Below are 70,725 nucleotides of genomic sequence, written 5' to 3'. Positions count from 1 at the left end.
TTTAGTTTTTATGTGTAAATTAATTATTTCTTCAAAATGGCATACCAACTTTTTTTTTTAAAAATGTTAAAAAATTTTTATATATAAAAAATTATTTTTTTTAAAAACGGCTCCTACAATTTTCGAAAATTTTTTTCTAAAAATACGTTTTTATACAAGAAATAAAATGGCATAATTTTTTTTTTTAAGATAATTTAAAACGGAGTTTAATTAATTATAAAAACAGATTTAATTTTTTTATACTACTTATGAAATTTTAAATTTCTTGAATAAAAAGCTTTAACATTATTGTTACTTTAAGCATAAGAGCAAGTACGTGCGACCCCAGTCGTGCAATTTATTTAAATAGCATGTTGTTTTGAAAACATATACTTTAAATTGATGCCGAAGTTGGGCAAATGACAAAAAAAAATTGAATTTTTGAAATTTGACATCTTATAAATTCTAAATGGTTTAACCGAGTTACATGTTTTATACATTGTTAAAAAGGTATATTTATCTTCTATCAGAAACTGTAAAAAAATCGAAAATGGGTAAAAAATTGTCGAAGCTAGAATTTTTTCAATGGGTGAAGGTCCAAAAAACCGTTTTTTGCCCGTAACTCCAGATTTTGGGGGTGTTAGGGGATTTTCAAATACCGTTTCGTATTCAATGCGACTAGCTCTACAAAACCTGATAGGTCTCCGCCCGCGTATATTTTGAGTGTTACACCGTGTTATCGTTACTGGGCTAACAATAATTTTGGGTTCTTAAAACAATACTTACTTTGAAAACTTTTTGAGTGTAAATTTTTTCCCACTTTTTACTCAAAAGCTCTTCTTTTTTTTTAATTTTTTTAATAGCTCAGGGAAATTAGTCAAAATATGGGCATGAAATCGCATTTTTCGCGGGACAAATTTTTTTTCATGAAATGTGTTCGGGTGGTTGTCCTTATCACAAAAGTCAATTTGTTGGGATAATTGGAGGTTGGGAACAGCCGCCATCTTGGAAAAGAGATTGGTATCGTTTTTATTGAATAGCTCCATTGTTATTCATTTTAACAAAAAATGACAAAGGTAAGACTTATTAACAATAAAATTATCTAAGAAATGATATACAAAACAATTCCGTGAGTTGATTAAATAAAATTTTATAGTTGCTCAAGGTGCGGGTTTGTATCGCAAGGTTGGGACAAAATGACATTTTTTCATATATCTGACGAACTTTTGATTTGTTTGGATAATTCTTTATGAATGAATTGTTGTACTTATAATTACCTATAAAATGAGCTCACAATCGTTATTGTCACCATCGTATTGTAGAAGTAATCTAACTCCGAATCTCTCCATGTACTAGTCAAAAGTAAGAAAAAAGCTGTTTTTTTGCTAGTAGGCCGAGAAAATTTTGGGAGTAGAGGTAAAACCAAAATATAAGTACGCAGTTTTGCAGCCATACGCGTGTTAATATCGATTTCAAAGGTCTGACAACTCTAATTTTGTGCTTTATACAGTTTTTGGGGGGTTAAATAACGTAAGTTTTCCAGTTAATGTGAATGGGCTAAATTTATACTATTTGAAATTATAAATATACAAGCTGATGCTCTATTATTTTTCCTAAATCTGGACACCTCAATCTCGGCTATGGGGTTAATAGAACTCACGATATAAGCTTTTTTAACTAACCATATCAGACTTTTCAATTCAAATAAACAAACAAAAATCTAAACAAAAAAAGCTTCTAAAACATAATCGTATAAACGGCTTATATATAGTTCTATTGGTCACATCCTCAAGATTGGGGTGTTCAGATTTACGAAAAATAATAGAGCATCAGCTTGTATATTTATAATTTCAAATAGTATAAATTTAGCCCATTCACATTAACTGGAAAACTTACGTTATTTAACCCCCCAAAAACTGTATAAAGCACAAAATTAGAGTTGTCAGACCTTTGAAATCGATATTAACACGCGTATGGCTGCAAAACTGCTTACTTATATTTTGGTTGTACCTCTACTCCCAAAATTTTCTCGGCCTACTAGCAAAAAAACAGCTTTTTTCTTACTTTTGACTAGTACATGGAGAGTTTCGGAGTTAGATTACTTCTACAATACGATGGTGACAATAACGATTGTGGGCTCATTTTATAGGTAATTATAAGTACAACAATTCATTCATAAAGAATTATCCAAACAAATCAAAAGTTCGTCAGATATATGAAAAAATGTCATTTTGTCCCAACCTTGCGATACAAACCCGCACTTTGACCAACTATAAAATTTTATTTAATCAACTCATGGAATTGTTTTGTATATCATTTCTTAGATAATTTTATTGTTAATAAGTCTTACCTTTGTCATTTTTTGTTAAAATGAATAACAATGGAGCTATTCAATAAAAACGATACCAATCTCTTTTTCAAGATGGCGGCTGTTCCCAACCTCCAATTATCCCAACAAATTGACTTTTATGATAAGGACAACCACCCGAACACATTTCATGAAAAAAATTTTGTCCCGCGAAAAATGCGATTTAAATTACTAATTTCCCTGGGCTATAATGAGAAAATTAAACTAAAATTAAACTATTGAAGTAAATGTAAAATTATATTTAAATACCATCATTTTTTTTTTTTTTAATGCGTTTAATTAAGTTTTTTTTGCCTATTAATGGCCAACTTTTGTGGCTATAATCGAGGTAGGTGGTTTCAATGATAATTTTTGTACTAAAACGTTTTAGAATCTCTTATGTCAAAATTACAAAAAAAAATTAAACCAAAATTGATTTTTGTATTTTTTCATTAAAAATAAAAGTTGAATTTTTTTCTGGAAAATGTTGAAACTTTGTTTTTATACATGTATATTATGTATGGCGAGTAATATATTATTTTTATTGGTTACCAAAATTTTTTGTTTTGAAAATTAAAAAAAAAAAAAAACTAAGGTCTCTTACGACTTTCAAAATAAAAAATTCAAATCTAAAAATTCTTTTTTTTGTTGGTTAGGGTCGAAATTCAGTACGTGCCAAAATTCGGATTCCAAAAATTCTGTAATCCAAAATTCTGTATTTTAAAATTCTGTAAATTCAAAATTCTGTTTTTTTTTTTTTTTTTAATTCTGTAAATTCAAAATTCTATATTTAATTTTCATATATTTATTTTAGCGCTCTTATACACTTTTATACTTAAATTGTTAATTGAATAGGAACAAATTGTTCAACAGGCTAAATAAAAATGTATAAGTTTTATATACAAAATTCCATAAAGCAGAATAATGGATTTGCAGATTTTTTAAAAGAGAATTTTGGATTTACAGAATTTTTAAATACAGAATAATAGAAAAGCAGAATAATGGAATACAGAATTATGTTCATACAGAATTTTTTATTCAGATACAGAATTTTGGTCACACAGAATTTTGGTCACACAGAATTTTGGAATACAAAATAACGACCCGTTCCGTATTTTAAACAACTTTTAACATAACAGCAAGTAGATACGTATGAACCAGACTTGTATTTTTTTTTTTAATCCAAATTTTAATGTCACGTGAATTCGTCTGTAACCAGCGGACAAGCAAGATCCTTCCAACGCACGGTACCATATTTGTCAAACTTTGATGATCAATTTTGAAGTTATGATGGACATACACTTAATAGAAATACATATATGCCAGTTAAAAGTATATAACTACTTCATTTTCAAACATTTAGCCATTGAAACATTGAAACATCGTCACTTGTCTTTTTTCTTATCGAAATTTTAAATGAAACATATGAACATATTGAAGTGAAGTGAGAAACTACTAAAACTATGTTTTTATTATGGAATCTAACATCACTACCCGAAAGTACAAATTTCCTTCAAATCTATTTGATTTAATGTTGTAATTTTAAAATTGCGACTTAAAATATTCTATTAAATACAATCATTCATTCCATCGTTGCTTTTTATTTAATTAAAGTGAAAATTTACGTACTGGAAAAAATATTCTTCATTTCGGATTACACAATAAAAATAATAATCTTCTCGCAATACCAACAATACCAACAAAAACATAAAATTTGCCTCATTAACTCACTAATTGCACTAAGCCACCTTAAAAACGATGTCCTCGTTTGTTTTTCCAAATCTGATTTGGTAATAATTTCAATTATATAAGCTCATTCCCTTTGCATTGGACTTCTTCATTCATCAATAAACCCGTTACCCAGGAATATATAAGAAGTCCTAGATTCATTCTAACGATTGGAAGAAATCCTTTTCCAAGCGCCTCGCAAAAGTCATCGTCGAATAAAAATATTACAGCTGACTGAACTTACATTTCCGCCGCGAAATTCTAACAAAAATCCAATACTTTACGATTGAATTTCTATACCTATAGTTGTGTACAAACTAGCAGCCAAGGAGCTACAGCTATAGAAGATATTTTGGCAGCATCTTTTTGCCAAATGTGCATAATCCCTTCCCGTCTTAAGACACAAAATGGAATGACCGTCACGAATTGTGTTCCAGCTTTGGTTTGCCAGCAACATTGCCTTTGCTAGTTCATTGCTGGTTGGAAAAAGAACTTGTCTCTTAGCGAATAAATTTAAGGACGATTTGTTGGCATTAGACAGTCGGTCGGGCCTGCTTGCTGGAATTAAGAATTTTCTAATTAAACGGTCTTTGGTTTGTTATGGTCTGACTATGGGTAAAGGGTAACCCCTTTTTTTCGTTCTTTGCCGAATCAAGCAGGGGTGGGTTGATGTTGCTGGTAGAAAGCTGTGTGCTGCGCTGGTATGGTGCCATAAAAATTGTCCCATCATCCCGAATAGCCGGAGTTGTTTCAACGAAAATAATTAGTCCATAAATCGAATCGAGCGCGAAGAGAATTTTTATCCTTGTTTTCTTTAATTTTTTTTGTTTTTTCGTTTTTGAAAAAGTTCGGTACTCTGCAAGTTTTTTTTTTTTGTTTGTTTGTTTTCTTCTTCTCTTTTTGGTAGCTCGAAATAAGATATGATGGCCTGTGTTATAGCTGCACGTAGTCTAATAACAATTTTAAGTCCTTCGTTGAACACAATTTTCCCATTCTTTCAGGATTTTCTGATGAAGTCCACACACACAAAAAAAAAAGAAAGAGGGTTTAAGTTTATTCTCTTTTTTTTTTTTAATTTTTATTTTCTTCCGTTTGTAAGGATATTTTTGTTCTATTTACTTAAGATGGCCATTTTAATGAGGCGTGCTCATCAAGGATATTACAGGAAGAATAAAGAACAGATTATGAAGTGGAAGAAGGTTTTCCGGTTTTTTTTTTTTTTTTGTTTTTTTTTTTGTGATTTTTATTTTTAATCTTTCGTTTGCTTAGAAGATTGGGGGAGGTGGTTGGATGTCCTTTGAAGTTTATATTTTTGTCAAAGAAAAATTTAGTGCGTATTTGAATATGAGAAGGTATATTGTTTTACAAAGACAAAGATTTTTATTTTTGAATTTTAAAAGTTGATGAACAAGTGTTTTTCCTTTTCACACAAGTTTTCAATTTTTGATCAGGAATTTATTTTTTTTAGGTTCTAATTTTGCAAAAAAAAAATAGTATAAATAAATGTAAGTATACAGACATACCTACCTATTTTAAATTAATAAAAACACAAAAAAAAACTGTGTGATAGAATTGAAATATTAAAAACAAATTTTTTTTGTAGGTATGGAAAAAGGACTAATTCCAAATGTTGTTTTAAAACTACAATGGAATTTTTAACCTTGTAGATTAGCTGAAACATAAAGTCTTCATTTTCCATAAAATATTTTTAGTACCTTATTTTTTGTCTGTAGACATTGTTCCTTTTTGCTTGTTTCATTTTCTTAATAAAGTGAGAAACGAGATCAATAATTTCTTGTGTCCGTTAAAGACAATAAGTAATGGACAAAAGAATATCTATATAATTATTTAAAAGTAGAAATCCTGAAAATTTGTACATGACAGCAGAAATTTATTTGCAAATGACGTAGAAATGAACCTATAGACGAATTAAAAAAAAAAAACAATGAAAATGCTCGTTTAACACAATCAAACTAAATTAAACCGGAAATTGGAAAATAATGTTTATCAAATATTGTTAAAAGTTATGATTGGCCCTAATTAATCTGAACTTTATCCGACTTTTGACAAGAATGTCAAAGGGATTATGACGCGATCGCCATTTCCGAGACTGACAATTGGGCAGCAGGGCTGTCGTTTCACCTTTAGAGTTGGCAGTACCTTAGTATTTAAAAATGCAGTACTCCGCGGTACTGCAAAAAAAAACACACACAACACGTGGCATGATGCATGTTTCATTTCGGAAGTTGCATGTGGCATGTGGTAAATACCATGTGGCATGAAACATGATGCAAGTGCACATTGCATGTGGCATTCAGTATGCAACATGTTGAAGTGTTTTTGGCATGTGGCAAGTTGCATGTTGCATGTGACAAACTGCGTGTGGCAAGTTGCATGTGGTCAGTTGCATGTGGCAAGTTGGAACAAAAATAATAAAAGTGAAAAATATCAAATGAAATTCAATTATATACTGAGTAAGAAGTATAATTTCAGTGGAGTGTAAATGTGTACACACATTCTTTTTTTATTCAATCTGAATTTCTCCAAAACAACCAATTCAATTCAACAAAAAAATTGTACAAAAAATTTTATACAGTTTGACATTGTAGAAGAAATCAAAAATAAAGTTTTGAAAAAAACTTAATTTTTTTTTGAAAATCAATCAAATTTTGGAAGACGGTAAATTAATTTTTTTCTTGAAATTTTGGTTTAAAGTGTTGATAAATAATAATTATAATTGTACAAAATAACATATCATTTTTATTCAAAAAAAAAAAAAAAAAATATTTCTTAAGATTGTTTAAAAAAAAATTAGTGCTTTTTTTGGAAACGGCTCTAAGGATTTAGAAAAAAAAGAGTGTGTGTACACATGTACACTCGACTGAAGTTATACTTCTCATTCAGTATACATATATAAATGAATTTCATTTGATATTTTTAATTTCTATTATTAAATTAATTAATCCACACTTTGTTTTTTACATTTTTATCAAGTGAACAATAAATTAATTCTTTCATCCTCCTTGCGTCCATGTAGTTTCAATTTAAGACTGGGTTCCCTTTTTCAGCAAAGTCAAATCTCATGTAAAAGCATTTGTGTGTATTAGTGAATGTGTTTCGCTCTCTCGCCATCGAATTCTCTGGTTTTTTACTCTCAGGATGTTGGTCAGGGGCGTACACTGCCTTGGGGCAAGCGGGGCGGTGCCCCGGGGCCCCCGACTGACCCCAGGGCCCCCACTGGAGACAATGCAGAGAAGGAAACTGTTAGCATAAATTGAGTTACTAAGTAACCAGGGAGACAAATTATGTCATTCAGTGTAATGTATAATGCATTGGTAGCCACACAATATATGTGTATTGATTTAAAAAAAAAGCTTACCCCAGGGGCCCCAAAAAAATAAACTGCTTTTTTAAAAGAAAAATTATAATTTTATCTTAACGCCCCAAAAAATATTACTTGAAAAATCTTTGCCACCACAAATAATACATTAGGGGCCCCAAAAAAGAAAAAAAATATTATTTGAGGATCCTCAAAAGTGCTTCAAAACAATCAAATGGAAAATTAAATATAAATTCAGGGGCCCCAACATAAATACATTAGGGCCCAAAATAAAAAAATTACGTTATTGGGGCATTCCGAATATTACTTCAGAACAGAGGCCCCAATACCTATTAATTCTTGGCTCCAAAAAAATTATATTATATTTTAGGGGCCCCTAAGCAATTAATTTTGAGGCCCTAAAAATAATTTTTCAGGTTCCCCAAAATAAAAAAAATTATGTCTGATGATGGAAAATAAAATATGTACCTATTTAATACTTCAGAACAGAGGCCCGAAGAACTATCAATTCTTAGCTAAAAATTTTTTATTTTAGGGGTCTCTAAATATTTAATTTTGGGGGCCCCTAGTACAAGTGTTTACTACTTTTATGAGAGACATTTTAACTAACTATAGCAAAGTGCATTACGAACATATTAAAACATTAAAATAAACCTAAAAATAAATAAGCCATACAAAAAAAAAAACGTATGGCGTATACCTACATAATTTTTTTTTAAGGGGCCCCCAAATATCAAAGGGGCCCCAAAATTTAGTCTTACCCCGGGGCCCCGCCAACTCAATGTACGCCATTGATGTTGGTTATGGTTTTCATTCATTGTCTCTTTGTGAGATCGGCATCGCACTCACGCGTGCGGGGTGACATGCAAATGGATGTAGGTATACTACATAGATCTTTATATGGATATGTTTGTGGACGAAAACTGGTTTGAAATTCAATATTTTCATGAAAGATTTCTGGAGTGTATACCTATTTATTTTTGAAATGAAAAAGAAACTTGTTTCCATGTTGCTGTTGTGGATGGCATTTGAGTTTTTTGTGTATCAGAGAAATTTTTTGCATTATAATAATAACACGGTGTTACAAAAATGAGGTTTTAAAATATACGCGGGCGGAGACCTATCAGGTTTTGTAGAGCTAGTCGCACTGAATACGAAACGGTATTTGAAAATCCCCTAACACCCCCAAAATCTGGAGTTACGGGCAAAAAACGGTTTTTTGGACCTTCACCCATTGAAAAAATTCTAGCTTCGACAATTTTTTACCCATTTTCGATTTTTTTACAGATTCTGATAGAAGATAAATATACCTTTTTAACAATGTATAAAACATGTAACTCGGTTAAACCACTTAGAATTTATAAGATGTCAAAGTTCAAAAATTCAATTTATTTTGTCATTTGCCCAACTTCGGCATCAATTTAAAGTATATGTTTTCAAAACAACATGCTATTTAAAAAATATATTCTAAAACTATATCTATTTCCCAATTGATCGATGTATTTTTTATGAAAATCACTTCAAAATTGGCTTAGAAAAAAAAAATTTTCGATTTCAACCCAGATACAGAAATTCGAACTTTTAGGTATAGAACAAAAATGTTGTTTCGGCACGTAGTAGGATAAGTTGGACGCCAGGATTTGATGAAGAGTTTTTGTAGAGGAGCTCAATACAAACATTTTTTTTCTTTAAGAGGGGGGTCTATCTCCCCCCGTTTAGGTGGGAGGGGCATTTTTCTAAAAAAAAATTATCAAAATAAAAAAAAAATATTAAAAAACAACGGCAACACTTACAGTAATAAATGATACCATTTCCAAAAGGCAAAATTGTGCATTTGATTCTAATTTTTAAATCAATATAATATTACTAATAGTTTTTGAAATAATCGATTTCAAAGTTAAAAATAGGGGAAAAAAAATTTTTGAAAACTCATTTTATACTATTTTTTCCAGACTGTGAATTTTAGTAAAAAAATTACTCACACAAAAAACTGCCTCAATTGATTCCTTATCGAACAGTGAAAACTATATGTTTCTATGTCTTCTAGTTTTTGAGAAAATTGAAAAATTATTTTATCAGATTTTTCTTTTTTCAAAATATTTTTTGTTTTTATTTGTTTTTATTTTTCAATTTTCTCAAAAACTAGAAGACATAGAAACATATAGTTTTCACTGTTCGATAAGGAATCAATTGAGACAGTTTTCTGTCTAAGTAATTTATTTACTAAAATTCACAGTCAGGACAAAAATAGTATAAAATCAGTTTTCAAAAAATTTTTTTCCCCTATTTTTAACTTTGAAATCGATTATTTCAAAAACTATTGGTTATATTATATTGATTTAAAAATTAGACTCAAATGTACAATTTTTCCTTTCGACAATGGTATCATTTATTACTGTAAGTGTTGCCGTTGTTTTTTAATAATTTTTTTTTATTTTGATAATTTTTTTTTAGAAAAATGCCCCTCCCACCTAAACGGGGGGAGATAACCCCCTCTTAAAGAAAAAAAATGTTTGTATTGAGCTCCTCTACAAAAACCCTTCATCAAATCCTGGCGTCCAACTTATCCTACTACGTGCCGAAACAACATTTTTGTTCTATACCTAAAAGTTCGAATTTCTGTATCTGGGTTGAAATCGAAAAATATTTTTTTCTAAGCCAATTTTGAAGTTATTTTCATAAAAAATACATCGATCAATTGGGAAATAGATATAGTTTTAGAATATATTTTTTAAATAGCATGTTGTTTTGAAAACATATACTTTAAATTGATGCCGAAGTTGGGCAAATGACAAAAAAAATTGAATTTTTGAACTTTGACACCTTATAAATTCTAAGTGGTTTAACCGAGTTACATGTTTTATACATTGTTAAAAAGGTATATTTATCTTCTATCAGAATCTGTAAAAAAATCGAAAATGGGTAAAAAATTGTCGAAGCTAGAATTTTTTCAATGGGTGAAGGTCCAAAAAACCGTTTTTTGCCCGTAACTCCAGATTTTGGGGGTGTTAGGGGATTTTCAAATACCGTTTCGTATTCAGTGCGACTAGCTCTACAAAACCTGATAGGTCTCCGCCCGCGTATATTTTGAGTGTTACACCGTGTAATTATAGTTGTTCAGCGGAGAAGCAGGTAGAGGATGTGTTATATGGGTGCATTGATATATGTAATATACTTGACAGTATCCTTTGTGTAGTTTGTATAAAAATATGAGTAGATGCGCAGAAGGATTGATTTTCAGGTTCTTGCTCACTTTTGAGTTGTTCTTCGTTGAGAAATTTTTTGTCTCGCACACGCGCGTGCCGGCTGACATGGAAATGTATTTACTTACAATATATAGAATGTTTAGGTTCTTATGTGTATGTTGTTTGAGGATGGACTCGATATCAATCCAATTTACTTTCAACACCTTTTTAATAAAGATTTTTTTAGAGTCACCAATGCAATGAACTCAGTTCGTAACTGAATCGATTTTGTTTTTTATTTACCTATACCTACATTATTAGGAAACAAAAATAAGGCAGCATTAATAACTTATAAGTTACTTTTTTTTAAACCTTGAAGTAAGTTTCATAAGATTATCTTATAAACTGCAAAAGTAATACAACAATTAGTCAACCATCTTCCATTAAAATGCTATGGAAACCCCCCCTTAATCTGTGAACTTTACTCATGTTGTGCGGTTCAGAACGTACTATATATGGTTAACTCATTTGAGCTGAGCTGAAAGTGAGCTGAGCTGATGGTTGAGCTGAGCTGTTGGGTGAGCTAAGGTAAAGTGAGCTGAGCTGAGCTGTGATGGGTGAGAGGATACATTGATTTTTATTTGGAAAGTATAATGAAATATGAAGATATTTTAAACTTTTATAAAACACCATAGCTTAAGATGTTTGGTTCTAGTTATTAATGGAATTATTTTAACACATAGATATTTTTATAAATAAGACAGATAATTTTTCGTGATCTTTTCTCTTGGTGTTTTTGATAGTAAATATATTTCTATTTTTTTAGTAAAATATTTCTTTTTTTATCATAAAAAAAAATTCCGGTAGAATCCGGTTTTTCGACTTTTTTCTTGAAAGTTGGGGTAAATTTTTTCTTCGAAAAATTCCCGAATCTTTAAACGCTCCTGGAAGCTAAACCGCTTGAGAGCAATTTTTGGGAGTGATGCCAAATGATAGCTTGTGTCATGGGCCTACGCTTTGCACATTCTCAGATTTTTAAAAAATCATCTTTCATGTTAAACCGCCACATCATACCTATTTTTTCAGAATCGGGCTTAACTTTTTTTTTACCTTTAAGTTCACCCGGTTTGAGAACGCGTGGACCTACAGGAATGGGAGTTGTACCCAAATGTAGGTTAGAGTCCCCGCTATCTTTTGGCATCAAAAATTTTATTTTAATTTTCTTCAAAATTCCGCGATATAGGCGTTGGAACGCTTTGATCTAGAGACAGGGGAGTGGTGCCATATGAAAGCTTATATTCTCAGCTAGCCGATAGTGGTATAATCCGGTTTTTCGATTTTTTTCAAAATTCCGAGAAAATCGCGTTTGAAAGTTGGGGTAAAATTTTTTTTCGAAAAATCCCCGAATCTTTGAACGCTCCTGGAAGCTAAACCGCTTGAGAGCAATTTTTGGGAGTGATGCCTAATGATAGCTTGTGTCATGGGCCTACGCTTTGCACATTCTCAGATTTTTAAAAAATCATCTTTCATGTTAAACCGCCACATCATACCTATTTTTTCAGAATCGGGCTTAACTTTTTTTTTACCTTCAAGTTCACCCGGTTTGAGAACGCGTGCACCTACAGGGATGGGAGTTGTACCCAAATGTAGGTTAGAGTCCTCGCTACCTTTTGGCATCAAAAAATTTTTTTTCATTTTTTTCAAAATTCCGAGATATAGGCGTTGGAAGTTGGGGCGCTCACTTTCAGCTCAGCTCAAATGAGCTTAGCTATGGTACCTAGCTCAAATTTGAGCTGAGCTGTGAGCTGAGCTGAAATGTGAGCTTTTTGCAACCCTGGAACTTGCCACATGGAAATTACCACATGAAACATGTAACTTGCAACGTGTTGTGTGTTTTATGTTTGCCGTACTACGGCGTACTGCATTTTTAAATACTAAAGTACTGCCTACTCTAAAGGTGAAACGACAGCCCTGCTACCCAGGGTGATCGCGTCATAATCCCTTTGACATTCTTGTCAAAAAGTAAATTTTCATACCCACCCTCCCATAAGAAGTATAACTTCAAAAAGTTAAAAAAAAAACAAATCAACTTGAACTCTAAGTTTAAGTTCATTCGACCCAGTCGTAATTTTATTTCTATGTAGGTAAATGGTAAGGCACAGATGTATCAAATAAACTCCGACTAAATGTCTTCGATTTTGAAATTACAATTTTATTTTGCAGTAATAACTTGAAACAAGTTGATACTTAGAATCAAAAGCTCACATTGGTGTAATATTTTAAACAAAAATTTCAAAAAAAAAAAAAAAAAATATAATACAATTGGGTACCTACCTACATAAAATCTAATAATTTTATTTTAAAGAATTTGATAGATATTTTTATTAAATTATCACGCAACAACAAATGTTTGTATTTTAAAGGAACTAACTTTGAGCTTCAAAAGAAGATTAAAGAAAGATTTTTTTAACTTATAACGAAACAAATTTTAAAAATAACACCGCGATTTTATGCACCATTTGAAAGCTAAATAAACAATCCAAATAAAACTTTTCAAAAATCCTAAATGTTCTTCCATTGTCCTTCAACCATAATGATATTGCTACTTAACCCTTTATTTTTTTTTTTTTCTTTACATTTAATTATTCCATTCCTTTGTTCCATGACCGAGAATAAATGATTCTTCGTCTCTGGCACCCGTTTCCTGTCAGCGAAAATCTTCACCCAACGTTTAAGTCTTAATTCTGATCATCAAAATAAAATAGAAAAAAAAAAAAAAATAAGAGAATACTCTTTTTATTCCTGCAAAAGAAAGAAAAACAAACGAATGAAGTGGGATTAGTGCGTTCGCGTTGTTTCCCCAAAAAGGATTTAATTGAAATTAAAATTAAATTAAACGAAAAATACAAAAAACAAAAACATAAATAAAATACCTTGGTTTGTTGTTTCTTAAAAATTCACAAAAAAAAAAAACACAAAAACCATAAAGAAATGAAGAAAAACCCCACTTACACCAACAGAAAGGAATTATTATTATATTTTTTGTTTTGTATAATTTTTACCCCAAAAGGCGGGCTGTGCTAGAAAATTTAAGGATGAAGGTGTACTTCATCTCGATTCGCAATCCTTCTACTCAGTTTGGTATAGTGAGCTTGGTCTCATTAAATAAATGCTTGCAGGGCGTCGCTGTTTGAATTAAAATAAAAAAAAAATAATAGGAAAATCCTATTTACAATTTGAGAAAATCCTGCCCCGCCTCCATTTTGGTAGAATATAATATCACGAATCTTTCCACAAACAATTAAAAATGGAGAAAAAGGATTTGACAAAAAAAAGCAGATTTTATTTTCACGGAAAAGTTTTTATATGGAAATTTATATCCTTTCAGCGGAAATTAGCCCCCAACCAAATCTTTTCTTTTTTTTTTGTATTTGTTTATTTAAAGACAAGAACACATGTCATTCGGAAGGCTTAAGGAAATGATAAGTGCAAAATGCCTTTCGACACATCTTCATCCTAAGACTTTTGGAATATGGCGAAAGGGTAATGTCTTGGTTGGAATTGTTATTATATGTCTGTAATGTTTACTTATGCATTTGGTAATGGTGTCAATAATCTTCTTGTGGAATTTATTTAAGGGTTCCTTATCCTTTTTGAAAGCAACCAAGCATCTTGAGAAATTGGTTAGAAGCAAACATATTACTTTACCTATACTTGTAAACGTACTAAGCGTTTTCTCGCATTTTCTTGTGAAATCTTATGCTTCATTTGTGGTTGAATAATCGTGTGAAATTTTGGTAAATTTATTCTTCACTCGGCAGATGGTTGAAGGTGAAAGAAGAGGGTGTGAAATTTAAGACGTTTACTTAACGAGGACATATGAAAGAGAATTTTTTTTTACTAAACTAAGCGATTATTTAGCATTTTTAATAAAAAAAGTGTAAATCAAAGCGTACAAAGGCTTAACTGACTGAGTTTTATTTAAAGACTCATCATAAGCCAAAATGTATTTATTGATTTTTTTCTTTTATGTTTTTTTTTTTTGTAAGTTTTCTCTCAAAACGTAACTACATAATTTAGAAACCAAAGTAATAAATCAAAAATAATTTCATAAATTAACTTTTCCCAAAAATTTTTTGGGATAACACAAATTAATTTAAATTTTTTTTCAGCTTTTAGGGTTTAAAACCCTAAAAATATTATAGGCATTTTGATTTTATTTGAAAAAAAAACTCAGTAAAACAAGCAATATTATGCAGATTTGCATTGCGTTGCATACTTTTAGTCAAAGTACACGCTTGTTTAAAAATCAAAATTTGAGTTAAAAGAAAATTCAATATAGAACCCACTGAAAATAAATAACAAAAATATTGAAAACTTCAATTCAGAGGGTCACTGTGGCGTATGTGAAATTTTTTTTTTTTTAAGAAAAACCTTGCTGCAAATTTTTTTAGCAGTTGACATTTGCTGTCCATTCTGTGATTCATCTTTCAAATGATTTAATTTGAGATACACCACTAAATGCAGTGTTTTTTGTGATATATTATTTTATTGTATCTGCCATAGAGTTTTAATTTCAGGTTCAATTTTGTATTAAAAAAATTCGTTGCTTGGTACCTGCTATAATTTGACTAATATGGGAAACCTACAAATATTTTTTTTTCTAATTTTTTTATAGGGTCCTTATACCTACATATCTTCTACGTTCTACTTAATACAGTGATGGACAAAACAATAAGACCACTTCGTCTTACTTTAAAAACAAATCATTAAACATATATTTTTATTTATTTTTAAAAGAAAAAAAATTATTAATATAAAATTTACAGTATCAGGAGCTTAAATTAATTCATTATCTAACAAGATTTTTTGTTTAAATAAAAAAAAAAATAAATACGAAAATAAATTGATTTCTAAAGCGGTCAAAACAATAGGACCACTACTCAAAAAATGGAAATTATTTCATATTTCAATTCTTTTTGTGGTCAAAACCAATATATTGTCTAAAAGCCCTTATTTGCCATCACCGCAGATACTTTTGGAGGCATTAATTCGACTAATTTTCGAGAAGTGTGTCTCGCTATTGCATACCAAGCCTCTTGAAGTTTTTGCCGCAACTCATCCTTATTTCTCGACTTTTTTGCACCCAATGACTTCTCAACGATAGCCCACAAATTTTCAATTGGACTTGGGTCCGACGATCGGACAAACCAAGACATAACATTAATTCTATGCTCCTAAAGCCATATTTGAACTGGACCCAATGTATATTTACGGTCATTATAATGCATAAACTGCCATTTTAGGGACATTTTCCATTCCGTATAGGGAAGAAAAAGTTCTTCTAAGAAATTGGGATACAAATGCTGGTCCATGTTTTCTTTAATCCAAAAAATTATACCTACTACGTGCCAAGAAAAATACCTCCACACCATGATGTTTTTACCACCGTGTTTAAGCGTTTGTCTTGTGTATTGCGGTTTGAATTCTGCGTTCTCTGGGAGCCTTACCCATCTTTTGCCATGTGATCCCACTAATTTGACTTTACTTTCGTCCGGCTACAGAACATTACGCCATTTTTCTTCATTATCTGGACCAATCCAATTAAAATGGTTTTTTGCAAAATTGATTCGGTTTTTGCGATGTCTCTTGCTGAGAAGTGAAACTTCCCTGGGGATTCTTTTGAAGAGGTACTTTTCTTATGGTATTCTGCTGAGCGTTTTCTCACTTATTAGCAATTTTAGCTCTAATTTAATATCCGAAGATGATTTGAAAGTGTCTTTTTATGAAAATCGCATTTTTTCTAAGACGTGTTTTTGTGAAGTTTTTCCATTTGTTCCTATTTTAAAATTTTCTGTTGGGGGCTCTAGTGCGTTTAATACAAGCTTTTTTTAATTAACCAATAGTTTCGGCAATTTCCCGTTCTGATTTGCCTTCTCTTGTCAGTTAATGCATCAATTCTTTCACGGCTGAAGAACAATGGACTCCACGACCCATTTTAATGTTTTCCCAATTTTTTGTTTGCTTCACTAATATTAAATGATCTCACAAGAGTATTTTGTTTAAAATATTGTTTAAAATTTGAATCCTAGGTAATACAAAAATAAATGACTTCACTTGGTCCTATTGTTTTGTCCACACGATTTGAGAGTTTTTTTTAGTTTATACATTTATTTTTTGCATCAAATTATCTGTGCATGTTCTTTTTCTTTTATTTTATAATAGTTCTGTTATTTTAAGCAGAATATAGTAAAAAGAGCCGTTTTATTTCATTTTAAAAAGAGATAGAGAGAATATTTTAAGAGTGATAGAGGTGGTCTTATTGTTTTGTCCGTCACTGTATATTCTGCTAATATTAAAAACATTTCAATCATTTTTGATTTCTACTACCTATTTCATTCTTCAATTAATTTTGAAATGACATATTTATTTATTATCAAAGTTGTAGACGTTTTTTTATATTTATAAGGGCTGCTGTTTTCGTGGTTTCACTTCCGTACAATTATTCAATGGTTTTATAGAAGCATTTGTTACCATTTGTGATGGAGAAGAATTTTTCGTCATTTGAATTTAAAAAGTAAGAAAAATAAACCTTAAAATGTTTTTTTTGTTTACTTTTAGAGATATTTTTTTTTTATAATGAACAAAATTGAAAAAAAAATATTATTTATTTTATAAAATTTTAATTTTTCAAATTTATGAGTTTGAAGACGAATTTTCAAAAACAGCTAATTGCATGTAGCTGAATTTTGATCTTGTACAGAGAGGTTTTTGAAATTAATTTTTTTGGACCAAAAATACCTAACGGTACCGGTCATATAGCAATTTTGTAAAAATTAAATTTTCTCAAAAACAGCTCTTACGATTTTGATCAAAAAATTCAAGTATCTTTTAGTTTTGAGACAAGGTGAAAAAAGGTTTTTTTTTTCTTTAATCGTTATTAACGGTACCTTCCATAGAACCGTTTTTTAAATTTATGTTTATCTCCAAAATTATTCGTTCAATTTAAACGATTTTTTTTTATAAAATACAATTATGTTTCCCAAAAATAAATAATTTTTTGATTTTTAATAATTTTTGAAAATTTTTTTTTTAAGCAATCGAATTTCCGAAAACGGGACATTAAATTTATTTGAAATTTTGGTTTTCGCTGTTGAATATTAATTGCCACAAAATGGCATACCTACTAATTTAATTTTTAAACTTTTTTTAAAAAATGAATTTAAAAAAATAATAAAAAAAAAAAAAATTTTTAAAACCGCTGTAACGATTTTGAATTTTTTTTTCTAAAAATGCATCTTTATAATAGAACTTAAACTGCATACTTTTTTTTAAGCTCAATTTAATTTTCTTTTTCATTTTCATATATTTACCAAAATTTTTTTTTATACACATTGAGTAATTTGTATTCAAGAGCAAGTACGTGCGACTCAGTCGTGCATTTTATTTTTTTTAATGATAAGTCGAGTTTTGAATTAAGTTTCAATGAAGGAAATCAAATTTAAAACAAATGCATTATACCCATAAATAATGAGTATAATGAAGACTTGTTTCCATAAGCATCATTTTGGATGGTTGTGTTCTTTCAAAGCAAAGCACTGAATTTTTGTCTTAACCCTACTTACATATCCATTTTATCATAAAAGTTTATTTTGGTAGCTTTGTGTCAATTTAAAAAAATATCCACCTGAATAAAATAAACTTACTTATATATTAAAATAAACTAATTGAACCATTTACATAATAAAAAGTCCCAGACCAATCAACATTATTATCAATAGCATACCTATCTTTTGAAAATCTTCCTCTAAAAAATTCTAACCTATTCATGGTCGATTAAAGTATACCAAATTGTAATTACATTTTTTAACAAAAAAAAAAAAAAATCATCAAACGTGAGACAACCGAAATTCCTTTTTCCTGATAGCCTTATTTTCATTTAAGCTTTCCCACACTTATACGTTGATCCTTCTTCTTCTTCCTTGAAGATAGATTCCTTCTTGTTTTTTTTTTGTCTTCTATTCCAATAACAACAAAAATGAAGCAATAAGTAGTTGACTTTTCATATTCAACTCACGTGCTGACATTAAACTCTCTTGATAAATTAACAAAGTAAATGGAGCATCATCGCGGCCAGTTTCAGGATTTTTCTTCGTCCAACCTCCAATCCAATTCATTTCATTCCAAAGTGGTTTGATAAAGTGTATAAGATGAGTATACAAGAGTGTGAGATGATTTGAGGTTTTTGCCCATAATTGCTTCAGCATCATTTTGGGGTGATTGGATCTAATTTAGATTTAGGTGCAATTTATTTCTTCTTTTCGTCCATTTCCCATATAAGCTTCTGATGTCCCTGGGAGGTCGCCTTGTTCAAAATCAACCCAGCCAATAATAAAATCGAGGTGCACAGTATGTATCTAAAGCTTTTTTTCTTTATAGATTTTCTATAAGGTGGCTTCTTGGGATAGAAACCTCACCCTAATAATAGGGTGGTATGTGCTCTAGAAGATTTATGACAGCGCAATATAGTAAATTTATGACACACCACCACCACCACCACACTCTCCCACCCACATTTTCAACGCGAGTTATATTTTATTTGAAAGGACACGAAAATTAACTCCTGGTCCGCAAAAGACATCACAGCCCCCAAACTTATATTCAACATTACATATTGTAAGATGCAAAACTCCATAGATACCGTTATTAAATGGCAAAAAGAAAATCATAAGCTTTCCACCACCATCATCAGAAGCAGCATCCAGCATATAGAAGAGACACCACCGACCGGAGGACGACGAAATATATAACGCAAAGCGAATCCCTTTTGCGAAATTAGTTTAAGAAAAGGCTTTTAAGCGGCAAAACTTTGCAGGGTTCTTAAGAGCATTTTGTGCACCAAACGAACTTCATCGTTAGTTTTTAACAAGCAAAATCGCAATCAACTTTTGGGTTTGGTATTGGGGATAGGTACCTCTTCTATATGCAAGAACTATTAGAAGGTTTTTGGTTTGAGCTAATATTGCAAATTGATCGAAAGACTTGTGGGCTATATAAGTTTGGTCGTAACTAGCTATATATGACTTGCACCTGATAGAAGGAAATAGATGCGTTGGGTGGGTTTTAAGGGTAATTTTTTGTTTTTTCGTTTTCATTCCGTCCAATCTGCTTATGTTTTCTGTTTTTTTTTTTCATTATAATTATTTTAATTATATTTTATCATTTCAAAAAGTTTTGAAAAGTTTTTTTTTTTGATATTTTGTTTGTATTTTTTTTTTAATGAGAAAATGCATTCATTAATTAAAGGGAAATACTAATTGAAAGAAAAAGGTTGCAATATGCGAGTTGAAAAATAAATAGTTTTTTGATAAGTTTAGTTTTTAATTGAATAAAAAAAGTTTAACTCTCAAGAAGTTTTATGGAACTTAAATTAAAAAAAAATCATTAGCAGAAAGAAATCTGAAAAAGAATTAAATTGTTCTTATTTGTTACAGTTACAGGAACACAAAATTGGAGTTAAAACTTGCCAAGATGTGAATTCTTTTCTGAAATAACAGAAAATCGTGTTACTTATTGGTTTTAATACCAATTTTCAGCCAGATTGATATTTTAAATTATCCAAATATGTATAATGAATGGGAGCGGGTCATAATTCTGCTTGTCAAAATTCTGTACGACAAGATTCTGTGGGGTCAAAATACTGATAAACCATAATTCTGTACGTCATTATACTGTAAATACAAAATTCTGTACGTCAAAATACTGTATGAACAAAATACTGACTTGCAAAATTCTGTTTTGTAAAATTCTGTACGGCAAAATACTGTATTTTCAATAGGTAGATACAGTATTTTTCAAGAAATTTCCTTTGATAAAAAAGACACATAATATTAGCTTTAAATATAATTACACTGGTCAACAAAATTTAACTTTTTTTTTGCCACAAGAACCAAAATATACTTTTCTAGTAGTTTTTGGGGTGCTGAATCCGAATCTGAAATCAGAAAAATTTGATTGGCCTCCGTTTTTGAAATATTACCGTTATAAAATGCTAAAAAACGTCATTTTGGCTGTTTTCGAGGTTCTGTTTTAATGTGGGGTAATTCATTACAAACAAATTTGTAAAGGTGATTATAAGAACAGATATTCTTCTTTCAAAAACTGTTTAAATCTTTCCGATATCTCTTTTATTGCTCGAGATATCTTAAGTTTCAGTTAAAAAGCTAAAGAGAAACTAAATTTAATCTAAAGTTTAAGTCACTGGTCACAGAATTTTTGCCACAAGAACCAAAATATACTTTTCTAGTAGTTTTCGGGGTGCTTAACTCGAATCCGCAATCAGAAAAATTCTATTAGCCTTCGTTCTTGAAATATAACCGTTATAAAAAAACTTTTTTTTGTATTTTATAACGGTAATATTTCAAAAACGAAGGCTAACAGAATTTTTCTGATTGCGGATTCGAGTTTAGCACCCCGAAAACTACTAGAAAAGTATATTTTGGTTCTTGTGGCAAAAAAATTTTGATTTGGTTGGCCAGTGTTGTTTCTGATTCAAAGACCGCTACTTAAATTCTAAATATCTCGGGCATTAAAAGAGATATCGGAAAGATTTAAACAGTTTTTGAAAGAAGAATATCTGTTCTTATAATCACCTTTACAAATTTGTTTGTAATGAATTACCCCACATTAAAACAGAACCTCGAAAACAGCCAAAATGACGTTTTTTAGCATTTTATAACGGTAATATTTCAAAAACGGAGGCCAATAACAATTTTCTGACTTCAGATTCGAGTTCAGCACATCAAAAACTACTAGAAAAGTATATTTTGGTTCTTGTGGCAAAAACCTTGTTGACCAGTGTTATTGACAATAAAGTTGTAGTTTTATGCAAACATAATTATTAAAGGAAAAAAGTTAATCAATTCTAGGAACATAAATCAAACTTTTCTTAAACATAGGTACAAAATACATTTTACAAAAATTGTCAAAATCAATATAAATTTAATTTGTTTGCAATCCGTTTTAGGTATGCAACGTGGTTTAATTCAGATTTTTTATTAAATAAGTGTAGAGTTTTGTCTGATCTCTCCTTTTTCCTTAGCTTGTAATAAATTACCTAGATTAATCAGCATTAGAAGCTTGCCTCTTTATTAAGTTGATCTTTAATAAATTCATAGTAAAACCTCTTTTAAATAAATCTGTATTTAAAGTTCTGTAAAAATGATGTAAAAAATATGGTTTTGATAATGTAAAAAAGTGCGCGCGAACTTTTTTACATTATCAAAACGATATTTTTTACAGCATTTTTACAGAATTTTGCTATACAGAATTTTGATGTACAGAATTTTGAAATACAGTATTTTGACCAACCAGAATTTTGCTGTACAGAATTTTGTTCGTACAGCATTTTGCATATAGGGGAAAGTGGCCTAAAATGGCACCCCAAGGTAAAATGGCCCCCTTGCTAGAAATCGTAGAATCGAAAATAATTAGAAAGTTTTATGAACGCGATTCTTTAGTTAATCAGGCAAAACCAACATATACGAAATTTCAGGAACTTCAAGCCATTATTTGAAATTTGACAGGTCAAACTGTCACATCAAAAAGTACACTCGTTAAAATTTTGTGAAATTTTTTTTTGCAAAAAAAAGTATAAAAAACATTGTATTTTGGAAAAAGAAGTTAATGTGTGTACGCATGAAGTATTTCTTATTAATTAACTGAAATAAGTTGGTTTAAAACGATTTTAAATTTTTTGGTGTACAAATTAAACTGAAAAAACTCAAAATGGGCAAAATGGCCTACTTAGTGCTCTGGTAAAATGGCATACCTATTTCACATGTCCTTTTAAATTTTTTTTTCACATTTTCATTTTTTTAAAGTGAAAATAGTTGCTATTTATGAACGATGTACAGAGAGGAAGTCCTGGACTGAAAAAAGCCCTTGATTCCGTCAAAAACCTAGAAAAAGGCTTCCAAAACACTCAAAGTTGCAAAAACTACAAAAAAGAGTCGAGCAACCAACAAGAACTGGGTTTTGAATGACTCGATGAAAGATCTGGGGGGATTAAGCACCACTTGTTCCAAGAAAATGGAAAAGAAGCCCTTTGATTCAATTTTGCATTTAAAATCACATATGTTTGGACAGTGTGCCATTTTATCCGGGTAAATTTGATCAGTGAAATTTGTAGACGTCTTGAAAATTAAAAAAATTAAGTACTTTTTGGAACTTTTTCAACTCGCAAATTAAAAAAATGTGAGAGTAATATATTAAACTTTGAAAAGTATATAGCATTTAAGTTTGAATGCTACTGTTTTTCGAGATATAGGACATTTTCCTTAGGGGGGCCATTTTAGGCCACCTTCCCCTACCTACAGAATTTTGACATACAGTATTTTGGCATACAATATTTTGAATACAGAATTTTGCAACATACAGAATTTCGACCCCAACCCATAATGAATATATTAAATGCATGTAATATTAAAAATAAAAATAGGAAACTTTTATATCTACAAAAGTGTAATCATAATATTCTTAGGTATTTAATTATTTATTTTTTTTATCGAGAAGAAAAAAATAATTATGGTGGGTAAGTATTTTCGTTCCTTTGTTCTTGAAAATCAAAAAAATTAAAATTCAATGTCAATATCAGATCAATATATCTAAAGATTACACGAAAAAAAAAAAAAATTAAATTATTATCAAACTAAACACCTAATTTATGAACATTAACAGTGGCTATTATTTTGATAAGGCGTAAGAAAAGACTGATCTACTTGTATACCGACTCTTTTTATTCTTATCAGTTCTCACCAAGGTACATATATAATTTTGTTTAACAATATTCCATAGTGAAATAATTCTACAAAGCCACCGGACTTGTGCTCGTTGTCACTCAAAATTCTCAAATCATCCGCGTTGATATATGAACTTTCTTTTATTTTTTTTGTAATCAGTGAGAATAATAATAAATTAGTTAAATATAATTTTGATAGTATAATTAAAATTTGATTTGAACAATTAAATAGTATTAAAAGTGATTTAGTTTGTGTACTTTTTTTTATTGAGATGGTTTGTTAGTGATTGTGAGTTTTTCGGTTTTATTTTAGGTAATGTTGTTTTCTTGATTGTGTTACCCTTAATCAAGACTATGATACAAAAATAAGCATTTAAATAATTTAAGAATAAAAAGTTTCTAAATTTTTTTAAAAATAATAAAAAAAAAATGATATAATATGTTATTTGTACCTAATTCATACAAAACAAGTTACAAATAGGTATTCAAGGCCTTAGTTCTGAGAGGGTAAGGATGCCGAAAAAAAAACTTCTTTCTGATCGTATCAAAAAATATTTTATGCTTTTAATTTAACTTTATATAAAGTTAGCATGACAAGTCTTTGCTTTGTGATCAGATTCTGATCAAAGTGCGCAGCAAATTTTTTGACTTCACGGCATAAACACGGCAATTATGCGGCAATTATGAGTTAAAAAAAAAAAAAAAAAATTTTTAAAACTTGTCATGCTAAGTTTATACGGATAGTTATCTGACTTATCTGTTATGTTATTTTAATTATTCAAATTTTTTTTTAGATTTGGTTTTGAATTATCATTAAAAAAAAACTCTTTTTTGCAAAGCAAATTTGCACGTCCCGCCCGTGACAAAAAGTCATGAATATTGTGGTTACAAGCCATAACCACCTAACTCGAGTTAGAAAAACGAGGAATTAACGATTTTATATTGCCTCCCTATCCCTAGGGTAAACCTGCACTCGCATACTTTATTTGATACAAACAAATACAATATGATACAAATTGAGCTGATAGAGCAGAAAATTAATAAATGGCAAGCGTGAGTTTGTTTGTGTATGAAACCAAAGGATTTAAATAAAAATTGAAATTAACTAACTAGCTCAGTACAGGGAAATTAGTCAAAATATGGGCATGAAATCGCATTTTTAGCGGGACAAAATTTTTTTTATGGAATGTGTTCGGGTAGTTGTCCTTCAATATAAAATTTTATTTAATCAACTCACAGAATTTTTGTATATATCATTTATTAGATAATTTTATTGTTAATAAGTCATACCTTTGTCATTTTTTGTTTAAATGAATAACAAAGGAGCTATTCACGAAAAACGATACCAATCTCTTTTCCAAGATGGCGGCTGTTCCCAACCTCCAATCATCCCAACAAATTGACTTTTATGATAAGGACAACCAGCCGAACACATTCCATAAAAAAATTTTGTCCCGCTAAAAATGCGATTTAATTTAATAATTTCCCTGGGATAAACAGATACATATGTAATAAAAATATGTATATTCTCTCTTCCCCCAAAATCACTTAGTTTTCTTTTTTTTTTTCCTACCCGTGACAAAAAAAAAATAAAATGCACGACTGGGGTCGCACGTACTTGCTCTTATGATAAAAGTACCTTTTATGTCAAAGCTTTTTTTGAAAAATATTTTGAATAAGTTATAATTTGATTTTTTAAGGAATTTCATAAGAAATGCAAAAATGTGTAGGTAGTTTTTTTTTTTATAATTTCTGTGTAATTTTTTTCTTTTATAATTTCTTACGCCATATTTCCGTTACCCGTATTTTTTAAGAAAAACAAAAAACGCCATTATATTAAAATCACTTACAGCATTATGTATGTCAAATTTAATCTTAATCGTTAGAGCCGTTTTCGAGAAAGTTGTAGCAACTCAATCACGCTGTACGGGAAAGAGCCGACATCAGCGATTTAAAAAAAGTTAACATCATATTTCCATTATCCGTTTTTTTTTGAGAAAAACTAAAAACGCAATTATGTTAGATTTACGTACAAAATTACGTGTGTTAAATTTAAGCAAAATCGTTAGAGTCGTTTTCGAGAAAATTGCAATAACTCATTAACGATGCACGGGAAGAGCCGACATCAGAGATTTAAAAAAAATTTTAATATCATATTTTCACTATACCTACCTACGTATTTTTTGAGAAAAACTAAAAATGCAGTTTTGCTAGATTTACGTACAGTATTACGTGGGTCAAATTTAATCAAAATCGTTAGAGCCGTTTTTGAGAAAATTGCAATACCTCGAACACTTTGTATGGGAGGTATATGTTCTAAGCGAGATATTAAAAAACAAAAAAAAAAAACAACCTTGGAAATTACGAAAAAGTCATCTGTACCAAATTTCAAGAAAATCTGTCCACCTGTTTAGGCTGCAGCTTCATGTACAGCTTTTTTTTGACGACGCACAGACGCACCGATGCACAGACCGACGGACGTCATGACGAAAACCACTTTTTCGGACTTCTCCATCATCGTAATGTTAGTTTTGATTAAAACCTCAAATTTTTTTTTGACACGAAACCAATACTTGCCCTATAGAGTAAGTAAAAAATACCTCGTCTATTTTCTAAAATAATTGAGTTGACATAATTTTTCTTTGTACACGTATGATTATTATGAAAATCTATGTAAAGTTTGCCTAATTATATGTAGAATTTGAAAGGAAAACACTGAATTCACTTAACAAGTGTCCCACACGCGACTTTTATAATGGTTTCAAAAATATAATAAAAAATGCTAAAAAATATATTAAAATAAAAATATTTTGTATGTGTCTTGTTTTTAACTTCCATACAAATAGTTAAATTTTGATAAAGTTTTATAAAAATTTATCTGTGTTATTATTCTTTAATTTTGTTAGGATAAAAATAAAAATGTTTGAAGTTTTTTTTTTGTAAAAAATGGCAAAAAAAAACATTTTTAAGTTTTAAAAATTTCAACATAGCTTTAAAAAGACTCACAAAAGTTTTGTGTTCTTAAGAAAATAAATTGCACGACTGGGGTCGCACGTACTTGCTCTTATGGTAAAAGTTAGTCTAATGTTAAAGCTTTTCATTCATAAAAATAAAGGAAAATTTAAAATTTGATATTTTCACGGAATTTCATAAGTGGTAAAAAAAAAAATAAAATCTGATTTTATAAATAATTAAATACCGTTTTATATGATCTTTTACAAAAAAATAAGTATGCCATTTTATTTCTTGTATAAAAAGGAATTCTCAGAAAAAAATTTTCTGAGCGGTTTTTTTAAAAAATAATTTTTTATATATTAAAAATTTTCTAACATTTTTCAAAAAAAAAAACTTAATTTACACCTAAAAACGGAATTTTTAAAATTTTTCATTGACCAGTTTTCAAAAAATTGAATTTTCAAAAAAAAATTTTGAAATATTTTTTAAAAATCCAAAAATGTGTTTTTTGAAAAATAATTGCTTAAACTTTTCTGTATAAAAATTTTGGTCGAAATCTGTTTTGTAGTTTACGAGAAATTCATAAATCAAAAAAACGGTTATATGGCAGGTACAGTTAATAACTGTAGAAAAAATATTTTTTTTATTTCCAAAGAAAGCTTCTATGTGCTTTACTACACACAAAAAATTTAATCAAAATCGTTAGAGCCGTTTTTGAAAAAAATTAACTTTTGTATTTCCGTTACATGACAGGTACCGTTAGTTTTGGTCCTAAAAAAAAATTTCAATTTCTCCTCTAGGGAATCACTAAAAACTGTTAACTACCTAGTTTGAAGAAAATAGCTCCAGTAGTTTAGGCTGTAGCTCGAGGTTCTTACAGACGGACAGACAGACAGATTGAATTGCCGGACCCACTTTTTTGGCATTCTCCATCATCGTAATGTCATGTAAAATTGTTATCTCGATTTCGATTTTTTTTACGAATCCTAAACTTGCCCTATAGTACCTATATCGCAAGTAAAAAACCAAAAACCTTATGTTCTCTTATTATAAAAATTTAAAAATAAACAGCATTATATATTAGATTTCACTAAACAGCTCCAAACGGCTGCATAGTTAAACGAAACATAAAGTTTTATGTAGCCTTTATGCAACGTTACATAAATTTCTATTTATAAAACATTTTCTTAGCCATTATAGTTATGCTAGGTTTTGTGTCCAAATAAGTACTAAAAACGGAAAATTAGTACTTTTAATCAAGACATCCAACTCCATCTGTCGATAAAAAAAACTCCATTTGATTCGCAAATAAACAAAAAATAAAACAAAAACGTGAGAGAAAGATCTCGATGTCATATTATGTATGTACATAATATACATATGTTAATCAGAAATTATTAAAAATCTCCAAATTTCTTATTTTTTGTTTTAGTTGTTTTCAAAATGTTGCAAATGTAATCCAAAAAAGAAAATTCTTCAATGAAAAAAAAAAAAAAATATTTACAAATCATTGCTTTGTTTTCTTTTTCTGAAAATTATGTGTTGTTCAAATGACATTTAAGCAAAATATATTCTTATTCAGGCTCTAAGCAACCTTAAAACGCGTTTAGCTTATACAACCTCTATTAGACGTTGCATAAAGTTTATAAATAAAATTTTTCTGTTTAAAGGCATTATAAAGAGTACATAATGCTATGTACTGTCTATGATGAGTTTATAAATAAGGCTGAAAGTTTTTAACAAAAGAGAATTAATTTAAAAAAAAAAATTAAATAAAACAAAAATCAAAGGAAATTTTATGAAATCGAAAAGTGAGAAACTTAAAAAAAACTGTATACTGGTAAGAGGATAGCTGACGAAAAATGACATTCTTTCCAAAAACAAAAATATCAATACGTTGACGCTGGCATAGTTTTAGGTTTTGAAATTGAAGGCGCGTTGACAATATAATTCAAAAATCGTTGACAAAACTTAAAATACATATACATATTCGTTTAATAGTCAATGCCTTAACAGAGGATGTTACAGACGGGTCACCTAAACCTTCCTTTTTTAGAAAATTGACCTTACCTAGACTTTTGCTTGGTATGTTTTATTCTTTTTTGATTTAGGTTATACGAATTAATTTATTTTTTTGGATTTGATGGTTATCAATAAAAATCATAATAGTTTCATGTTTAGCTAGCTTTATTGTATCTGTTTATTCAAAGCAGCATTATTCTATACTTTCAGTGAAATGTATGACAGATTACACTGGTCAACAAGGTTTTTGCCACAAGAACCAAAATATACTTTTCAAAAGGTTTTTGATGTGCTGAACTCGAATCTGAAGTCAGAAATTTTTTATTGACCTCTGTTTTAGAAATATTACGGTTACACTGAGGGAAAAAATAAATTGAAGTTGAAACGTTTTTGTTTTAAAGATGTACTACTTTGATTTATGTGACTTTAAGATACGAAACCATCAAAAATTAACCTTTTTTCCACGTTGATTTTAAAATGTTCATCTTCAACGCAAAATCATTCCGAATAATAGTTAAATCAATGTGGTTTTCATGGATTTTAATGTTGTTTTATGGTGGCTTTTCCCTCAGTGTAGAAAAGGCCAAAAAATGTCATTTTCGCTGGTTTCGACGTTATGTTTTTATTTGGGGTAATTCATTATGAATAAATTTTTAACGGTGCCTATATAACTCACATAAAAGTATAGCCTCGAAAACGGCCAAAATTACGTTTTTTAGCATTTCACTGGTCAACAAAATTTAACTTTTTTTTTGCCACAAGGACCAAAATATACTTTTCTAGTAGTTTTTGGGGTGCTGAATCCGAATCTGAAGTCAGAAAAATTTGATTATCCTCCGTTTTTGAAATATTACCGTTATAAAATGCTAAAAAACGTCATTTTGGCTGTTTTAGAGGTTCTGTTTTTATGTGGGGTAAATTATTATAAACAAATTTGTAACGGTTATTATAAGAACAGATATTCTTCTTTCAGAAACTGTTTAAATTTTCCAGATATCTCTTTTATTGCTTGAAATATCTTTAGTTTCATTAAATAAGCCAAAGAGAAACTAAACTTAATCTAAAGTTTAAGTCACTGGTCACAGAATTTTTGCCACAAGAGTAAAAATATACTTTTCTGATGGTTTTCGAGTTGCTGAACCTAAATCCGCAATCGGAAAAATTCTATTAGCCTCCGTTCTTGAAATATAACCGTTATAAAAAAAAACCCTTTTTTGCATTTTATAACGGTAATATTTCAAGAACGAAGACTAATAGAATTTTTCTGATTGTGGATTCGAGTTCAGCAACCCAAAAACCTTCAGAAAAGTATATTTTGCTCCTTGTGGCAAAAAAAGTTTAATTTTATTGGCCAGTGTTGTTTCTGATTCAAAGACCGCTACTTAAATTTAAAATATATCAGGCAATAAAAGAGATATCGGAAAGATTTTTTTTTTTTTTTAAGAATAAAACTAGCTCTTATAGGCACCGTTACAAATTTATTCATTATGAATTACTCCACATAAAAACATAATCTCGAAAACGGCCAAAATTACGTTTTTTAGCATTTTATAACGGTAATATTTCAAAAACGGAGGCCAATCAAATTTTTCTGACTTCAGGTTCGAGTTCAGCACATCAAAAACCTCTAGAAAATTATATTTTGGTTCTTGTGGCAAAAAAAAAGGTTCAATTTTGTTGACCAGTGTTATAGGAAGTTGATATATTTTTTAACACTTTTTATCTTTGTTTTCATGGGTTTTGTTTAATTGATAACTTAATCTTTCATATTTCTACTCTTTGTCTGAAACAAAAATAAACAAACTCTAACATACTTAATTGTTATTGTGAGAACTTAATTAATACGTTGAACTTTATTTAAACATCTTCTATACAAAATTAAAGAAGAAACAATATCAAATCATTTGTTATCGCTGAGCTTAAAATGTGATTAAAAGGCGTCTGGCTATAATTGTAGGTACTAATTGTTTGCTTATACTGCTATAGATCTCTTTAATCCATATGGTAATCTTTTCGCAATTTATTTTGATTTGTTTTGAGTTCTGCAAATTGTTTCACTCATCATTAAGTATATGCATGTCCCATGTCCCACTTATGTCAAAAAACTCATTTCAATGTTATTCCTATAAATTTATTATACATTTCTTTTATCGCGTGTGCCTGATTAAATACAGAAAAATATTATTATAAATATATTTTGTATTTATGGTAGACAACAGAAACGATATTGATAACCTAATAATTACCTACTCAATTTATTTGTTATTAAAGAAGTGATGAAATAATAAGAAATTAAATACAAATTCATTGTTTACTAATTTTTTGGTTTTTCTATTATCACCTGTAAAAAAGATTATTTCACTCAATTTCATTCGTAATCAGTTTAACGTCTCAATTTTTGACCACAAAACCATGGTTTGGTTAAAAGTTGAATGCTAATGTGTATGACTAAGTCTTATGTTCTAGCACTTAATTTGAGTTTATTTAGATTCACTGAAGAGACAAATCAATTCAAAATTATTGAAAACGAACAAAAATGTTACACATACGCCACAGTGACCGTTTTTTATTTCCTTAAAATGTAAGAGCTAAAATTTGTTGTTAAAATATCTTTAACAAAAAATTGTATTTCTTGAGAGAGAGAGAGAGAGAGAGAGAGAGAGAGAGAGAGAGAGAGAGATAGAGACAGTGAAATATCTTTTTTTTATTATTAGGAAGCTATAAGTTTTTAGTACCTACGAGAATGACTTGATGAAGAAATTCTTGAAATTTTTCTCAAGCTTCCACAATTTTACATAGTATCATTCTAAAGTACCCTTTAGTTTAGTTGTCTTGCTTCAATTTACTAGCTATTCAATGGTTTTCAGAATTTTCAAACCAAAACAATTTGAAATTTGATCAAAGATGTTTTTGTTCCAATGCGCCATAAGAGTTGTGTGGGGGATGTTTTATTTTCACCCTGTGCAAATATCGTTTCACATTATTAGATTACACTTTTTTTATACCTACGTCTACCCCATCAAGTGTGATGGAGCTTAGTTTATTTTTTCTAATTCTGCTTTAATACGAATCAAAAGAAAGTAGAAGCTATAAAACTGAATCAAGAAGTAAGATAATAAAGAATAAAAAAAAAAAGTATCAATCTTATTTTATTTTGGGTCTATATTCTATGTTCTCTTCGTTTGTTGTTTTGAATGCACACTCCGCACTAACTTATCATCAGAATGCTTTTGCTTATGTTTTGTGTATTCAATCAAATAAAGTGAGATTGGGGGTATGTTCTAACAAGAGGGATGCTTGAACTTTATTTTGTTTTTTTTTTTTTTCTTCCTAAGACAATAATGATAATACAATAGACTTTATTATATTATATTTTCACTTTGTCGCTTATTCGTCATAGAATTTTTTTTTTTAAATAATGACCAGACGTTTGAATTATTTTGCTCTTATCGTCTTATATTTCTTTTGTGTACCTTACTTGTTTTATTTTTGTGTGAAATCAATGCATCTTCGTCATTGTTCTTATTAAGAACTTTTACCCTAAGATTTTCGAAATAAGCTTATTTTTGTACTTGAAACATAAAAATACCAAATTTTCAAAAGCATTATAAAACCAGAGATTTGAAAAATAATTTTAAAATTCATAAAATAATTGTATCCTTCGAGCCGGATTTGAACCAGCGACCTATGGATTTCCACATTCAAGTTGATTTATTTTCATCTTTTCTACAGTCCACCGCTCTTCCAACTGAGCTATCGAAGGCGATGAAGATCGTTGCAAAGATTTAAATTTTTAAACATTTCCTCTTTTGATGTTAACAGATTTTTCAAATTATACAAAACACACATAAGATTTATAATTATATTTTAATCTAAACAATAACAAAAAAAATCATGTCTTCAATTCACATGTGGTAGAAGTAAAACATTAAAAAATCATTTTTCTTAAGAAAAAAATCGAAGAAATCACATTTAAATCCATTTTTTGAATGACAACTTATATCATCTGAAAGCTTATTATTTCACCTTTTATATGACGCTTCAATCATATTTCTACCATGCCTACAAAAAAAGTACGATTTTTTTAAAGCCAACCATGTCGAAATTTCAAACTGAGATTACGGTACTCCTACACTGGTGGCTGGTCATCGGCAACAGATCTCAACAGGTATTTTGAGGTATTTTCTTAAGTTTTTCAATTTAAGATTGTGTAACTTGAAGAGCACGTACCGTTATATGTGATATATAAAATAAAAGGTAAAATTATCAGGATGCTCAGTAAAGTTACATCAAATTTGTATATGCTCTAGATCAAAAGATATAATGTGTTTAGAAAAAGAACATTTTTTTACCGTTATCTCAGGATTTTGAATATGAAAATTATTGAAAATTTGCACAATTATAGTTTACTTAATTACCTATCTACAGTTTAAATTTTATTCATCTATCTATTAACACAAAAAAGTTATAATCAATTGATTTTTCCTGTCGCTTTTTCGTTTCATCGTGTTTCAAATCACTATGATACTAAAGAAGTTTTCACTTCAAAATTGCTAATTACATACTTGTTTGTTACCATTTTTGTTGCATTTAAATATTCCACTTTTTTAACTCCAATTAAAATTTTGTATTTACATGCAATTAAAATTATGTCATATTTAATTTTTGAAATAAGTAAAGAGAATAATCGAATTTAAGAAAAGTTACATTTTCTTTTAAAAACTTGATAACCTAAAAAATTAAAATTTATTTTGTACAAATTTTACACACTAACTCAGAGCCAATTTGAAAGGAGATGGCACATTTTTGGGCCCAGTGTGTTCACTGACGAAATGGGTATCAAATGAAAGGTGACGGTAAGCACATTACGTGGGTAAAATATTTTCAAATTCGGTAGTGGGATTTTGGAGATATTTGAGTTTGAAGTTTCGGATTTCAAAATCAAGATTTCAGCTATTTTTTTGAACAATTAATCGTAGAATGTGTAGAAAGGATTTTTTATATTGGAAATTAGTTAATCTTTCTTTTTCTAGTACATCATTTTTATATAGGAGTTATACTTTTAGAGTAACAGAACCGCAAAGTATCTCATTCTCAGTAATTCCGCACTTAACTCTAAGGGTTGTTTAAAATATTTAAAATATCAAAAAACACACAATTATCGGTAGTGTAACTCTGAAATAATAACTCCTAGAGAAAAATGATGTACTAGAAAAAGAAAGATTAACTAATTTCCAATCTAAAAAGTCCTTTCTAGTTTTCTGTCCGACTAGTCGTTCTCGAGATATTGAGACATATGCGTTTTTCAAAATGGCGGTCGCCCCACCAGACCAAACAATACGCAATCTGAGATTTGTACTTGGGATAAACAGATTTTTCCCCATTGACTGAACTATAGTTTCTATTCTTATTATTTAATAGGCATATTTCAGCGCGTTTTTGTGTATTTTGCTTATTATAAGGTTTTTGTATGTTTTAAAGAACTATTTTATATATAGAATTAAAGGTAACACATTAAGCTATTGAAAAATTGCAAAAAAAAAGTGGATGTCACCACTGAATATTTTGATATTTCGATGTGCCAAATGCCTCGCTTAAAAAAATCACCTTTTGAGAAGTAAATACCTAATATGTATTATTTTTTTTAATAAAGAAAAAAACTTTTGATACAGATTTATTGACAAGAGAAATACCTTTCATTTGATACCAATATTATTTCTGTACACCCATTATTACGCATTCTACGATTAATTGTTCGAAAAATTAGCTGAAATCTTGATTGTGAAATCCGAAACTTCAAACTCAAATATCTCCAAAACCCCACTAACGAATTTAAAAATATTTTACCCACGTAATGTGCTTACCGTCACCTTTCATTTGATACCAATTTCGTTAGTGAACACACTGGGCCCAAGCTCCATAGAAAAATGTGCCATCTCCATTCGTCTTGAAAAGATACAATAATTTTTTTTTTTCAAAAAAAACAAAAAAATGTAACTTGGAAAAGGGAGTGTCTTTAATGATAAAGTCATGCTATTTGGTACGAATGTTCATCTTGACGTTGCGAACTCAAATATCGATCAAATCGAAATCGACACTATCCGTCAGCCAGTCCATTTTTCTTGTCTGTGGTAATATTTTTGACTTAAGTCTGCAAAGTATTAGAACACATCTAAGAACTCTTTAAATTTTCCTTGACGAATTTCGGGACATCCTGTAATGCATCTGGTATGTACATTGTACATACATATATGACAGCTAAAGTATAGTAAAAAATTGTTAAGAACATATTTCCTACTAGTCCCGTCTCAGGTATTTCTTCCATAAAGATTAATCTACACAACCTTCGATAGCTCAGTTGGTAGAGCGGTGGACTGTAGTAAAGATAAATGCAAGCAAGGCAAACTTGTACATTGAAATCCATAGGTCGCTGGTTCAAATCCGGCTCGAAGGAGTATTATTTTTATAATTTTGATATTTAAGTTGAATATACATTAGGGCGTTCGTTATTTTTTAATCAAGTTCCTAAGTGAAAAAACTGTTTCGAAATAATAAAAAAAAGAACAATCCCCTAATATTTTCAGATTTTTATTTTGACGCTAGATGGCGCCCCAAGAGGGTAAAAGTTTTTTCTCATTTGAAATAGGTATATGTTGACTTATTAGGCCATTTTTTTAGATATAGCCTAAATGTAAAATTCTTTGATGAGGTTCTATTCTATATTAAACATCCTTTTCAAAAAGGTATAAACCATTTTTCTAGGACTAGGGGTTTAGTCAGGACATGTATGTCAAAGGGACAACTTTTTAGGCACTAAAAAATAGTATTTTGGCCCATATACCTTATTCTCAGAATTCTCAGAATAGAAAAATAAAATTAATCTAACATATCAATAAGATTAAAAAAATGTCGTTTCTTTTTGTAACTTTAAGAGTTTTTGTCTATATCTGTAAAGCAAATCTTTAAGATTTTAATTTAGTAACTTTTTGTTAAAAAAAAACTTTAAAACAACTTTCAACTTTTCAAATATTCAAAAAAATTCACTAAAAATTTTAGCCCTCTTAAAATTAAGATTTATCACTCGTCCTCCGCGTTTGAAGATTTCCCATAAAATATACACAAAAGTTTCGGCATATTTTTCTTTATTTTTTTAATTTGTGCAGCTCAGCTGAATTGTATGCAATTTCAAGGAATTAAAAAGCAAATTACTCAAAATTAAACGATTTATAAAATTGCCTCAGGTAGCGTTATCTCTTAAACATTAAAATTTTCCATTACCATGATTTTGGCCCGCATTTATGTGTGTATTCGTATTTTAAACGTAGCCAATAAGAAAATAAGAGGGTTAACCGCTTAAAAAAAATATTTTAAAATTCTATTACAAGTCTTCTTGCAATAAATAAGTTTATGCATGTCAAGATCAAGGAAATATTATTTACCTATCACTTGTTGTAGTTTTTAATTAATAAACGGTAGCAAATTGAAATAACAAGTCAGTGTACAAATTGTATTTGAGATTCTTAATTCCCACTCATTTTAATAAAATGCGTGTTGTGCATAGTTCTAATTAATTGAACCCTTGCAATCTAGTTTTGCTATATGCTAATTGATTCCTGTAAATTAATACAGTACAACATGGATATAAGAAACTTTGAAAATTTAAGTATTTTTTTCTAAAGTTCTTTGCATCTGGTAAATTTAACTATATTTCTGGTATAATTAACTATGTTTCTAGTATGTTTAACTATATTATGGTTAAATATACCAGAAGTAAAGTTATCCATGCGTTATTTTTTCTCTGTGCAAGGCTCATTATATTTTAATGTATCTAAAATACGGAATTCCTGAATACAGTTGAAGAACTTCTAAGTTGTGACCACAAATTTTCAGTTTCCTAAGTAGACGAAAAATTTTAAGGTGCCATTTTTTATTTCGTGCTTTTAACAAATTTACTCTAAAGTAAAACACTAAAAATATGCTGATTAGATCTTTGACTCATGTTATACCTACATTAAATTTTTGAATACAGAATTTTTTTTCTAGTCCACTTGCAAAATGTTTGCCACCACTGACATTCATAACACACATAACTACAACAACTACAACCCCCTCCCCCTGCAACCGTATATTACGTTATGAAATTAGCTTTGAAGGCTCTTCTTACAAAAATTTTTACGGATTGAGATGATGCGAATCGCTGTCGCGTTTATACTTAGTTTAGTTACTTGTGGGATAAGATGCAAACAAGATATACAAAGAAAAAAAAACCTAGTGCTTTCTCCATTATAACCGCGATTGTGTTCTCTACAATTTTAAATTAAAAAAAAAAAAAAAATACCTACAAAACAAAATTCATTTAAACAACCCCTAAAAAAAAATTAATTAAATAATTAATGAAATGATATAAGGAATTTGCGCTCAAATCCCACAGAGTACCTATACCTATTGAAAAATTTAAGATAAGAAACGGAAATCCAAGTTGAAGTTCAAGTGCATTGTGTAATCAATGTGAAGCCATTGTTAATTCAATATAAAAAAAAAATAATACACAAGTTTTGTGTGTTTAATGTGCCCTCTTTGCTCCGCTTCGGTCCGTCGATTACAATGTAATTGAATATCTTTTCGTCTCAGCGAGCTTCTTTCTAAAGTCGAAATCAGATTTTATTTCTAATTTTAATTTATCAAGAAGTGTTTCAAACCCCTATAATTACACCCTCATCCCCCTCTACTACTGTTTTCGTGTTTTGTGCAACATTTTTATTTTCTGTCGTCAACATTTTTGTTTGTATCTTTCTATCATCGAATTTGCAAAGTATTTTTTTTTTTTATTCGATTTGATTTGCATCTTGTCCCAAAAAGCCCTAGTCACTGTAAGTTCATCACAAAGTTAGTGAAGATGATACAAATTTGGTGAAGTGATTTGTGAGAGCTTAAGTGGCGCTTTAAATGGAGGAGAACCGCTCTGCTAGACTACATATTATTATACATTGTAGTCCGTTGCTCCGCTGAGCTGCGCTTCTATATGTGAAAAACAGACATCGCTGAGATTCTTAAACAGGAAACTCATTAGCGCAGAGATATAATACGAAAAAATTCTCCGAGCAAAAATATTTGTGTGTGCCCACAGACAAAATTCTAAGTGTAAACTACATTCATATTGTTTTAATTAATTATTTAATGGTTAATTTAAAAAAAGTTAAACATACAAATTATTAAGAAGAATTAGTGACACGGGTGTGAATAAATTTTAAAACGGCACGCCGGTGGCGGTTTTTTTTACATAAGAATTCAAATTATGCTTTTTAGAGAAAGTTCAGCTGTCAAGTGAATGTTCCTTCTTCTTTACCATCATTTGAGTCATTCAATTTTAAAAAAAATTTAAATATTATTGTCAACGAAACAATTGAATTGACCGTGGATGTAAAAAAAAGTAACAAAGTTTATCAATTCAACTTGAAATAAGATCGAGATAATCCAGAAGAAAAATGTGTTTCAGCGTTGTTTAGAATCAACAATAATATCATAATCTTCAAAGTAAATAACAATATATGTAACTATCTAGTCAACATAATAAATTTAAGTTAATTTTTCAAATTTTAAGTGTCTCTCTCAAAAATGGGTTCTAAATAATAAGAATATCAATATATACCTTCGCATGTGAAAAATACAGGATTTAAGTGTGTGTTAATGTGAATAGTGTCTTATGAAAAAAATATTTAATGGCGCCAAAATCAATTCTTCCCTCTTAATAAAATTCATTGTTAAATCGAAATTATTCTGTTAATAGGACTTATTCCGACTAAAAGGACGCTTTTGAAACCTTCTAACATTTTGAATGTAAAACGATGACAGAGTATGTATTTGTAAACTTGAAAAACATGGATATAGTGTAACTCATTGTTTATTATTTTCAGTGTTAGGTACACCCCGAATAGCACAGATGGGTTTTAATTTAGCAGATGTAACTCCAGTTAAACAATCTAATTGTTTTCCATTAATTTCAGAAACATATTCTTATACAATATTGTAACCCGAACAGCCGCATTTCCCCTCTTGATTTGCAACAAATTTGTGGCAATTCTGTTTTATAAAGGTTAAATTTTGTTATTTCTTGGTCTTATTTGTGTTTTCTGAACTAAAAACTGTTTCATGAAAGTTAACCTAATAAGTGTGCAACTAAGAATGAAGTCGAACATCAGCTTTACTTATGTTGTAGAAATGTTAAAGAAAGTAGTGACTTTTATTATTTTTGTTAGGATTTGTTATAATTAAATGAAGTGTTTGTTTTCGAAAACATCTAAAAAGTTTCCCAAAAGTTATTATTCTAATTCTCATAAAATGTTTATGTCTTATGATGTTATAAAAAAGATAAAAGTCTAAAGTACTAAATCAATATAATACGTATAATAATTATGATTGAAAATGAAAGTTTTAGTCGTTTATGAACGGAAATTGTAATGCGATTACTATTTTTATCATAAAGATTAATGTTTTGCCTCTATAAAATTCACGCGCCACATAAATTATTGAAATTAGAGAAATAAATTGAAAATTAACAAATAATAATTTTTTGTATTTAGGTATAAAAGTTGGAAAAACACTGGGTAATGTTAGAAAATGGAATAAACATCCCTTTCCACTGAAATTTAATATGAAACAGCAACAAGAATATGAAAAATCATTTTAAAATTCATCACGTTAAATCATTTCGAATTTTGATGGAAGTCAAAATGGCGCTTGTTGCAAGAAACCAAACTAAAACAAGAGAATTTCAAATTAAAACTTTCATGTTATTAAACATATAACTTGAACAAAATAGAAACTTAATGTTGTAAGACAATCCCTTTCAACCATATAACAATTTTGGTGCAACAGAGAAATATGCTAGTTTATAGTTTATACTTTGTCAGGCTTGCCATGGGTATTTTTTGTTTACATTTTTCCTATTTTCCATTTTAAGTGTGTTTTTATTTTAAGTCACATTAAACCTTCAAATGCTAATTGCCATCTTTTTTAAAAACACAATAAATATGAAATTAATAAAAATAAAAATGGCTGCAATCACTTTCGATTAAAAAAACATCTGACTTTCTAGACATCTATTGAAATATGGAACGAATTGTTAAAAAAATATCAAAATTAGATATGACTTTTATATGTGAAAATTTAATTTTTTATTATGTTGGTATTTGTAATAATATTAAAATATTTTTGTTTTTCCATCCAGAAATCTACAATTTTTGTTTTCTGGCCTGTAAATTTGTTTTATTGTCTTAGGCAACTCTGGCATATAATAACACTTCATTTTGCTTCCATGGATTTACAACTAAGTACTACAACTAGCATCATCTGTCAAAATGGAATTAACAAAAACTATAATTCGGAGCTCCAGAAACATAACTATAATATCATTTGGAAGTCGTTGTTGTTTCAACTTCAATACATAAAAAAATGTTGTAATTCTAGTTCTTTATTTGTTAAACCAAACTTTCAAAAACTTAAGTGTAATAAAAACTCTTGAACGAAAAACAAAACAGTTGAGCTACAGTCAGTGTCAGTAAAAAGTTAACAGTTTACATTTAAAATTCTTTTTTGTCTAGATTTGTCCATTAATTTTATTTTAATAGTTTGGAAGTTTTATTCATGTGTTCCTACTTAATGATTTTTTTAACATTAAACCGGTTAAATATTTGTATGAAAACGTACTAAATAATTTCGCATGATAATAATTACTATTATTATAATAGTCTTAGATTTGAGAGGAATTGCTCTGCAATATGTTTTTTTTTTTGTATGTTTTGAACAAATATGATAAAATAAATTCATATACGTACCAATAAATAATTGAAATAGCTAGGAAGGTTTTTTTTTTTCTTTGAAAACTAATTAGGTAATGTGAAACTTTCATTAGACGCTGACTGTATATCTTAATGTTGTAGATGAAAAAAAAATGGTTCCTTGACAGTTTGGTTTCACCAAACTGTTAATAAACCAGAATAAAACAAAAAACACTGGGTAAAGAAGAAGACAACAAAACATATGTAGAATGGACTGAGTTACATTGATGTTTGATTCTTGTATCTGAAAACTTTTCTTAGTTTGACATTTGCTAAGCAAAACTATTGAAAAACCAGCATAAAAAAGAAACATCCCTGAATGACAAAGATACAAAATCATATTTACTATTAAGTTACATTGATGTTTGAATGTTATATTTGAATCAGTTCTTGATTTGGCATATGTTTAATCAAACTATTGGTAAACAAAAACAAAATAAATACATTTAAACATGAAATGTATACACTACATATTATGTTATAACAACGATTAAGTGCTTAATTCTATGACCGTTTTTTTTTTGTTGTATGTTGGTTGTTTTGTTTCATTAAACTGTGGAACAATAACTAAAATAAAACAAAAACACCACTTAAGAAGGGATATGCCTGTATACTAGGGTGGATCGATTTTGTTTTTAATATTTTGATATAAACCATTGATAGAATGTTATCAAAAAGGTATGTCTAACTGAGTGAAAAATAAAAAAAAAAAAAACAATCAACTTTTAAATACTTTTTTGTTAACAAATACCTTAACTAATTATGGAAATGGAGAGCTAAACAATTCATGTTTTTTAATTCATAACGCATTTGTTCAGATTTTTCCTAGAGTGAGAATTAAAAGTCAAATATAACTTTTCTTTCATATTTTACACTCAGTGACAACTTTTTATAAATGACTTTTTATAAAAAACTTAAGTTAAATCGACCCACCCTAACGCTCAATAAGGAAGTTCAAGTATATTTGTATAATAAAGACATCGAATAAAATGTAGATTGTAAAGGGAAATAAAAAAGTTAGTGCTTTCTTAAAAATTGTATTGTTGGTACAAAAAATGATTTTAATTTGTCTTTTACCAACTACTTGAACCATTCCAATGTTATTCAAATATTTTGTTCCATCCTTAAATATTCTAATTAGTATCATAGTTTGAGTGATGTTGTTAAATCGTTTTTTATGTATTTAAAATTATTCAAAACTAAAGATTTTAATTGAGTTACTCACTTGTTATAAGAGAATGCTGCATAAAGGTTTTATCAACATTTTAGTTGAAAGAAATCAAAATCGAAATTGAATAAGAGTAAATATAACTTTTTACCAACTTTTAACTTGGAGACTTGTTTATAATATCTAAACAACATCTGATTTTTTAAAGTAAAAAGTTTGAACTTAATTAAAACCTATAAACAGCATTTCGAATAAAAAAGTTTCAAACAATTTTTTGGGTACAAAAATAAAACTGAGTTACAACGGCATTCGTTTCAGATAACTTCAGTATGATACAAATGCAACAAAAATCTTGTTGCAAATCGTATTTTGTGCTATTCGGGCCTCATTTATATTTCATTCTTTCAATCCACTTTTTATAATATTCGCTTAGTGGTAAGCATTTTTCAGTAGCTGTAGGAAAGCAAGTAGGTACCTACATATAGATCGTTTCTTGTGTTTTGAAAAATTTGCTTTAATAAAAATAAAGAAGATCAGTTGCCAAAAATAATACTATTTTTCGTTTGATTTTTCTTAATGTTTCAAGTCCTGCAAAACTAATTCAAAACTGTTGCTATTAATAAAGGCTTTTTCTATAGGAGTTTATTTCTTATGAAATTACTTCAGTATCAGGCTTTTTTTAAAAGTGTAACAAAACTTTTAAAAAATTGTAACAAATGCGAAAAAAGTGTAACAAACTCAAAAAAAAAAAAAAATCACAAATCAAATCTAATCTTATTTGAAGTCTAGCATGCTTCTGCAGAAAAAAAGAGGTGGATATTTCTCCAAAAAAAAAACTGGTACAGATTTTCAATTTTCAAAAATTAGAACAATGTTTTTAGTTTAATCGTAATACGCAGCTGACGCAAAATTTTCACAACGAAATCTTGAACGAAAAATTTCAAAATGCTTTTCGTTTTTCTGTACACAATTGTATAATAAAATTCCAAATTATATGAAGAGTTTGAACTCATCTGTCACTTTCGTTTTATTATCCTGGACATTTTTCCAGTTACAAAGAGCTGTGTTGACTGTTGGGTTTATTTATTTTTAACTGTACCTAGATTTTTTGTTCAAAAACGTATTTTCTAATACTTTTTCTTGATTTTAAATTATTTTACATTTTTGTATAGTACTTTTCGTTTCACGCCTAGGTTTTAATTAATGAAGTTTGAAAAAAAAAAACCGTTCTGATGGGGGAACTTTTTCTTAGACTCTATATCTTTCTAAAAAATAGCCCCACATTTTAGGCAGTTTTGTTAGAGATATTATAAAACCAAAATTTTAAAAACGGAAAAGGTAGAATTATTTTCGAGAAGAATTTCTTGGCTAAAAATAAATATTTTATAATATTAACACATACAATTTTCCCTTCATCAACTCAATTCATTTTGTCCTCAGTCAGCAAATACAAAATAATAATCATTTTTATCAAAAAAACAAAACCGACTTACATGATTCAAAACGGGGTTTTATGGTTTTTCTAATAGTTCCTATGGCTTAAACTGATAATTATCAGTCACCTGTTTTCACTTTGACCTATTGTTTTTTCGGCAGCTGTAAAAAAAAAAAAACAAATAGCTAAAATCGAACTTTTCAAATAAGCACTTTATACCTACTTTGTATAAATTATAATGGTTGTAGAGTCTTTATTCCGCTGAAAGCAAAATTTGCTTGTCATTTAATGATCATTACATCTGTGTTCAAAAGAAAAACTCGCCAATGTCCTATTAAAACCCCCAAATGCTAATTTTTTTTTTCAAACAAGCCCAGGATAGCCCAAGATTTTTTTTCGCTAGCCGACCCTTAGTTCTAAAATCAAAAAACACAAAAAATAATTTTTTTCAGTGTTGGTTTTGCACTGTGGTTCGTTTGTCCACGTTAGCCCAGGATAACCAAACTTTTTTTTTCTTTATTTCACTTTTTTTTCAAAAGATACAACCAAAAACTGTTTTACATTCCGAAATCGAAAAAATTCTGATTTTTTTTTTCTGTGAAAAAATGGTTAGTTTAAAACCGTGGTTTGTTTGCCAAAGGTTAGCCTAGGATGACCCAACTTTTATTTTCACTATCCTACGCTTAGTTTAAAAATTATAGAACAATTCGTTTTTATTCACCACACAAAAAAAAAGTACGCATACACCACAGTGACCTTTTTTTTAAATTTATAATAATTAAGAAAAATTAAATCCACTGTTGTTTGCATTATGCTTCAAATTTTATTTATTTGACTTAGGATTTTTACTTGATTGAATGTAGTCCATATAACATTCCTGTTAAGAAGCTTAAGTTGAATTGTTTCATTTCACCTTAAAAACCACAACATACAAAAATATGTTTTGTGTAAAAAAAAGTCATTGATTTTTTGGTTTTCCATATAAGCACCTAGAAAAGCTACATGTTTAGTCAAATTTATCCAAACATTTTACAAAAGTAACAACAAATATAAAATGATGTGAAGTGGTCTTGTTCAGTACAACTTTTTAGACCTTTCTGAACTAACCTTGGTAATTCCAACAAGTTACATCACATTTTTTTAGTTAGCCCACCCTTGGATTAAAAATTATATCAAAAATTTTTTTTTTTTTTTCAAAATACCAACTTCTTAAAAAAAGTGATGTAATTTGTTGGATTACCAAAGTTAATTGAGAAGAAGTGAAAAAAATACAATTTTTACACTGAAAAAAAAAAAAAAAAACAAATTTAGATTTTTAAGAGGTTGATAATTTGAAAAAAGTTTTTTGTCATAATTTTTGAACTAAGGGTGGGCTAACAAAAAAGATGGTAGATTAATATTAAAACATCCTTGTACTTTGTGCTAATAGGCTATTTTTTTTTTTTTTTTGTCTAATCTTTGTTTGGATATTTTAAAACTTATTTTAAAAATCTCATTTCCGGACCTTATTTTTCAGGTCAAACCAGGTTAGGCGCAGATTTAAAAATTCAAAAACAATACTTGAAGATTTATGTATGCTATTACATACGCCACATGTTTTAAAGGTATTTCTTATCACTTATTCCAAAAAAAAAAAACCACAATCAAGACAATCTGACGTCTCTAAAAGGTAATTTACCATATTCATGTTGATCTGACACGTAAATAATGTGAAGTGTTCTTTTTAATTTTTTTTAATCTGCACCTAACCTGATTTCACCTGAAATATTAGAACTTGTGGACATGAGATTTTTTTAGATTTTTGAAACAAGTTTTTTTGCAAACAATTTTTGATGTTTTAATGGTGATTTAGAAAATGATAAAAGACGTTAGAACATTTTTTGTATACGTACAAACAAAAATTTTACAGCGGTCAACCTACCAATTTTTCTTCAATTTAAACACCCTTATTCTCCCCCACAGTCACAGTTAACAAAACTTCTCAAAGTTGTGATCTCCTATGGAGCATATCACAACTCACAACAACTTAACGAAGAATTGTGACTCTCACAAGTTTTGACCATGAGGGAGAATCGGGGTATAAAAGTCAATACAAAATTATCAACAAACTCAGTTGAGATCAACCAACCAAGTCATTTGATTAAGTAAAAATAATAAATCACAAAAAAAGGCCATATACACCTTATTTAAGTTCAGAAGTTAAAAAAAAAATTCATTCATAATAGCTAATCTATTCTATTATATTAATTGCAATTATTTCGAACAAATTAAATGTCATCATCGCCAAATGAAAAAGACCAAAAAACGGATGATGGAGCTGTTAATAAATGCAATATGTGAGTGAACTTAATGATGTTAATATTATTCTCGCCTATCGAGATTAAGTCATTTAACTAGCTTCAGCAGTTTAATGTTGTTTATTGAAAAAAGTTATTAAATCGAACATCGGTATTGTTCGACTATACCATTGTAAAAAATGTTAATGCTTGAAATGGGAATTGACTTTAGATTTTATCAAAAATGAGTATGTATAGGGGAAGTGTGTGGGCAAGACCGCCTATGGTGGCAAGACTGTTTTTGCACTATGTTGTATGAAAAAAAAAAAAAATAAATAAAATTAGCAACACTTGCAATAATAAGTGCCTTTTGGTATGATCGTATAATCGATCACGTCTGTAAGTTTGAGCAAGTTCGGTTGAGACGCCAAAGATATAGTAAATTTTGTAATTTTTCATCAAATTGTTATCGTTCATGTGAAAAGCCAGTAGTAGTATTTTTAGTACTGAAAAGATTTAAATTTTTAACTTTTTCTTTTTCTATAATTGAAAGTAAATATTCAAAAGTCACAGTACACATAAAAAGGAAATATCTTCCAAACTGACATTGGTCGCCAAATTGTCAAAGCATCACAATTTGGCGACCAATGTCAGCTACCGTAATTCTTAATTGTTAAAATTACCGACGAATAACGCACAATAACCGAAAAACCACGCACACAAATAATTTTTTAACAATTTTATTTACCATTTTCCGAGACGAAACACGAAGAAAATTTGTTATTTTTTAATTTATAATTTTTTCAAATGACATTTAATAAATTAAAACAAAAACAAATTTTCTGTTTACTGCGATTGAAATATAAAAATTAATGACAGATTGGTGTCCATTTTTTGACAAACAAATTTCGAAATTTTTCGAAATATATATTACCTTATTATATGTACCTACTGTGTTCAAAAGTATTTTCTGCGAAAAAAGGAGTCGTAAAAACATAATTAAAAAAAAAATATTCCAGAACATCAGATATGATATAGTAGCTAAAAAAAGTAAAAAAAAAGAAAGTACCTACTCGTTAAAGTTGCATTTTGCCAAAAAGCTAAGCGACTAGCGCCAAATAATGCTGTTAGTGATGATTTTGGTGAAGAGGACATATCAGATAGTATTTGTATCTTGCCTGCAACTGTTTTCTAGATCCTATCCAAAATATTGTTGAATTAAGTGCAAAATGTGTACCAAATAGTACCACAAGGCTTGTTCCAGCACAAGAATAAATTGCATTCAAATTAAAAGATTCAGTTTTTTTTACCAGAGAAGCGTGCCAAAGAAAAAAATCGTATGTGTTTTATTTTGTATTAAAATAAAGCTATTTTAAGAAAAAGTTTTTGAAAAAATAATTTTCAAAGTCAAAATTTTTGAAAAAATTTAATTCATGTTGGTCACACCCAAATGCTGCCAGTTAAATTTATTCTTATCCCAAGACCTTTCTATTTATATGCATTTAAACATTCTTATGATGACTTAACTTAAAAAAAAAGGAACAAGAATAGATTGTTCTCGAAAAATTCCAACTTTTCGACATTTAAAATTGTCTACCAGGGTGTTTGTCAAACAATTTTCGACTGACTTTTTACGCTGATTCTTTTGGAAGTATTTTGTAACAAATGGCGTCAAAAAATAAATTATGAAAATTACTTTCGGTTAGGAAAGAAACTTGCAAAATAACCCAAACGAGTTGATTTTTTTTTTTCATTTTTTTACACTTTGGGTCACACCAAAAATTTTTTTTTCACCCATGTTGGTCACACCAAAATGCTACCAGACTTCATGATTCTTATCCTACTCTTCAAGGGCTTTCATTTTATATGCCTAACAACTTTCTTTAGATGACTGGACTTAGATGACCTGATTCTTTATGTCGTTGGCTCTCGGTCTATTACCTCATGTGGATGCAACACCGTATTTTATTAGATGCTTTTTCAATACGTATTATCTTTTGGTTTTTTTTTTTTTTTTTTTTTTTAATAATAATAATAATACTCGCAATAATTATTAACAATGAGTAAAGACTTTTTTTATTTTGAAGAAGTTTTTTATTGGTTTTTAAGACAGTCAAACACTAAGCTTGCGGTCTTGCCACTTCCCCCACCTACTAGCTACCAGAAAATCTTTCCAATAATTGCTATTCCAAAACTAGGTAGGTGCACAACTCTAATGTTAAAAGAATAGTTACTAGCTTGATAAATCAGTTGTCTGTTCTAGATATTATATACCTAGTAATAATAGCTCAAAAGATAAGTTAAGTCTATCTTTTTTAAGTCAGAAGAACAAAAAGAAAAAGGAAGTTTTTAAATGATTTCAGCCGAAACTGACCGAAGTTAAAATTAACCCTTAAAACAGAATCATAAAATTTAAGGGTTGCAATTATTGGCTTTCTCGTGTTTAAGCAAAAACGAGGTGAGCATTTTTCTATAGTTGGTACATCCCAGATTTCTTTGATGGGCAATCGATCATACTAAAATTAATTAAGTGTGAACTAGACGCAACACATATGTATGTATGTGCCGACTCCGTCATGCTTTAACGCCTCTTGTGTGTGGGCCAACTGATGCACCTTCACATTGGTCATGATTCACTCTTCCTATGGACGATTGCTTATTGCAGTACACCCACCTGTCGCAGAATTTATAAATATACATAGGTATGTACATTAGGGTGTCCGTTATTTCCCAAAGTGATGTTTTCGGGGGAGACACCCCCCAGATCGAAAGTTTAGGGCCTAAATAAGGGGAATTTAGCAATTCCCCGGCAGAGGCACGGGTCATTAACCCGTGCCTCTAAGGTCATACTTTTTCCATACAAATTTGTATGGGAAATTTTTAACTCATACATAAAATTTTTTTTCTCTCGAGTTAAATCATCTATTTTTAAAATGTATGTTGATTCTGGTTGGAAAATAGTTCCTTTAAAAGATTACATTCAAAATTTCCCGTTAAAAAATTTTTTTATATTTTATTTCGGTTTTTGAAATTATTAACTGTTTTCGTTGTTTTTGCTTTCACCTATCAATTAATTTTAAATGCAGTTTTATTGGTTTTTAATTCTTTTCAAATATTGCATTCCTAGTTTTTGAGAAAATTGAAAAATAAAAAAAATTATTTTTTCTCAGATTATAGTTTTTATGGCTGTTTTCGATATTTTTTCCACCATCAAAAAACATATTCGATATTCAATATTATAAGACGCTGCATCAACAACAACATCATTAAAAAATATGGATAATTTTCAAATTAAAATTTCGTGGCACCAGAAGTACGATCTCGAGTTGGTCTGAGAAAAAAGAATTTTTTTTATTTTTCAATTTTCTCAAAAACTAGGAAGAGTTCAAACATGTGGACTTCAGTATTCGATAAGGAATCAATTGTGACACTTTATTTTATCAGCCATTTTTTGTATTGTAATCCACAATCTTGACAAAAATAGTAATTAATGTGTTTTTTTTAACTTTTTTCCCCAATTTTTTATTTTAAATCGATTATTTCAAAACCAATTGATTGAAATAACTACACTTTAAAATTAGAATAAAGTGTACAGTTCTAGCTTTTGAAAAAAGTATCATACATAACTGTAAGTGTTGCCATTGTTTTTTAATATTTTTTTTATTATTTAACGTCATTTTTAAGAAAATTGCCATTCCCGCCTAAACGGAGCCAGATAGACCACCCCTCCCACAGTAAAAAAATGATCGTATTCAACTCCTCTACAAAATAATGTTATCAAATCTCGGCGCCCAAGATAAAGTACCCTCCCCCATTTTTCCTTCACTTGTTTTGGTACGATCTTTTTTAAAAATTATTTTTCTTTTATCAATTTAAGAAGAATTGAGCAATATAAAAGCACTGTTTTTATAGTAAATTTGATGAGGAATACGATAAAAATAATTTTAACCGTTATAAAAAACAGTAAAACATAGTTTTAAGGTTTTTTTCCCAGCATTTATCAGTAATTTCGACTTCTAACGCCTGGTAATTAGTCAAAAATATTTTTTTTTGAAAAAAGAAAAATTGATGTAAGTAGATCTATTGAAACTCAATACTTTTTACTCAAACAGCTTTTCAATTAAAAAATTATTTAAGCTATTAAAAAATAAAAATTAAAAGAGCTTATTTTTTTTATAAAAGGGGTGCGCGCAACCCCTAAACATCATCGAAAAATTCTGAAAAAATTAGGGTAGCATTATTTTGTGTCGAGAAAACAAGTTATCGGTAGAGCAAATTAAAATAATGAAAAAATGATTTTTTTTTGGTCCACCCTAATGTGTATGTTAAAAATAAGATCCCAAAGTGTCTTAGAAAAATATCAATTTTGTTAAAATTTATAAACAAATGAAATTTCTTACGTATTTTCTGTTAAAATGACTATATCTCAGTAATGAAAAAATAAAATTAATGAAAGGTACAGATATTACCAGATGTACACACAACAATTTACTAAACAATTTTTTCGAAAAAAAAACAACAAATTATTTAAGAACAACTTATTTACTTCTGGGGTATGTAGGACAACTATTTTTCTTATATTCGATTCGAAATTTTATAAGCTTTCATTACCTGAAAGAAAATTTTAATGCAATTCACAAGAAAAAAGTTATGGATGTTTAAACGTTGCAATATTTAGTTTTTTTTTACAATGGTATAAATTGTGTGAAACTAAAAATATACGCGGAAGAAACCCTATCACGTTAAGTAGAGTGTGTTACACTGATTACAAAACGGTATTTACAAACTCCGTTACACCCCTAAAATTTCGACTAAGGGCCAAAAAAACGGTTTTTAGAACAAAAAATCTAGCGAGGTCAAATTTTGACTTATTTTAGATTTCTTGCGGCTGTTTTAGAAAGAAGACATTAAGAGCTTTTCAAAAATGTATAATATACTTGGTTTGGTGGAGCCAAAGACTTACTTAAATTTATAATACCTCGGGCTGTAAAAGATATACCTATCGGAAAGATTTAAATATATTTTGGAAGAATAAATACAAAATTTATTCATAATGAAGAAACATAATTTCGAAAACAGCTAAAATGAGGTTTCTTGGCATTTTTATAACGGCATAATTCAAAAACGGATGCCAATCAAAATTTTTTTACTTTTCGGATTCAAGGTCAGCAAAAACCTCTAGAAAAGTATAGTTTGGTTCTGGTGGCGGTGTTCACCAGTGTAATCTAAACCCGGCAAAATTAGGTAGTATTTTTACTTGCGATATAGGTACTATAGGGCAAGTTTAGGATTCGTAAAGAGATAACAATTTTACATGACATTACGATGATGGAGAATGCCAAAAAAGTGGGTCCGGCAATTCTGTCTGTCTGTCTGTCTGTCCGTCTGTGTGTACCTCGAGCTACAGCCTAAACTAATGGAGCGATTTCCTTCAAACTTGGTAGTTAACAGTTTTGGGTAATTTTCTAGAGGACAAATCGACATTTTTTTTTAGGACCAAAACTAACGGTACCTGTCATATAACGGAAATAGAAAAGTTAATTTTTTTCAAAAACGGCTCTAACGATATTGATTAAAATTTTGTGTGTAGTGAAGCACATAAAAGCTTCCGTTGGAAGTAAAACAAATATTTTTTGTACCGTTATTAACGGTACCTCCCATAGAACGGTTTTTTTGATTTATGAATTTCTCGTAAACGACAAAACAGATTTTTACCAAAATTTTTATACAGAAACGTTTAAATATTCATTATTTGAAAAAAAATTAAATTTTTCAAAAAACATATTTTTGGATTTTTAAAAAATATTTCAAATTTTTTTTTTTGAAAAATCAATTTTTTGGAAACGGGTTCATAAAAAATTTTGAAATTCCGTTTTTATATGTAAATTAATTATTTCCTTAAAATGGCATACCAACTTTTACTTTTAAAAATGTTAGAAAATTTTTATATATAAAAAATTATTTTTTTAAAAAACGGCTCTAACGATTTTCGAATTTTTTTTTCTAAAAATTCCTTTTTATACAAGAAATAAAATGGCATACTTAGTTTTTTGTAAAAGATAATTTAAAACGGTATTTTATTATTTATAAAAACGGATTTTATTTTTTTTGTACCACTAACGAAATTCCGTGAAAATGTCAAATTTTCCCTAATTTTGTTCAATAAAAAACTTTAACATTAGAGTAACTTTTACCATAAGAGCAAGTACGTGCGACCCCAGTCGTGCAATTTATTTTTTTACATTTTGTTAGTTAGTACCCGAGAGTTTTATAGAAATGTCATCGTTCCAAAATAATATTCTTGAAATATCGAAATAATTGTACCTAACTACATATGTATATCAAAGTCAGGAAGTTTTTTATAAAATGACTTTTCCTGGAAATGTTTAATAAATGTGAAATCTTTATATAAGAACAATAATAAAATGCATTATCTTTTTTAACGAATACTACCTTGTAAAATTCTGCCACCGTCATTCATCAAAAGCTACTCAATAAAAGACACTACCGTCGTAAATCAACCTGCTTCCACAAGAAAAACACGAAAAAAAAAAATAAAAAAAAGTTGATGGTTAATGAATGGAATTAATTTTTAAAAACAAATATATTTGCTTTGATGTCTTCTTTTTGCTTAAATACGAGTACAAATATTCGCACATCTTTTCTTAATGCCTACTTATCACTTTGAAAAATGTACATATTTACCAAAATAGACAGGCGTTTCGGTTCATTTAAGATGAATATTTTCATCAGAAGAAACTACTCGCAGGGCCGTAGTCATAGTCAAGCAAAAAATTAAGGGGGGCATAACTTTTCCCATTTGCGCTTGCATTCAAACGTTTGTAATTTTGTTTATTGGGTAGGTAGTTAACAAAAAGAGAAATAAGTTTTCGTAAATGTGTGTCAATACGAACAGATCCTTTTTAATCCTTTATTTTATTTTAAAATTATTAAATATATTTTTACATCGCCTTCCCCTTCCCTGACTATGGCCTTGACTACATGTGAATTGCATTTTCTTGCCTCAATTTTTAATTCTTAACAACTTTTATCTTTTCACCGTCTTCTGTCTACCTAAGCAGGCAGCCATAATATAATTATAGACATTACAAGAACGACAAGTTAGTGAGATAAGTTGATTTAACAAAATCATCCCATCACACTTTATTGTCAGCAATAATATAATTTTTATTTTAAACAAATAAAGTCAATCCAAAGAAGAAGAATGATTATCTAGCTCTGTGCCCTCGGTATATAAAATAGAAATAAATCGCTGGATTGCCTATTTATATCGCGATAAACTTACTGTGATAACAACACCAAACCTTCTCTCATTAGAAAAGTTCGTCTTGCATTTTTCAGAAGACTATGCATTTTGATCGGACATACACCAGCAAAGAAAATAACCTTCTTAGTTAGAAGAAGATTAATTTAAAATCTCGTGTTTTTACCAGACTGTTTTGTCCTGGATAAAAAAAACAGGACTAAAATAATAAAAAAATATTTATAAAAATAAAAATTGTGATATTGTGTTAGTGAATCTAGAATTAAAATGACTGAAAGTACCAACGGTAATCAAAAGGATAATCGTGATGAGGATGGATTAGCCAAGCTACTAAATAATGGAGTTAAACAAACAGAAGATGAAAAATCTAGTACGACGGAGAAAAATGGAAACGAAAATGAGGTCAAGATGAGCGTTGACATTGAAAAACTCCTCAAAGATATGCCATTAACAGATGATCTCACCTGCGGATTTTGGATTTTTAAAGGACGATTTTTTCAAGCGTGAGTAGTTAATTTTTTTTTAGTCCTTAATTTGAATAACTATATTACTGTCCCCTTTTTGTCTTCCCTATCTTTTGAATGAATTAAATATCTCTATTAACCCTCTGTCGGCACATGGGTGCGAATTTGGCAGAACAAAAATAAAAAAATTACAATTTTTCAAAAAATTGGTCACAAAAAATTCTCTTTATAGGGGTGAAAATATTTTTTTTTTTTTCGGAATTGTGAATACAATATTCGAATTCCTCGGAATATTCTACATCAAATTCATACTTGATTCTCTATAAAATATTGTGACCGAAAAAAGTTCTAGCGACATGAAAAAGTATAAACCAAACCTTTCACGTCACAAAAAAGAGGTGCGCCTACAGAGGGTTAAAAATCGGTCTTCACTAAACTATGAGGGAAATTAATCATGATACGCGTTTTTGAGGCTAAGTTTTTTCGAATTACTCAAAAAGTCTTAGGTCCAATACTATAATTTTAAAATATTTTTTGAATCGATGCATGACTAGAAAACTTGTTTTCGTTGTCAGAGTTTATCTTAAATTCAGTTAGGAATTCATATTGCTTGCGAAGAAATTTCCGGTATAGTAATTTTTTTGCATGGCTTGTAGATACTTAAAACTTTAGTATGAGGCCACTTATCAGCAGAATATCATTTTTCCACTACTAGAAGAATGTTTTAAAAAGTTTTGCAACTTTTGAACAAAAGTCGTTTATAATGTTAATTATAGCTGTGAATAACTATGCTTGCAGATTTTTGTGCTTCAATGCTTGGTTTATTCAATTTTTGGATGAAAATGTCTCATAACTGATCCTCATAGAAGTTGTAAAATTGCTAAATTTTGATATCTTGGTTATTTTTACATGTTGTGCCTGAAAATTTTATTAAAATAAGCTTTTAAATTGTGTTTTTTTATGGTTTGAATTCTTTGAAGCTCTCTTTCTCATGCTTTTGTTATCATGCAATAATAATAGGCAAAAATTCTTCCCGCATACTTCGGGAATTTTCACATTCAATGATCATTTGAGTTGATAGAGCTCAATATTAGGTAAATGTTACGAAGGTCGTTTTCCAAATTTTATCTTTTTTCCTTATCGTTGGAAATCTGCTGAAAAAAAGTGCACTTACATTTTTTTTACTGAAAGATTCAATAATGTTTTGAATATTTTCATTTGAAATTTGGTACAAATTCTAAAAATATATTTCTATTTAATTTATCAAAAAATCCGTGAGTATTTCTGTGCGGACTAATGTTTTAAAGGTTGTTTACTCAATTATAAGTGAAAATATTCAAAACAGACTGAGTTATGTTTCTGGTCCCTGATCTATTTTTTTTTACCATTTGGTAAAGTTTGTTATATGAATATTTTTATAACTTCATTTTAATACCGATCTCAGAATGTACTTAAGAAATTATTTACCTTTCTTTTAATATAAAAATTAAAATTGATTTCTACTGAATTTACCGAAATTTTAATCCGAAAAGTCATAAAAACGCAATGAACTTAAAAAATATTAACTTTAAAATGAATTTTATCTTGAAAAAAATAACACCATAGTTTTTATTGTTAATTTCTCTAGAAAAGTGTAATTTGGTTCATCGACAAAATAAATATTCAGTTTAATCGATTCGTCAAAATATTCGAACTTATTATGAAAATACATTATGTAAAAACTTTTATGATGCTTAAAAATTTTGTTACCATCATAGAAACTGAGAAAAATTAAAAAAAAAAACCCCGAACAAAAAAAAATAAAATAATATAACCTCAAAGTGTTGTCTTTGCTGAAAAATAGTGAATGCCCAAGAAAAGATATTTATAATACCTACAACCTTGGTTAAGTAACTTATTCGGTCAAGCCAACAGTTTAGTAGATATAGACTAATTCGCGTTTTTCAAAATGGCGGATTTCACCAGGGGATTGGCGTCCCGAAAACTAGGATTTAAGCTTTTTTAATAGGTACCCTTCTTTCAGATTTGAAAAAATCAGCATTTCTATATTTCGTTAGACAAAATGCTTGTTTTTTTTATAGGTACTTACTTTCCATTACTAAAAATATAGTTTTCAGATCAATAACTTTCGACTGATACATCGCATGATTTTCAAAAATATACCAAATTATTGGAAATTTGATGGCCTATAACATTACCTTTTCAAAAAATTATGTAATTATTACCGGGAATGATAAGAAAAGAAAAAAAATTAAAACAACATAACCTCAGAACTATTGCCCGCTCAGAAAAATAATGTATCTTAAAGAAAAAGATAACTACATTTCCAAGAACTTTCGTCTGATAACCATTTCTCTAGGACCAATAGTTTCGTAGATATAGAGCGATTCAAGTTTTCCAAAATGGCGGATTTCGCCAGGGGGGGTGGCGTCCCGAAAACCAGGATTAAAGCTTTTCTAATACCCCTCTTTTAGATTTGGAAAATTCAGCCTTCCTGTATTTCGTTCCACAAAATGCCTGTTTTACTATCTTTCCTGTGCTATTTTAGTACCTAATAAATATTTAAGTATATACTTTTCTAATGGACTTTAGTGTGCTGATTTTGAATCTGAACTCAAAAAATTTCGGTCAGCTCTGTTTTTTTTAGATATAGTAGTTTTTTTTTAGATTTTCTAAAAAAAAACTTGATTTTGTGATACTTTAATGCGAATATCTTAAAATCCTGACGTGATAGAATTTTTTTGACTTCGGATTCTAACTTAGCACATCAAAAACTATAAGAAAAGTATACTTTTGCTTCTAGGAAAAACAAATCTGAAGCTTTACAAGGCAGTTCATCGAATGGTTTATTACAAATAAGATATTTCTAAATAGAATAATAGTATATAAAATTACAAAGCACGTAAAAATTTTGTTTAATGTATTTTATTATAGTTTTCTTTACATATTTCACTTTTTAAATATAATGGGCATTGATATTTTACATTTTCCTTAATTAATGTGCCTTTGTTCATGTAGGATTTACTAAAAAATGAAGGATTTCGAAATGTCTGCTTTTTTTTGTCAATCAGTATTTTAAAAAATGAGTAAAAATTAATGTAAAAGGACATATTTGGAGTGAATCGATAGGTCATATTATAAAGAATAATTCCTTCAAATTTGAGCTCAATGCGACAAATAGTTTTTATTTAATACAAGTTCAAATGAATCTAAAAGGGTGATTTTTTAGAAACTACCCACATTTTTCAAAAATCATTTTTAAAAAAATGGTACCTGATAGAATTTTTCTGAAATCAGATTTAGATTCAGGAAAGTTTAATCTTTCATAATATCAAACAATTATTCGAAGGAGAATAAAAAAGTTAAATTTTGCAGACCAATGTTATAAAAATTCTTAAAATACAAACGACAAAACCTTTATAATTATTATCAAATATCAAACCTCGAAAACTTGTAAACAAGGTTAAACAATTTTACTTTTCTACTAAAACAATCTACAAAAAAAAAAAACCTTTCATTGACACAAATAAATATTAAGACCCAGGATCCATCATCAATAGATAGACTAGATCTGTGGACTTTTTTCAATTTTTAGGTTATTTCTTCTTCAAAGGAAAAAATCAATACAAATTAGAAGAAGAAAATTAAGTGCTAGTTACTATTACTTACTTACTTACCTAAGCATTTTTGTCCCATATCGCCTTTTATATTTCCTTTTTTTTTTGTTTTCATTCTTCTTTTTTAATTTTCCAGCTTTGCCAATCAAACAGCCTACGTTTGCCTTTATGGCTTAGTTGGATGTGTATTCTCAATGACATATGCTTACTTCAACGGAACGATAACAACGATAGAAAAGCGTTTCAAAATTCCATCCAAAAATACTGGAATTATATCAGTGGGAAATGATATAAGTCAAATGTTCGTATCAGCAGCGTTAAGTTATTATGCTGGCAAGGGTCATCGGCCAAGATGGATTGGATTTGGTAAAAAAAAACCATTATACACAAAATTTTGATCAGTTAATAAAATCTATCAAATTTTTATTTCAGGTCTTCTCACCATTGTTGCCTTCTGTCTTCTAACTGCATTACCTCATTTCCTATATGGCCCTGGTGAAGATGCTCTATCACTTACAGAAGAATTTGGAGCTCTGCCTGATGAAAATGCTACAATGGAAGCTTTGGAAGCCCAAAGATCGAAATTACTTTGTAGAAATAGAGGTAATATTGAATTTGCATATTTTTGAAAATTTATTTCTTCATTAATTTATTCAACAGGAAGTGGTTTAGAATGTGAACAAGGCGAAGGAAATTTAGCTCCACAAGTTGTGTTATTTATAGCTCAGTTCATTTCCGGCATCGGAGGATCATTATATTATACTCTGGGAGTATCCTACATGGACGATAATACCAAAAAGTCAAAAACTGCCGCTCTCTTAAGTAAGTTCAAAAAAAACAAAAAACAAAAAAAAATCAAGCCCTTAAACCTTGCTATGAAAGTCTGATGCTCGCTTTTGCAAATCATTCTGTCTATAAAGATTGTTAAGAAGACGCCAGTCACTATATTTCTAGGTAAACAGAAGGAAAATTCAACAGGATTGGTTTTAAAAACAAACCAGCGCTTCCAAATCAACCTTCAATTGCCCGTTAGAATTCAGTCTATTTGTCATCTTAAAGTTGTACTGATAAGACTGATCTATGTTTATTTGTATCTCATGATTTATTTACATTCATAAGCGCCTACCTAACCTCTATCGCACACTTCGTGTGTTTTATTTATCATTTAATTGGTGGACTTAGGGTTTTGAGTTCACATCTCTATTTTATTCTGATAATCGGTTAAGATTTACAATTCTGTATGCTCTTTCTTATCTTAGGCCAGATATTGTATGTAAGTTCTCTAAGTTTCCATGACGATTTAATAGTTTCGTGTCTACTGGCAGTCAATAAAGAGATTTATCTTAACTTTTTAAACTGGTTAAGTCTGAATTGAGCTGGCGGTATTTGGATGGCATTTACACATATGACGAAAGGGTTTATTGTTTCTGAATGTCATTATTTCCAAAGGGAGGGGGGATGAAAGGGGGGGGGGGGGGGGAGCGTTAATGCAATTTAGTTAAGAAAATTTGAATTTTGACTGCTTCTTATTTCAAAAAAAGATTGTGAAGCGCTTAGGGATCATAGAATCACAAATTGTGTACTAAAGTATTTTTAGTCAATCTTAAAAAAATATAAATATTAGGGTGGGTCAAAAAAATCGAAATTCTTTTTTTTGATTTGGTACTCCGAAAAATGGATTGCTAGACTCCTCTAGAATATACACACCAAATATGAGCTCTTTATATTAATGGGAAGGTCTTCCGCTTTTAAATTTTCCATTTTTGCATCAAGCTTCTACAAAAAAAATTATTTTTTTTATAAATCGACTTTTTTGCAAATTTTTTTACATATTCTTGTAGGAAATTGAACGCTCTACAAAAAAGGTTAAATACACTTTTTTGAATTATCTAACCGTTTAGTAGATATTTGAGGTCCAAAAATCGAGAAAATCTTTAAAAATTCGTTTTTTGTTCTTAATTTTGTAACAAATTGAAAAATTATAATAATCAAACGCGCATGACATATTCTTGTAGGAAACAGATTGCTCCACAAAAAAGGTCTTAATAATTTTTTTCAATAATCTAACCATTCTAAAGATTTGAGGTCAATTTTTAAAACAAAATATGAAAACATTTTTTAATTTTCAAAATTTTCTAATTCACTGAAAATTCAATATTTTCAAATTAGCAAGATGTTTTCTTGAAGGGACTTAAACGTTCTATAAAAAGTTCCTTGGCAGCAAATTAATTGCTTTAACCGTTAAGAAGATATTCGTATCCAAACCAATGCCCAGATGCCCACTGATTTTAATAGTTTTCTTATGACAAGTATGCATTGCGATTTGAATACGATTATCTTCTAAACAGTTAAAGCAATTAATTTGCTTCCAAGAAACTTTTTATAGAACGTTTAAGTCCCTACAAGAAAACATTTTGCTAATTTGAAAATATTGAATTTTCAGTGAATTAGAAAATTTTGAAAATTAAAAAATGTTTTCATATTTTTTTTTTAAATTGACCTCAAATATCTTTAGAATGGTTAGATTATTGAAAAAAATTATTAAGACCTTTTTTGTGGAGCAATCTGTTTCCTACAAGAATATGTCATGCGCGTTTGATTATTATAATTTTTCAATTTGTTACAAAATTAAGAACAAAAAACGAATTTTTAAAGATTTTCTCGATTTTTGGACCTCAAATATCTACTAAACGGTTAGATAATTCAAAAAAGTGTATTTAACCTTTTTTGTAGAGCGTTCAATTTTCTACAAGAATATGCAAAAAAATTGGCTAAAAAGTCAACTAATAAAAAAATTATTTTTTTTTGGTAGAAGCTTGATGTAAAAATGGAAAATTGAAAAGCGGAGGACCTTCCCATTAAGATAAAGAGCTCATATTTGGTGTATATATTATAGAGGTGTCTAGCAATCGAGTTTTCGAAGTACCAAATCAAAAAAACGAATTTCCATTTTTTTTGACCCACCCTAATAAATATTTTATGCAAATAGGCGAAAAATGTGATTGAAATTCTTCGTCAAAATGACATAAAAATTTAGATTTTAAAATAATAAATCTTCGAAATACACATTAAGGTGGCCTTAAATTTTGAAACAAATAAGACTACCTTCAAGAACGAAGAAAAAAATAACTTGAACTTATATTGAACTACCTTCAAGTTTAATATTTATTGTTGTAAATTAATTGTTTAATATTTTTTTTTAACGTCTTTACAGTAAAAAATAAAATGCACGACTGGGGTCGCACGTACTTGCTCTTATGCTTTAAGTTACTCTAATGTTAAAGCTTTTTATTCAAGAAAATTAAGAAAATTTAAAATTTGATACTTTCAAGAAATTAAAAAAAAATTAAATCTGTTTTTTATAACTAATGAAATATCGTTTTAAATTATCTTTCACAAAAAACCAAGTATGCCAGTTTACTTCTTGTATAAAAGGGAATTTTTAGAAAAAATTTTTCGTAAATCGTTAGAGCCGTTTTTTAAAAAAATAATTTTTTATATATTTTTGTATATACAAATTTTCTAACATTTTTCAAAAAAAAAAATGTTGGTGTGCCATTTTGAAGTAATAATTTATTTACGCATAAAAACGAAATTTCAAAATTTTTCATAAACACGTTTTCAAAAAATTGAAATATTTTTTAAAAATCCAAAAATGAGTTTTTTGAAAATTTTCTAAATTTTTAACATTACCTTTACTTAAACGATTTTGTATAAAAATTTTCGTTGAAAAAACTACATGAAAAAACTTTTCCCTTAAAATTTTTTTTAAAGAATCAAGTCTTTAGGTTAAATAAAAAGTAAAATAATAATTTATTGAAATCAGTAATTTTTTCAAGAAAAATGCGAAAAAAATTATTTTTTTTTCTTTGCAGAACATTATTTTTTTCAGTGTTTTATCATGATAAATTTTATTTTTAGTTTTTTTATTTAAGCTACAGATAGTCACCTCAAATATATAACAGGTATTTTTTGCTAGTTTTGCTATTTTTGACTTTAAGGTTGTGCAGCTTGTAGTGTATGTACCGATATATGTGATATATTAAATTAAACGTTATATTATAAGCATTTAAAGTAAAGTTGAATCAAATTTCTAAGTGATCTATACAAAAAGATATCAAGTATCAAAAAAAGATAATCTTTTTAAAATTATCTCTGAATTCTGAATATGAAAATTAAAATTTTGATTAATTATAGTTATATTTATTACCTATCTTAACTATTAATTTCATTCATCTACCTGTCAAAATAAATAAGTTAATTGTTAAAATAAGGTTGAAAACGGTAGGTACCTACAAAAATTTGCTACAAAAAAATTGTTTTTCCTATCGTTCGGTAAAATATCGTTTTATAAATAAAAGTTTTTGCACATGCTTGCGCATTTATAATACCTTCCTATAAGTATTGTAAGTTTAGTTTTTACTTGCTCTATAGGGCAAGTATTGGTTTCGTGTAGAAAAAAAAATCGAGGTTTTAATCAAAACCAACATTACGATGATGGAGAAGATCAAAAAAGTGGTTTTCGTCATGCCGTCCGTCGGTCTGTGCGTGTGTGCGTCTGTGCGTCTGTGCGTCCATCTGTACATCGAGCTAGGGCCTAAACGGGTGGATGGATTTGCTTGAAACTTGGTACAGATGATTTTTACGTAATTCCCTAGGTTCATTTTTTTTATTTTTTTAATATCTCCAATTTAACGCATATCTCCCATATAACGTTTTCGAGGTATTTCAAATTTCTCGAAAACAGCTCTAACGATTTCGTTTAAATTTGGTGTGTGCAGTACTCTTATTGATTCCAACAAAACTGCGTTTTTAGTTTTTCTCAAAAAATGCCAAGAGCGGAAATATGGCGTTGCCGTTTTTCAAAAATTGACATGTTTTTTAAGTCCATATATTTCATCAAAGCATAAGTCAATTTTTTCACAATTTACAGATATCATAGGTATTGAAGTGTGAAATGTAAAAAAAAATTAAAAAAAAAGTTTTTCAAAAAAGTTTTAAAAAATTGATTTTTTTTAATTTTCTATTTTTTTTTTGTTTTTATTTTTTTTTTTCTTCACAAAATCTTAAATTTCCAATAGATATTTAAGATAAAGATGCTTTGAACTACAAGAGCAAGTACGTGCGACCCAGTCGTGCATTTTATTTTTTTTTTTTGAATGCTTTAAAAAATTATTCTTGAAAATAAAAAAACACTAAAACATAGGTGTTTTTCAACAAATCATATTTTGAAATCTAGGACCTTTGACAAAAATCCGTTTTAGTTTAGTTTTTTTTTAATAAATTTCTTAATTCTAAATTCTCGAAAAAAAATGTCGACTACCCTCTTTGTCGAAATTCTTTTTCATTTTTTGTTTTAAAAAACCGTTCATAACGTGGTTTTGAAATTAAAAAAAAATAAAATTTCAATGCCTATGCTCTTTTTGTATCAAAATGATCTATTGAATAAAATTAAATTTAAATCTCTACGACTTACCGTTAAGAAAAAAACCTCTTTTTGTCAATGTCATTTTACCCCTATTTACCATACTTAAATACTAAATTTAAAAAACATTCCTTCCACCTTTCTGCAACAAGGCTAATTACATGTTGTTTTTTGTCTATCTTTTTAAGGTTTATCTTATTTCCTTCGTATGTTGGGACCAGCATTAGGCTACGCTCTAGCTTCATTTTGTCTTCGTGTCTATATTGCACCAAATTTACGTCCTGTAATTGGACAAAAAGATCCACGATGGTTGGGTGCTTGGTGGATGGGATGGTTACTTCTCGGTGGACTTTTAGCAGCATCCGGTTTCTTTTTAACAATGTTTCCCAAACAGTTACCAAGAGCAGCAGCAAGACAAATTGTTGAAGCCGAACGAAAAAAGCTGAAAGAGAAAAATGTTGAAAAGTCCGAAAAAGAATTGGAAGCTGAAACTGAAACTCCAGCTTCGATGAAGGACATGCTAAAAACATTCAAAAGACTGCTGAAAAATCCAACTTTAATGTGTAATAATTTCTCATCGGTGTTTTATTTATTCGGATATACACCATATTGGATTTTTACACCGAAATATATTGAGATTCAATATAGGCAATCAGCTGCTACGTCAAGGTTGGTTTTTAATTGGTTTATTATTTTAAGCAACTAAGATGTTAAAACACTCTTTTAATAGTTTGGTAACGGGTACAATAGCATTGGGCTTTTCTGCATTGGGAATCCTCTTATCTGGATATGTTATTTCTAAATTCAAGCCGAAAGCTCGTTCCATGGCAGCTTGGAATGTTTTGGTTGGTTTTCTTACAGTTGCTGGTATGTTGACGTATTCATTTATTGGATGTCCTGGAAATGAAAAATCTGTTATTGTTAATATTCACGATAGGTAAGTTTTATTTTGTATTAGTGTTTCAAAAATGAGACTATAACATTTTTTTTTTTATATTTAAAGTTCTACAATGTCATCAACGTGTAATTCAAATTGTCAATGTGATTATGTGAGATATTCACCAATTTGTGGAGAAGATGGTATGACATATATTTCGCCATGTCATGCTGGATGTAAAAATGAACAAATCTCATCTAAAGGAATTAAGGTAGGTTCTTAATAAAAGTTGTCTAATGCCCAACAGCTGAACAGTCATATTAAAACTTGAGGTACCTATTAGAAAATTTAAAAATGAATAAATTAATGTAGGTACATATTTCGACTTGATGTAATATGTCATTAAATTTAAGTATGTTACTTTGTTATTGCACATTGATGACAAAAAGTCTGAAGCTAACTTAAAGTCCAAAAATGAATAAATCAAAAATTAAATACCTATTTTTAATTTATGCTACAACCCAAGAAGCTCTAAATTTAAGTATGACACTTTTCTAATTCATTCTTTATTCCGTATTGCATTGGTATTGTTATTTATGGCTTTAAAGACAAATGAAGTCCTTGATTGCATAAATAAACTATTTTTAACATTTTGATGATATTGGATGCGAAATTCTTGTTAAAGTTGACAGATTCAGTGGGTTGACAAAGATTATGAACCAGATTATTTGTTCTTAAGTATGATAGGAGTAAATTGGAGTTCATTTGACTCCGCGACAAATTTCACTTTGCCTAGATGGCCAATGCATTTTTGACAAAATGTTTTTTTTTTACCAAACGAATTTTAATAGAGCGTACCTATACTTTTTACAATCAATTTCTATAGTTGTTCTAAGACTAAATTTCAAAAGTAGGTAGGTAGGTACTCTAGTTTTAATGCTTATTTTTAATATTGAGAAAAAAAGCAATATAAATTTGTCCTTATTTTTATTAGGTGTTAGTTGCAAAAATAATAATTAAATATAGAAAAACTTAACGTCAAAATTTGAAAAATACATTCTGAAGAAGTAGGTATTCAAGTTATTTTTGTGAAATAACGAAATATTTTAATTTATTTTTGTCTCGAAATTAAACTAGTTTTTTTTTTATTTTTAAGCATTTCATTTTTTTTAATGAATGCATAATAGCTATTTCACGAATATTGTGTTATAATTTTAAGTCGATTGAAAAAGTTATGAGAATTTTTATAATTCACTTATGAACGTTTTATACCAGTATTCAAAAATTTAAAGCGTATTTCCCCCAACTCACGTTTTCAAAGAAAGGGCCCTCTTATAACTTCAAAACTACTTCACTGATCCTTTTGAATACTATTTCTAAACAAAATTTACGAGGTAACTCTGGAATTTTTTTTTCAAATTTATTAATAATTTTTATTAAGAAACTAGAGAAACAATCCCCCGAAACAACAACAAAATATGAGGGGCACAATAATACTACTTTTTATCCGAGATAGTCCAAATAATTGCTGCCGCGTATTTTTAAATATTTATTCATGAAAATTTTATATAATACTGTTTAAAATATGTATTATTTTAATAAGATGGTACACAAAGATTAAGTGGTTATATTATTTGTATAATATTGACTAAGAAAATATTACTCATACGCCACAGTGGTCTTTGTAGTTTAGAGATTGAAAATTTGATAAAATTAGCTCTAGTTTGTGTTTTTGTATGCATTACCTGATAAGATAATATCATTCGTCATAATAGTTACTTTTTCATTAGGCCAGTTTTTCGTTAATACAAAAACTAACTATTTAATTCTTTTAATTTAAGAATTGAATGTGCAAAAGCTTATGATGAAAGTGCAAAGAAAAATAATACGAAATAAAAACTCCTTGATTCTTTTACTATCCTTATAAATAAAAACTTTATTTTTTGCAATGTAGGTTAGTGTGGTCCAAAAAATATTTTTTTTTCGATTTTCGCTCGGGCCACCCGCTAAATTTGTTCCACTTATCTATAACATTAACGTTGTGATTCGCTATCTTAAGCGCAAGAGGGTACTAGTAACAGTTAAATTTTTAGGTTTTGTAGGTAATCTTGATTTTTTTTTTTTCATTTTTTTTTTTTGAAAAAAAATACATTATTTATGCTGACTTGTTTTTATAAAACATATAAAATATTTTTTTTTTTTTCGAAAAAAAAGTGAGAAATAATTAAAAATAATAAATAATAAACAAAATGTGCAAAAAAAGTCTGTGTAGGTACCTACTACCTGTTGACGAAATTTACTTGGAAGTGCCCCCAGAAATTATTATTTCGATATTTTTTCAGAATAAGTACAACAACCACAACTTTCACGCAATTTTTAACTAAAAAAAAATATTTTTTTACTTTTTTACAAAAAAAATAAAATTTTTCAATATCGATCAGCACCCCCTTCTATATAAGATAGGAGGCTGAAAATTCAACAGTATGATACCAATAGTATGTGCAACCAAACTAGGGGGTGGCTAAGGTTTTTTTGAAAGTTTTATTTTTCTCATTCAAGCGTGGACCTCTCTAATATGTATGAACCTATGTACTTTCAGTGTTGTAAAAATATCAAATTAAACAAAATGCATTGGAATTGAAAAAATAAATAATTGTTGCAAATAAAAAATATTTGCATTAAACAAAATTACTGTAACCAAAATTTGTTCGAATAAAAATAAGTTAAAATAAAAATATTTTGCATTAAGAAAAAAAAAATTATTCGAAATAAAAAAAAAAAATCAATGCAAAATTTGCATAGGTATTTAATGCATACGTTTAGCATTGTTTTTTTTTTTTTTTTTTCAATGCAGAACATTTTTTTATTTGCAATAAAATTGTTTTAATGCAATTTTTCTTTTTTATTTGCAGTACCTAAATATTTTTGTTTTAGTTTGCAATGATGCATCTGTCAATATGACCCTTAATCATCCAACATTTTAACTTGCCCAGTATAATTTTAACGTCTACAACGATAAACAAGTTAAGCCGATAATGATCTTTCAAAAAAATAAAAAAAATGTTACACATACACCACAGTGAACTCACGTTTAAGTTTAAAGATTAAAAATTGATAAAAATTGTTTTATTTTATGAATTTGTTTTCATTATTTTAGGTTTCTGTTTTTTTTTTTTTTCATCTTTTTTAAAATTATATTTCTTAAACACAATACGTAAAAGAAATGTTTGATTATTTTTAGAAAATAGCTAATTGAGATGAATTAGTTCCAAGTGAATGAATTAGTTTCGATTTTTAAAAAATACAAATAACTTTTTCTTTCGTTTTGTGACATAACTTTTCTATGACTCATTAATAAAATTTTTTTATTATATTATACCTACATATAGGGTGATTCAGGAGTAATGTGCCAAAAAGCTAGAGCGTGTAGGTTAGGACGAGATACGAAAAAAATCGTATGGGAGGGGGGGTCTATTCCTCTCCGTTTAGCCAGGAGGGGCAATTTTCTAAAAAATTGACTTAATTTGGAAAAAAAATTATTAAAAATCAACGGTTATACCTACAACAACGTGTTATACTTTTTTGTAAAGTTAAAATCCTCTTCTTTTATTTGGTTTTTAAAAAAAGCTGGTTTTTGAAAAAGTTTTTGAAAAATTAATTTTCAAAGTCAAAATTTTGAAAAAAAAAAAATGAAAAAAAATTTTTCAACTAATTTTTCTCAAAATTTTATGTAATTAAGTACTAATTTAGTTTCTTAAATTCGATGCTCTCATTTGTTTTGAAGCAAAAACAGAAAACCAGATGCAAAAATGTCTTGTCGTTTTTGAGAAATAAAAATAAAAACAACACAACTTTTTTCTAAGAAAAACCCTTTTTTTTATTTTACGTGATCAAAAATCCAGTGTTCTTGTTTCATTTAAAACTTAATTATAGCTATCAATTAAATATTAAATAAATTTAAAAAAAATAACATGTAGGTACTACGGTTAAAAATCTGGTTGAACAAAAGATAGCGATTTCCCAAAAGAGTTTTTGCAAATATTTGTTTAGGAACAATAATATTGATACTTTGTCATTATCCGATTCTTGTAAAAAGCTAGTTTTGGATATTGGTTTGGCACTGCGTGCGATTTTTTTTGTGAATATACAATACACCTTATTTTGAAAGGTTATAAGTACACTTACAAGAGTTATTATTTACTTAACACCCTTTAAAAATTTTGGAATAATCAGATTTTCTCAAAAATGAGTCCTACGATTTTAATATAAATAAATAGAGTGTGTTTCAGCAAGATTTTTTGGTTTTGGTTTTTTTTTTTAATTATTATTAACCGTACCTATTTTGCATAGATCGATTTTTCAAATGTCTGAGCTTATACCAAACAAAATAAAATGCACGACTGGGTCGCACGTACTTGCTCTTGTAGTTCAAAGTGTCTTTATCTTAAATATCTATTGTAAATTTAAGATTTTGTTAAGTTTCGAAAAAGAATTTTTTTTTTAATCGAATGTTAAGAAAATTAAATTTTTCAATTTTTTAAAACTTTAAAAAAATTTTTATTTTACATTTTAAAATGAAAAGAATTAGTTGTCTGTAAATTTTGAATAAAATTAGCTTATGCTTCGATTGAACATATGAACCTAAAAAATATGTCAATATGTCTCCGAATTTTTTGAGAAAAACTAAAAACGCATTTTTGTTAGGCTCTATAAGACCATTACGTATATAAAATTTTATCCAAATCGTTAGAGCCGTTTTCGAGAAAAATGCAATACCTCGAAAACGGTATATGGGAGGTATGCGTTAAAAAGGAGATATTAAAAAAATAAAAAAAAAAACGGACCTAGGAAATTACACAAAAATCATCTGTACCAAATTTCAAGCAAATCCATCCACCCGTTAAGGCCCTAGCTCGATGTACAGATGGACGCACAGACCGACGCGACGGACGGATGACGAAAACCACTTTTTTGATCTTCTCCATCATCGTAATGTTGGTTTTGATTAAAACCTCGAATTTTTTTTTCTGCACGAAACCAATATCTCCCTATAGGGCAAGTAAAAAGAATTTATAAAATATTTTTAAAGGTATCTTTTTATAAAAATATTCAAGTTTTAGTATTTGTGGAGCTCAACTTCTTTCAAAAAGTTATTTTTTTTTATTTTGGAGAGTAGTAAACTATTTGTTTTAATTTATATTTGAAAAATAAATAAATTCTATAAAATTTTAAATACATTTTTTGTTATATGTATTAACAAATAACGTTGTGGGTAGTTCAACTCATATGAAGAATTAGTAAACTATTTATTCAAAAAATAAATTTATTTCAAAATTTTATTGCAATTTTTTGAATTTTAAATAATTTTTGTTTATATTTTCAGACATACTACGATTGTTCTTGCATTCCTAGCAACAATTCAACAAGTTCAACTCCAGTATTTGCCCGTTTAACCTCTCTCAATGACAGCTCAACTGATGACTTCTTGGATTTGGATGATGGTTCGGGAACAACAACAATTAGTCCTTCAGAAGTAATTCCACACACCCTTATGCTTTTATTTAAAAACATCACTAATTCCATATAAATTTTCTAGTTTGGTTCGGGTGGACAAGCCATTCCCGGATCCTGTCCAGTTAACTGCTACAACTACTTTGTAACATTCCTAGCTGTTTTGTGTGCTCTCAAATTTGTCGGTGCCACTGGGCGTGCTTCAAATTTCCTAGTAGCCGTAAGGTGTGTCCCAGAAAAAGACAAGACGGCTGCCATGGGTTTCGGTCTTATGATGATGAGTCTCTTTGCCTTCATTCCAAGTCCAATATTCTTTGGCTGGGTAATAGACAAGCTTTGTTTGGTTTGGGGTAAAACCTGTTCGAACAAAGGCAACTGCTGGCTCTATGATCCAGAATCTCTTAGGTAAAGATTATTTTTGGAGAACATTTTACCAAGAAAACATCCCTTTTATCAATTCCCTTTCCTCAGATATACATTAAACTTTATTGCCTCGATATTTGTGACTCTGGGATCTATCTTCGATGTCGGTGTCTGGTACTACGTTAAGGACTTGAAAATATTCGATGAGGAAGTCAAAGATGTGGAATTGAAGGTGGTGCAGCACGAGGAGGATGCCAATCCTGAAAAGAAGACGGAAATTTAATTTCAATTCAAAGCATCAAACTAACGGCAAAGAACAAAAAAAAAGGATGTGACAGTGTTTATTTTTTTTCGTTATTTCTTTTCTCATCGTCCTGATGTATATTCATTCAATTGAAGCCATCCAATACGTTTATACAAGTTAAAAATATGGGTGGTTTTTTGGGGTGGTGTAGTGTAGTTCTAGTTGGTAGATATATTTTTAGTTTTGAAGCAAAAGTGTAGATTGAATTCTTTTGTCAGTTCTTTTATATTTTTTTCTTTTTGTTTAGTTCATTCTGTCTATCACTCTTTTTTATTTTTCCTCATATTTTATCGCTCAAGTCAAAGGAGTTTTTCGATTCGATTAGATAGATGCTATAGTAACATCAAATGACCGGGCAAAGGAGTCTTCTCTCCATATACACAATTAATTCGATTCTCTTGAAGAAAAAGGCGATCTTTTTTTTTAATTACTCTCATAGTTTTTATTTTGTTTTTGTTTTTTTTTTTTACATTTTGTTATCGTCTGTATAAAATGAAAGGGCATTTAATGCCATTGGTCAATAATAATACTAAAAAAAGAAAATGAAAATAACAAAAAATTGCTTCAAATTTATGTCCTTTGATTTCTAGCAAAGGATATTATTTGAAATGCATTTTTAGTCATTAGTAGAATTTGATGAACTTATATAGTTTTTTTTTTTGTTTTATTTTCTTTGTAAGAACATAAAAGATGTTCTTTATTTTTTTTTTGTATTTTTAAGCTTTCTTTTGTTTTTTAAGTTTTTATTTGTATTGTAAATATTTTTAAAAGTGTATGATAATAATGAAATAAAAGAAGCACTTATTTGTTAGAGTAAAATAATTCCGTAAGGATTAAATAAAATTCTCTTTTTAAGATTATGTTATGATTTTTCTTTAAAGGACCTATCAAGGAAAGGTTTGTATTATTTGCTTATGGAGGGTCGTTGAATGGCGGGATCTTCTAATTCAAAGATTTTTCTGAACAAAAAATTATTTTCCAAAATTAATTTTTCTCAAAAAAATACAACACATTTTACACTAATGAGATAATATTGCAAATTATATCATTTCGAATGTCAAATCGGATAAGAGACATGCGAAATGCCAATTTTATTTTCAAAAGTGTTAAAAAATTCTATATGTAGATAGAAACTCACTCTGTGATATTCATTAAAACATCAAATTATAGTTAGCTATTCCTTGTTTTTTTTACCATTAAACATCAGTTAATACAAATACCATAGTTTTTAGAAATAAAATCTCTATTTTTGAAGTTATACTACTTTTGCGGCAGTGTAGCCCGATCATCCTAGACGAAATTTCACTACATATCAAAGTTAATTTAAGTACAAGATTTTTTGATGCAGTTAGGTTCCTTTGATGGAGTAGAATATGAAACCACAGTTTTACACCAAAATTTGATATGGCGTATCCCCGAAAATGACCTCTGAACCCTAGGAAGTTCGAAAAAGTGATTTCAGTCGAATTTAACAGAAATTTTATCAAAGTTAATGGAAGTACACGATTTTTTGATGCAGTTAGGTTCCTTTGATGGAGGAGAATATGAAATCATAGTTTTACACCAAAATTTGATATGGCGTATCCCCGAAAATGACCCCTGACCCCTAGGAAGTTCGAAAAAGTGATTTCAGTCGAATTTAACAGAAATTTTATCAAAGTTAATGGAAGTACACGATTTTTTGATGCAGTTAGGTTCCTTTGATGGAGGAGAATATGAAATCATAGTTTTACACCAAAATTTGATATGGCGTATCCCCGAAAATGACCTCTGAACCCTAGGAAGTTCGAAAAAGTGATTTCACGATT

General features: G+C 28.9%; 1 protein-coding gene and 2 non-coding genes across 3 annotated transcripts; 2 read left to right on the top strand and 1 right to left on the bottom strand.

Annotated features, from left to right (window-relative positions):
- Positions 1 to 32,012: 32,012 nt before the first annotated feature.
- On the bottom strand, positions 32,013 to 32,118 carry Trnay-gua (transfer RNA tyrosine (anticodon GUA)). The gene is made up of 2 exons: positions 32,082 to 32,118; positions 32,013 to 32,048 (listed from the first exon to the last, which is right to left on the bottom strand). It is a non-coding gene; the product is annotated as a tRNA-Tyr (tRNA).
- A 2,580-nt stretch (positions 32,119 to 34,698) lies between these two features.
- On the top strand, positions 34,699 to 34,809 carry Trnay-gua (transfer RNA tyrosine (anticodon GUA)). Its single transcript has 2 exons — positions 34,699 to 34,735; positions 34,774 to 34,809. It is a non-coding gene; the product is annotated as a tRNA-Tyr (tRNA).
- A 17,543-nt stretch (positions 34,810 to 52,352) lies between these two features.
- On the top strand, positions 52,353 to 69,777 carry LOC129905680 (solute carrier organic anion transporter family member 74D-like). The gene is made up of 10 exons (XM_055981220.1): positions 52,353 to 52,859; positions 56,574 to 56,803; positions 56,870 to 57,040; positions 57,098 to 57,259; positions 62,051 to 62,531; positions 62,593 to 62,799; positions 62,866 to 63,010; positions 68,123 to 68,272; positions 68,336 to 68,655; positions 68,722 to 69,777. The coding sequence occupies exons 1-10, from the start codon at positions 52,624 to 52,626 to the stop codon at positions 68,894 to 68,896; spliced, it is 2,277 nt and encodes a 758-aa protein (XP_055837195.1). The 5' UTR covers positions 52,353 to 52,623; the 3' UTR covers positions 68,897 to 69,777.
- Positions 69,778 to 70,725: the final 948 nt, after the last annotated feature.

The sequence above is a fragment of the Episyrphus balteatus genome, chromosome 1 (genome assembly GCF_945859705.1).
Source record: "Episyrphus balteatus chromosome 1, idEpiBalt1.1, whole genome shotgun sequence".
Taxonomy (NCBI): domain Eukaryota; kingdom Metazoa; phylum Arthropoda; class Insecta; order Diptera; family Syrphidae; genus Episyrphus; species Episyrphus balteatus.
Note: the sequence above shows the minus strand (reverse complement) of the source record. Positions and strands in the feature narration are given on the sequence as shown.

What these genes read in the sequence shown, in the direction of transcription:
- LOC129905680 (XM_055981220.1), top strand. Translation starts at nt 52,624, where the DNA reads ATGACTGAAAGTACCAACGGTAATCAAAAGGATAATCGTGATGAGGAT. An exon ending in GCCAAGATGGATTGGATTTG is followed by an intron (nt 56,804 to 56,869) that starts GTAAAAAAAAAC and finishes TTTTTATTTCAG; the next exon opens with GTCTTCTCACCATTGTTGCC. An exon ending in CAACAATTAGTCCTTCAGAA is followed by an intron (nt 68,273 to 68,335) that starts GTAATTCCACAC and finishes TAAATTTTCTAG; the next exon opens with TTTGGTTCGGGTGGACAAGC.